The sequence below is a fragment of the Pan paniscus genome, chromosome X (genome assembly GCF_029289425.2).
Source record: "Pan paniscus chromosome X, NHGRI_mPanPan1-v2.0_pri, whole genome shotgun sequence".
Classification (NCBI taxonomy): Eukaryota; Metazoa; Chordata; class Mammalia; order Primates; family Hominidae; genus Pan; species Pan paniscus.
The window spans coordinates 103,737,889-103,809,977 of NC_073272.2; the positions used below are offsets into that span (position 1 = coordinate 103,737,889).

Here is a 72,089-nt window from a genome sequence, read left to right on the forward strand (position 1 = left end):
TGTTACCTGACTGGCTCTGTAGACATTTGGGTTTGAAACCCTTTATTTATTTATTTAATTTATTTTTTTTGAGATGGAGTTTCACTCTTGTTGCCCAGGCTGGAGTGCAGTGGCCAATCTCGACTCACTGCAACCTCTGCCACACGGGTCCAAGTGATTCTCCTGCCCTAGCCTCCCGTGTAGCTGGGATTATAGGTGTGCACCACCAAGCCCGGCTAATTTTGTATTTTTAGTAGAGATGGAGTTTCACTATGTTGGCCAAGCTGGTCTTGAACTCCTGACATCTGGTAATCAGCCCACCTCTGCCTCCCAAAGTGCTGGGATTACAGGTGTGAGCCACCATGTCCGTCAAAACCCTTGATTTTTTTTTTTTTTTGGAAGGGATTTGTTGTTGTGGTGGTGGTGGTAGTTTTTTTTTTTGTTTGTTTGTTTGTTTGTTTTTGTTTTGACAAAGTCTTGCTCTGTCACCCAGTCTGGAGTGCAGTGGTGCAATCTAGGCTCATTCAAGTCTCGACCTCCCGGGCTCAGGAGATCCCTCCTACCTCAGCCTCTTAAGTAGCTGGGATGACAGGTGCACACCACATGCCTGGCTAATTTTTGTATTTTTTGTAGAGACAGGGTTTCACCATGTTGCGCAGGCTGGTCTCAAACTTCTGGGCTCAAGCAATATGCCCGCCGTAGCCTTCCAAAGTGCTTGGATTACAGGCGTGAGCCACCACACCCAACTTTAAGAGTTTTATTATGGGAAATATCAATCATACATTAAGGTTGAAAGAATGGTAAGATTAGCTCCCATGCATGCATCACCCTCTTTCAACAATACTCATTCATAGCCAATCTTATTTCATTAATACCCTCACCCATTCTCCAACTCCCCTGTCTTCCCCCACCCTGTTATTTTGAAGCAAATCCAGACATCATATTATTTTATTAGCAAATATTTTAATATGTTTCTCTAAAAGACCCTTTTAATGAACATAATCACAGTATCATTATCACAGTTAAAACATGGCCAATTCTTTACTATTACCAAATATCCAGTCTGATCACTATTTAATTCTTCTCTATGTTATTCACCACATTTGATTTCATTTCTTTGAGGAAAAAGAAGTGGGAAAGGTAGGTCTGGGAAAGGGAAGTGGGAATAGAAATATGAATATGACACTTTGATCTCCAGAAGGCCATGGATGAAATGATTCCTTATGTCTGTACAATACGTTTAACTCTTTACACTTTTCTGATTTTTTGAAATATGTCTGATTTCACTTGATCCCTAGAACAACTTTGTATACACAGCGAAGAGTATTGTGCTTAAAATTTTGTGAGACAAAATAGATACAGTGGGTTAAGTGGTTTGTTTAACTTACAGAGATAGTAATAGAACTGTAACAAGAACCTAGACCACCTGACTCCTAATTAGGCCTCTTTCCATCTTGCCACATATGAAAGATGGCAGGAGAGGTTACAATGTGATGATAGGAGACAGTATGGAGAGATAGTAGTGAACATTTCTGGAGCACTTACTCTGTGGCTGGGGGTTATACTATCTACATTACGTATGTTATATCATTTATTCTTCTCATCCACTGTCTATGATTCCACTCTTATAGAGAAGGGCACTGAAAATATGGAGGTTAAAATGTTCCCGGGAACAAACAGCTGGGAGATGGCAGAGCTGGAATTGGCAGCCAGATCATTGTAATACTAGCATCACAGTGCATGACCACTATGTTACACTTGACAAAGCACAAGTTCTGGAGTCAGACGGACTTGACTTTGAATCCTGGCTTTTAGTCACTTTGTGACTGTGGGTAACAGCTTCCTCATCTTTAAATGGGATTCAGAGTACCTAACTCTTAATGTGAGGATCAAATAAGATCATCTGTGGGCCAGGTGCAGTGGCTCATGCCTGTAATCCCAGCACTTTGGGAGGCAGAGGCGGGCAGATCACTTGAGGTCAGGAGTTCGAGACCAGCCTGGCCAACAACAATCCTCCCACCTTGGCCTCCCAAAGTGCTGGAATGAGCCACTGTGCCTGGCCCCCAGCTAACTTTTATTGGCCTCAGAGATGGGCTGGTCGCTTGAGGTCAGGAGTTCAAGACCAGCCTGGCCAACGTCTCTCTAAAAATACAAAAATTAGCCAGGCATGGTAGCACACACCTGTAGTGCCAGTTACTCGGGAGGCTGAGGCATAAGAATCGCTTGAACCCAGCAGGTGGAGGTTGCAGTGAGCTGAGTTCGTACCACTGTACTCCAGACTGGGTGACAGAGCAAGATTCCATCTAACAAAGAAAGAAAGAAAGAAAGAAGAAAAAGAAAAAAAGAAAGAAAGAAAGAAAGAAAGAAGGAAAGAAAGAAAGAAAGAAAGAAAGAAAGAGAAAAAAGAATCACCCATGTAAATTATTTAGCACATCACCTGGCACAGAGTAAAGGCTCAATAAATGTAAGCTACCGAAAAAGGGAGGAGGGAGGTTATAAAAGCACTATCTCCACCAATGTGTCCCATCCAAAGGAAATTTATCTCCTTTCTGATCAGCCCCTTAAACTAGTCCCATCTCATATTATCCCAGCAATATGTGATTCATAATCAGCGTTTCTCTACATTTTTATACTTGGAATAAAATGACAGTATATTTTATACTTTGGAATTAAAGAGCGTTTTAATTCTAAAGATTTCTATTCTCAAAGGCACAATAGGTTTGCTGTGGAAATTCCAAATCCAGTCTGCTATAAGCTGCATGGGCTCTTGTCCTTTCATCTTATGAAACATTTGAAAACTAGTACCAAGTGATTCTGGGAAAACTTTTCTGTAGTTGAAGGAAAAGATGTATAACTGAGAAAGTCCTTGGATGGTGTGAAAATTGTACAAATTTCATAAATGTGGTGGGGGTGAGGGAGTAAAAGAAGTGTGATTTCCAGCTTCCCCTATTGCCCCCTATCTCTGAGCACCTACAGATTCCCAAGTATTTTAGGCAGGAAAGTAGGAGTACAAAAGTGGTTAGGCAGGACTGAACAAAAGTGGTGCGGCAGGACTGAACAAAAGTGGTGCAGCATGTACCAAGCAGAAGCAATTAATTTCCAGAAAGATGATTCCTATGTTCCAAGAGCCAAGAGCCAGAAGAGGCAGGGGCCATGGCCAGGTCTGTTAACTTTTTTTTTTTTTTTGACAGAGTCTTACTCTGTCACCAAGGCTGGAGTGCAGTGGCATGATCACGGCTCACTATAGCCTCAACCCTCTGGGCTCAAGCAATCTTCCTACCCTAGCTTCCTGAGTAGCTGGGACCACAGGCGCTGCCACCATGCCCAACTAATTTTACATTTTTTGTAGAGATGGGTTCTCTCTCTGTTGCCCAGGCTGGTCTCGAACTACTGGGCTCAAGCGATCCTCCCACCTTGGCCTCCCAAAGTGCTGGGATTAGAGGAATGAGCCACTGTACCTGGCCTCCTGCTAACTTTTATTGGCCTCAGAGATAGGTTGAGGGCAGAGAGGAACAAGGTCAGTGAAAGAATAATCCTTTGCACAGCTTTTACTGAGCAAACATATTAGTTTCCTGTAGCTGCTATAACATATTATCATAGATTTCATGGCTTAAAACATAAACTTATTTATCATATGAGCCTGGGTATGCTGGCTCATGCCTGTAATCCCAACGCTTTGGGAGGCTGCAGTGGGAGGATCCCTTGAGGCCAGGAGTTTGAGACCAGCATGGGCAACAAAAAGAGATCCTGCCTCTACAAAAGATATAAAATTTGCTGGGTGTGGTGGACATGCCTGTAGTCCCAGCCTCTTGGGAGGCTGAGGCGGGAGGATGGTTTGAAATCCAAGAATTTGAGGCTGCAGTGAGCCATGATGGAATGATTGTACTCCAGCCTGGGTTAGAGTGGGACACTGTTACTAAGCGCGGGGGGAAATGTATCAGTGGCACCGCATTCACTTCTGGAGGCTCTTGGGGAGAACTTGTTTCCAGCCCAGCCCACATTCCTTGGCTCCTGGCCCCCTCCTCCATCTTCAAAGCTAGCAATTGTGAGTCTAGATTTTTCACATCTCATCATTCTGACCTAGCCACCTATTCTTCCTTTCTCTTTTACTTTTAAGGACCCTTGTGCTTACATTAGGCCCACCTAGAGAATCTCTCTTTCTCTCTCTTTTTGACAGATGAGGTCTCATCTCTCACTCTCCATTCTCTCTCTCTCTCGTTTTTGTTTGTTTGTTTTGCTTTGTTTGTTTTTTACAGATAAAGTCTCATTGTGTCACCCAGGCTAGAGTGCAGTGGCGTGACCAAAGCTCACTGCAGCCTTGAACTCCTGGGCATAAGCCATCCTCCTGATGCTCCCGCCTCAATCTCCCAAGTAGCTGGGATTACAGGTACACACCATTGCGTCTGGCTCTCCCTATTTTGAGGACATCAGATTAACAATCTTAATTCTATATTCTACCTTAATTCTCCTTTGCTACGTAACATAACACATTCACAGGTTCCAGGGATTAGGACACAGACGTCCTTGGGAGACTGGGGTTATTATTCCACTTACCACAGCTGCTGAATGTTGCAGAGAATTGGCCCTTGTTACCAAAGGGGGAAAAGATTGTGGGCAATTGTGAGACTCCAGCAATACTGACAGAATATTTAGGTTTTAGGTATTATTTGTAAAATAGCTTGTTATTTATCTACTCTTGAATGGGAAGATAGCATATTTGTAAATACGGCAATTTGTGCCAAACAATTTTCTAATTTTAATACAACTTTAATTAAAATGGAAAAATAAGCAAGAAAACAAAATAATAATTTAAAGAGTAATAAGTACAGATTCATCTCACCACATATTAGAACAAGATAAAAAGCAGTAATGCTTAAAACTGTGATACTGCCTCGAAAGTGAAGTATTTATCAATAGAATGAAGGCAAGAGGTTGGAAATAACTTTAAGCACATATGATATTAACATATGTCAAACATGCACCATAATACAATGAGTGAAGTATTTAATATTAAGTGAGCACTTGAGAACAACTGAATAGTAATGTGGAAAAATAAATTTAGAACTACCTATTTCCTACTATAGGGCACAATAGATCTCAGTTGGGATTTTAACTGAGTTAAAAATCAAGTAAAATTAAATCTAAAGAATAGAATAGATAGCTCTTCATAAACTCAATTATTTGAGAAGTATAAATCCAGCTGTGGGAGAAGGATAATTTTTAAAGGATTAAAGCAATAAAAAAAACCCCAGAAAGCGGCTGGGTGCCGTGGCTCACGGCTGTAATCCCAGCATTTTGGGAGGCCGAGTCAGGCAGATCACTTGAGGTCAGGAGTTCGAGACCAGTCTGGCCAACATAGTGAAACCTGCCTCTACTAAAAATACAAAAAATTAGCCAAGCATGGTGGCACGCCTGTAAAAACAAACACAAACAAACAAACAAACAAAACAAAACAAAACTCAGAAAGGAAAATGTGGACCACAAAGCGAAGAAAAAAATATTCTATCCCACAATAGAATGTGGGGAATAGTGTGATAAGTGACAGATAAGTATTAGTTATTTTAAACATGTTTAAAAACTTGGCCTGGCCTGGTGGCTCATGCCTGTAATCCCAGCACTTTGAGAGGCTCAGGCGGGTGGATCACTTGAGGACAGGAGTTAGAGACCAGCCTGGCCAACATGGTGAAACCCCATCTCTACCAAAAAGATTTTAAAAATTAGCTGGGCGTGGTGGTGGGTGCCTGTAATCTCAGCTACTCAGGAGGCTGAGGCAGGAGAATCGCTTGAGCCTGGGAGGCAGAGGTTGCACTGAACCAAGATCGCTCCACCACACTCCAACCTGAGCGACAGAGTGAGACTCCATCTAAAAAAAAAAAAAAACCCCAAACAAACAAACAAACAAACAAAAACAAAAAATGTACTGAACTCTGAAAGGATACCACAAAATCCTTGAAGGTAAAATGTTTTAAAAGTAAAAGAACGACAATTTGCAGAAAAAAAGGTACAAAAATTAAATACTTGAAAAATATGTAAACCTTATTATGCGACAAGGAAATACAAACACAAAAAAGTACTGTTTTTATACCTATTTAATCAACAAAAAACATTTCTTTTTATTTTTGAGACAGAGTCTGTCTAATTTAAAAAATTAGCCTGGCTAATTTTTTGTATTTTTTGGTAGAGATGAGATTTTGCCATGTTGCATAGGCTGATCTTGAACTCCTGTACTCAAGACGTCCACCTGAGGCCAGGCACGGTGGCTCATGCCTGTAATCCCACCACTTTGGGAGGCAGAGGCAGGCAGATCACCTGAGGTCAGGAGTTTAAGACCAGTCTGGACAACATGGCAAAACCCTATTTCTACTAAAAATACAAAAATTAGCGGGGCATGGTGGCACAGCCTGTAATCTCAGCTACTCAGGAGCCTAAGGCAGGAGAATCGCTTGAACCCGGGAGGCAGAGGTTGCAGTGAGCCGAGATCGCTGCCACTGCACTCCATCTTGGGTGACACAGTGAGACTCCATCTCAAAAAAAAAATTGATAAAATCCAATGTTCATGAGGCTGTGGGGAAATATGTATGTTGGAAGTGAAAATCATAACAATAGTAACCAACACTGTGCCCACCTTCATAACATTTCTGTGCAAGGGAACTATTATTTCTCCCATTTTATAAATGAGGTAACTGCGACTCAGACAGGTGATGTAACTAGTCCACCATCACGTGGCTAGTATGAGCAGAACCAGTTTAAAAAAACTTTGTTGAAGTCCAAACCCTGTTTTTTGTTTTTTGAGAGAGTCTCACTCTGTCGCCCGGGCTGGAGTGCAATGGCACGATCTTGGCTCACTGTAACCTCTGCCTCCCAGATAAAAGAGATTCTTCAGCCCACCACCACGCCCGTATAATTTTTGTATTTTTAGTAGAGACGGGGTTTCACCAGGTTGGCCAGGCTGGTCTCGAACTCCTGACCTCAAATGACCTGCCTGCCTTGGCCTCGCAAAGTGCTGGGATTACAGGCGTGAGCCACCGTGCCCAGCCAACCCTGTGTTCTTAACCAAAGCTCTATACAGCTTTCTATGGCAATATGTAACAAGAGCAATGAAGAGATTCATACATTTTGACTATTCTAGCCCCAGAAATTTATCCTAAGAAAATAATTTCAAAGCATAAATCTCTTTGTTCTTAGATATGTATAGATGTATGTATATATATTTACATATATACACAAAGATGTTTATTAATTTAACAAATATCTGTTTGCTCATTATCTACCATGAAATAATACAAACAAATTATAATATATGAATGCAGACATTAAAATAATCAGTGTGAAGAATACTATAAAATATGCAAAAATAGGCCAGGTGCAGTGGCTCACACCTGTAATCCCAGCACTTTGGGAGGCTGAGGTAGGAGGATTGCTTGAGGCCAAGTGTTTGAAACCGTAGCGAGACACTGTCTCTACAAAAGAAAAATAAAGAATACTAGCTGAGCATGGTGATGCGCACCTGTGGTTCTAGCTATTCAGGAAGCTGAGGCAGAAGGATCGCTGGATTCTGGGAGGCAGAAGTTGCAGTGAGCTGTCTTCTCACCACTGCACTCCAGCCTGGGCGACAGAGCAAGACCCTGACCCAAGTAAATAAATAAATGGCAAAAATGGACATCCTATATGTAAAAACAATTAGTCACAGGGTGAGAGATCCAAGAGCTAAATTTAGGCAGAGAGGTTATGAGACTTGGGATGGGGGTTGGGGGAACTGTCTAATAACATTTTGAGGGGTGACCCCTACCGCTTGACATTTGTGATGCCAGGGTATACACTTTCACCTCAATTGCCTATAAAAACAAACTTTGCAACAATGGGTGATCTATGCGTCCTGCATTTGGTGGGTAAGTCCTTTAGTTCGTCAGAGAATACCCTCTCTCCCCCTCCCACGAGCAGTAAGATGCTCCTCTTGCCGGGTTTCCCTAGAGCAGCCTGTTTTTTGAATGGGAAGTAAGGGGAGGCCAGAGTCCACTGGCCGACAAGCTCAGGTGACCAGTGGAGTCGGGCTTTCGGAGGGCACCTCCTATGGAATTTCAGCCCAGCCCAGAGGAAGGAATTATTTTCATTTACAGTGACTACACTGATCCCTTCTCTGGAATTAATTTGTGTTATGAGCTACCAGGGCATTCGACTTCCATTCACTGCCCCTCTTGACAATCTGAGACCCTCCAAAGAGCAGGTGATGGCTGTCATTCAGTGCACCTTGGAAGGGTTCTGAGGATGGTATTGAGCAGGGGGAGTGGTGGGGAGAGCCCTTTCATAGGTAGTCCATTTGAATTTGTAGACCCTTTCCAATTATGCCACTAATTGTTTAAAAGGATTGCAAGACTAAAAAAAAGTTTTAAATCACTAATCTGTTATTGAAAGGTCTTTTAAAAGTTAATTTTCTTCCTGAATACTTCTTAGTCAATACAGACTTGCAAGCCAAGATACCCTGCTGGGGTGCTGGCTAACACCTGGCTCAGCAGGCTTTCTTCTCTGATAATGAATTCTTCTTGCTTTTTGTAGGAAGGAGTTTGATGATATTAGGCCACTAGATTTAGGAAATATTTCCAGAAGTCCTGTGTTAGCCAATTGGAATTTCTCATTGGAAAAACTCTGCCATCAACAGACAATTTTTTCTCATATGACCTCATCTGGGGGCAGCTTGACAGCTATATCTGCCAACAGGTGGAAATGATGTGGCTGGAGCTTGTTGAGGGCATTCTAATGACCAAAAGAAGGGCAGAAGGAAATGAACTGATGTGATCATTCCAGGATATTTTCAAGTTAAAGATCTGTTGTGTGCATGGCACACTTTTACCTATGTAACAAACCTGCACGTCCTACACATGTATCTTGGAACTTAAAATAAAATAAAATAAAATTTAAAAAAGATCTGGTGTGTGCATATGTGTGTGTGCACATATGCATGTGTATGTGTGGAAAAGGAAGAGGGAGTGGGAACAGCCCCAAATGCAAAGCTCGCCATGAGACTTGGGAGGAGCAACTGAGTGCTCTGCTGCATACTGGGTCCCCAGAGGAAGAGGTTGTGGGTTGACCATCCTAGAGGTCAATGCTTAGTGTGGGGAAGCTCGTCTTCACTATCCAAAAAGGGGTGGAAATTGATGTAGTTCCAAAATTTGGCCAACAAACTGGATTTGAAAACACAGCCAAATGGACAGTGGTGTCACAGATTCCAAATAAAATTTAACAACTATAGATTCACATCTACTGGGTGAAAGGGGAGAAAATGGAAAAAAAAGTGAATTCAGACATAAGTAAGATACAGCCCTCTGGTCCTGCATTGCTTAATTCCAGTTTGTGACGTTTATAATTTGCAGCATTTAAGGTACAAAACTTTTGTTGTGGATATATTCAGAGATAAATGTGCTGCTTATTTGCTATTTCTTTTTTACAATTTGTTTATTTTATTTTTTTCTTTTTGAGACAGAGTCTTGCTCTGTTGCACAGACTGGAGTGCAGTGAGGTCATCATGGCTCAGTGAAGCCTTCGCCTCCCAGGCTCAAGTGATCCTCCCACCTCAGCCTCCCAAGTAGCTGGGACTACATGAGTGTGTCACCACACCCAGAGAATTTTAAAATTTTTTGTAGGGACAGGGTCTCACTATGTTGCTCAGGCTGGCATTTGCTATTTGAGAACAATGCAGACATATTAAATGTGGAAAGCTGGACATGGTGGCATGCGCCTGTAGTCCCAGCTACTCAGGAAGCTGAGGGCAAGAGGCTCGCTTGAGCCCAGGAATTTGAGTTCAGCCTAGGCAACATAGCCAGACACGGTAGGTATCTCAAAAGAAAAAAAGAAAAGGCCCGGTGCAAAGGCTCACCCCTATAATCCTAGCACTTTGAGAGGCCAAGGTGGGTGGATTGCTTGAGCTCAGGAGTTCAAGACCAGCCTGGGGAACATGGTGAAACCCCTTCTCTACAAAAAATACAAAAATTAGCCAGGTGTGGTGGCATGCACCTGTAGTCCCAGCTACTCAGGAGGCTGAGGTGGGAGGATCACTTGGGAGGTCAAGGCTGCAGTGAGCCGTCATTGCACCATTGCACTCCAGCCTGGGTGACAGAGTGAGACCCTGTCTCAAAAAAAAAAAAAAAAAAAAAAGGATTAAAATAGGAGAGAGTGTGTGAAAATGCCTGCCCTGTACTTGGTTCCATATATAAGGGCTTTTCAGGTACAGTGACCTTGGGGAGGTGGGAAAAAAGTAGGACTATGGCATTTGATACACTCAAGACAGTTTTCTTCAAAAATAAAAGAACAGGACTTCTTTTGAATACAGGAGTGTAGAATTGCAAGAAACGCTCCACAAACTACTTTTTCATTTAAAAAATTATGGTGAAATATACATAACATGAACGTTTCCATCTTAAATTAGCTGGGTGTGATGGTGCTTGCCTGCAGTTCCAGTGCCTGTGGTCCATTAACTACTTTCATAGCTATTGTCTGATAAACTTAAAAAAAAACAAAAAACAAAAAACACCGCCAGGCGCGGTGGCTCATGCTTGTAATTCCAGCACTTTGAGAGGAGGAGGTGGGCAGATCGCTTGAGCCCAGGAGTTTGAGACAAGCCTGGGCAGCATGGCAAAACCCCATCTCTACAAAAAATACAAAACTTAGCAGGGTATGGTGGTGCATGCCTATAGTCCCAGCTACTGGGGAGGCTGAGGTAAGAGAATTGCTTGAGCCCGGGAGGTTGAGGCTGCAGCGAGCTGAGATCGCGTCACTGCACTCCAGCCTGGGTGACAAGGAGACACTCTGTCTCAAAAAACAAACAAACAAAAATCACCAAAAGAGACACCCTTTGATTCAAACAAGCAGAGTTGGCCATATTCATGACTCGTTTTACCTTTCTTTTGAAAATATGAAGCTTCCAGATTCCAATGATATGGTTTGTTCACAGTCTGTCCTCCATTCACCTAGAAAAGGGGAGATTGCTTTCTCTTTTAAAAAGGAAAGCTTAAAACAGAGAAAAGGTTCAGGTAGAGGAACAAATGAGATCAAAATTCCCAATTTGATACTCAATGATTTTAAATGCTGAGTTTTTATCCAGAAATATTGCATGATGATATATTAAAATAAATCCTTAATAGATCAGAATGCTCAAGAAATGGGGATTATTCTTTTTAATGGCACTTTCTGATGAACTGAAAATTAACAAGAAACCCATGTTTTGTCTATTTTACGTTGAAAAAATTGTGAAAATATGCATTAGTCCATTTTCCTCTCAAATTTGAAGAGTCTAGCAAACAAAATTAAACCTTTGATTCAAAGTCTTTGGCTTGAATTCTATCATAGGCACTTATCAGCTGTGTGATTTGAGGTAGGTTATTTAATCTCTTTTGTCTTAATTTCCTCATCTGCAAAATAGCGATAGTTATTAATTCATGCATAATGCATAGCATGGTATTTGGCATATTGTAAGCCCTTAGCAAATTTTAGCTCTTACCATTATCACTATTTATTATTGTTAAATGTACAGCACCATCGTAGGTGCAATGGGGGAATAAGAAAAGTAGGAGAACCAGATGGAAATTCCAGGTGCTTACTGCGCAGGTAAGGTATACAAGAATTACATCCACAAAACAGTTTGGTTTTAGCGGGATGCTGTAAGTTATGAAGGTTCCTGTCAAATGAGTGATGCACACTTCAGGCCCACAGGGGTTCAGGGAGGGGAGAAAAGAGCTGGGAAGGTAAGGTTGAGAAAGGGAAGGAAGAGGAAGGAGGAGAGTTGAAAGGAGGAGGAAAAGGCATGACAGAAGCAAGCCCAGAATGATTCAGCTAGACGAGGAAGGAGGATGGAACAATACCAGCTAAGAAAGGTGTGGGTCAGAAATGAGCATGGCATATTCTGGAGGTCTGCTGTGTGGTTGCAGTGCCTCAGGGTCATCATTTTGGAGATCAAACTTCCTTGCTAGGACTGTAACTGAAAAAGAAGCGGACAATTGGATCGAATGGATGCTGACCCCTGGGACTTCTCTAAATGGTATACAAAGCACAACACAATGAAAACCACAGCAAAATAATTTTAAAAGACTTAAAAAGGAAAAAGGGATTAAAAGAAAAAAGACTTTCCTGGTGATTTACCTTACCCTGCAATAAATACACAATCCTGATGAACCAATGTTCTCTGCAAATATGATCCTATTTAATTGAGACATTGATATATAATTTTACAAGGCTTATCAGCTATGGGAGAGAACAAGCCAAACTTGTGCAAAGATCCCTGAAATGTCAGGGAGTGGGGCTATGAATAGAGAAATTCAAAATGCCATTTGAACTTTGCCTGTGAGTTGAGGCCTTCTCAGGGTTCCCCAGGGAGGAAATGATAAGGAGTAGTGTGAGGTGAACAGACCTTGATTTCTGGCCTAGGCTTTGCTTGTTACCCTTGTACAGGGACTTCATACTTGTGAAGATGACCTTCTTATCTTTTCATGTCCTGCCTGTTGACCATCACAATTGATGATCAGCCTTCTTGCTTCCTATTTAGAATGAATGGATTGAGCCCTCAAGCAGAGTTTTAAGACTATAGATGTTCATTTAATGGAAGAACAGGTTGGGCCATGGAGATGCCCTAAAGTCTAAGGCTCTATGTTAAATAAACAGCAGAAGAACCAATTCAGTACCTTGCAATATTTCTGTGTGACTGTGACTCCCTGTTGGAATTGAGGTTTTGATATGGTAGGCTGGCCCATGAAATTCATTGGACATGCTTGGAAATTCCTTCTGGTTAAAGTGAAGAAATAGAACCATCCTGGGTATTTCTTGAGGTACTGGGGCTGGGCACCTTGGCCAGGGACAATCATATCATAGGACCCCCTCTCTATCCTGGTTTTCCCTCTTTCCTCATGAATATTTCAGTCCCGGAGAGGCCCCTTGGGATGATCAGTTGAGTTAATGAAAGGTAGGAATGAGAGGAAAAGAGAAAGGGCAGCCGCATTGCTTTGCCTTGTGATGGGGCCTGGGGAAAGAGATACTAGGGACTGATTTGCATATGAACCTGTGTTCTGTTTTTCCTGTCTTCTCTTCTGTAAAGCCCTGCTGGCTAGAGCCACCTCCTTGAGCCCCACTGGCTACCTCCCAGAGACACTATACAGTTGGCAGTGCCAACTTACCACCTATCTCCCCACACCACAGCAACAGCTCGGTCCCCAGCCATAGACATGGCTTTCTTTCTCCCCTAGGTCACCACAGCCTGATTTCCTACTCCTGACTTCAAACATCTGCTTCATCTCTTTGTCTCTCTTGTTCAAAGGGAATTGGTCAGAGACTCTTCCTTGGTCTCTACTCTGCCTCTTATTTATTTCCTGAACCAAGATTCTTGAGCCTGGAATAGAAAATTGTGTTCCAACTCCACAGTTTTCATAGAGACCCTAGTTTTGTCTGGGGGCTGTGTTTCAGAAGGGTCCAGGTGTATCAATTATGCTGCCCATGCCTGTATGCCATCTCTTCAATCACTTGTGCCCCCTTGTTTGTGAAGCACAACAGAGTGTGCTTTCAGAAAGAGTCTTTTGTATTCCTAGAGTCTAAAAATATTTGCATGTAAATGTTGGGAATCCAGACAGTCTCCTTAAGATCTGCGCTTCTCATGGGGAGGCACACAGACCATTGGGGTGCATTTGAAAATTAAATTTACACCAATTGCACCTTGGGTCCCTGCCCCATAGTGCTGTGCTAACATCTGAGAAGGAGAGAGTGTGACATTGATCAAGGCAAAGCATAAATAACCACATTTCAAAATGAATACAAATTGCATAATGACAGTTTCCAAACTATTAGCCTACTTTACAAAAAAAGTTAATTCAACACAAGCCCAGAACTGGCTGTTGCTTATGTGCTGTGCTGCCAGTTGGCAGGCACAGCTTTGCAAGGGGATTGGGGGAAATGAGGATTATTGTAGTGGAAGCACACTCGGCCTTTTGTGACGAGGGTACAAATTGCATCAGTCTCTCAAGCCCCTGCTGTTCAGCCGTTCAAGAGTGGACACCAGGATACTGCATGCCTTCAGGGGAAGTTGCTTACTTTTCCTAGAGGTAAAATGGCCCAGTGCCGAGGCTTGGGGAGGAGCCCTGAGTTTATAGCCCCTTGAAGGAAAAAGGTCTGGGCAGCTGGAGGTGATACGCACTGAGGAGCTACACCTGCAGTGGTATGTGCTGCCCCTAGCTGGGCAGTCCTGGGCACCAAGGGAGGCCATGGCGATACAGAAGCTGGCCTTCTCTGAGATGAACTCTGCATGCTAGCTTGGGCAGACCATTCCGCTGCTCTGGGCCTGTGTCTCCTCATCTGTAAAATGAAGAGAGTGCACTGGATGGCTGTGAAAGCCCCCTTCCACTCGAAAAGAATGCCATGGTCTCTTCCTTTAAATTGCACGTCCCCTAGAAAGAGAAAGGCCCATTGCTTGGAAGAGTGGCATGAAATGATGGTATTGGTTCCCTGTGGTCGCCATAGTTTTACTGCAGGACTCAGGAATGTTTGTTTCATTTGCAAAGGAACATGAGAAAGTGCCTGCTAGGAAAAAGGAGGTGTCTGGGGCAAAGGGTTCATTCTCTTTGGGTCACCCTACTGCCTTGACTAATTGGAAGGGAGCATTAGGAAAGTCCCAGATGAATTCCCCCAATTTCATGCAGCATTCTCAGAAAGACGAGTGTGTGATGAGGGTTATGCTATGATATGTACTGCCTCCAGAGGGCCTCCACTCAAGGTTTGAGAGCCCTGCTCCAGGATCTATGCACCACTTTGTACTAACTCCCCTACTTCCATCAGTAGGAGTCCCTGGGATACAGAAATTTGAATTAGACAAAGTTGGATTTACCAATTAGGAAATTCAGTAAAGGACTCAATTTTTATTTAATCATTTATTTTTAGAGACAAGGTCTTGCTGTGTTGCCCAGGCTGGAGTGCAATGGTGTAATCATAGCTCGTTGCAGCCTCAAACTCTTGAGCTCAACCCATCCCCCTGCCCCAACCTTCCAAGTAGCTGGGACTACTGGATAAATTTTTTTAAAAAATTGTAGAAACAGAGTCTTGCTATGTTGCCCAGGAGGGTCTCAAGCACTTGGCCTCAAGCGATCCTCCGGCCTCAGCTTCCCAAAGTGTTGAAATTATAGACGTGAGTTGCTGCATCTGGCCAGGACTCTATTCAAGCACCATATTTTACCTTCAGGTTTTCAACAATTCCTAGAGCTACCAGCTCCAAATGATTGGGTAGAAAAACAGTACATCCATACATGCTCAGAACATGCCCAATTTTAAATATAACACCCCATGATCAAAATTCGGGCAAATGTCTGTTCTTTTGAAAAAAAGTCAAACCACTCTGTTCTTCTATTTTGTATATATTTACAGTAATTTCTCTCTTTAAGAAGTCACCTTTCACACCTATCTCAAGGGAGACCCTTGTATTCTCAGCTAAAGAATTATTTCTAGTCCCTTCTTTCTTTGCCCCTTTTTTCTAAGTACTTGTAGTCCAAGTAATGGCTTAGAATTTTGATTCTCAGGCACTTCCAAGTTATACCTCTAAGTTCTGATGACATCTATTTGAAACAAGATCCAAGTTATATAAATCTAGTTTTATTCAAAGAGGCTTCTTGTCCCCCTAAATAGCTCACCTTCTCCCTGCTTAATTTGACCATAAAAATTACTATTGTGAAAGCTCCTTGGCATATGTTCTTCAATGTGAAACAATTTTAGAAAGCAATAGCATATCCAGAATTATTAGAGTACTGCACAATGCTGAAGCTCCTGCACCCCTCCTGAGATCACATTCATAACTTTTCAGCCAAAACTAACTTCTGCAAAGACCATCTATGAGAGGTAAACATTATTTGCTGAGAGCTAATTTCTAAAGGCTTTTTATAAATTAATTTCCTTATATTACAATAATTCTTATCCATGTCTTAGGGAATTGGAAACACGCTTTAAGAGAAATGCTGTTTAGAAGCCAGGCGCAGTGGCTCGCACCTCTAATCCCCAAACATTGGGAGGCTAAAGTGGAAAGATTGCTTGACGCCAGGAGTTTGAGACCAGCCTGGGCAACAGAGTGCAACCTTGTCTTGACAAAAACAAACAAACAAAACAAAACAAGACAAAAAACAAATTAGCCTGGTGTGGTGACACACGTTTGTAGTCCTAGCTACAGAGCGAGACCCTGTCCCTAAAAAGAGAGAGAGAGACATGCTTTTTCTGAGATTATTGTAGAAGACCTCCTCCTTTTAAAGCCTAGACTGAGAGGAAGGTTGTTTTTTGTTTTTGTTTTGTTTTGTTTTGGTGTTTATTTTTCTGTTGTTGTTTTTTGAGCCAAGGTCTGGCTCTGTCGCCCAAGCTGGAGTAAAGTGGTTCGATCATAGCTCACTGCAGCCTCAACCTCACAGGCTCAAGTGATCCTCCCACATCAACCTCCTGAGTAGGTGGGACTATAGGCATGTGCCAACATACCCAATTACATTTTTAAAATTTTTTGTAAAGATGGGATCTCACTATGTTATAGAGGCTGGTCTCTAACTGCTGGGCTCAAGTGATCCTCTCACCTTGTCTTCCCAAAGTGCTAGGATTGCAGGTGTGAGCCACCGCGCCTGGCCAAGAGGAAGTATTTATCTGCAGGAATGTTTTGCATATTTCCTGTCCCCATCCCACTATCCCTCCTTAAATCATCTGGAACCTGGAAGAAGTAGATATGACTTGAAAATAATATAAATGTCTCTTGAAGACTCTATTCACGTATGCAAAAGAATATTCGTATTTTTGCTTCTTCCAGGCTGCCTGAGATGAAAAAAAATGCTCTATGTTTGTGTGTGTCCAATTGGTTATGAATTAACTGTGGGATTCGTGTGCTGGATGCTGTTTGGCTTTGAGTCTCAGGGTGGCAAGGCTGGATGGGGTATTGGCACCTTTATTTGTACAGACCCTGTAGCTCCAAGAGGACTTAAAGCATTGAGAAACCAGATGTTAACAAAAGGGAAACAATGGGAAACAAGAAAGGCTGAGTTTCAAAATCACCCGGTGAGGTTGGCAATGGGCATCACAGATGCATTCCTGGATGTTTCTCACTCCCATCAGAGACTGGGACTCTTGGGGAGGTAATGACCTCCTTGCTGCAGAAATCTTAGATATAATCTAATCTAAGACTCTAACTGCTTTGCTAATGCTTGACATCCTTATGTGTGAAGGGAGAGAAGGAAGGAATAAAAAGTATCAGGCGGGCCTGGTGTGGTGGCTCACGCCTGTAATCCCAGCACTTTGGGAGGCCGAGGGGGAGTGGATCACCTGAGGTCAGGAGTTCGAGACCAGCCTGGCCAAAGTGGTCAAAGCCCGTCTATACTAAAAATACAAAAAATTAGCCAGGCATGGTGGCAGGCGCCTGTAGTCCCAGCTATTCGGGAGGATGAGGCAGGAGAATCACTTGAGCCCGGGAGGCGAAAGTTGCAGTGAGCCGAGGTCTCTCCACGGCACTCCAGCCTGGGCAACAACAGCGAAACTCTGTCTTAAAAAAAAAAAGTATCAGGCAACACTGCAAAAAAAAGTATGCTTTTCTGAGAAAACAGAGCTGCCCTTCAAACTGGGAGCATGTAACTGCTGTGCAACTTGTCTTTGATAACCCCCTCAAGCCCGCCTCCTGTGAGAAGAAATTCTGGTATAACTATGACACCCTTATCTGAAGCCATTGTTATCATTTCATAGCATAAAATGTGTTCATAAAATTACTGCAAATGGCTAGAAATTGCTCAAAAGTAAAGGCTCTACGAAAAAGTTAAATGTTTAAAAAATAGTGGGCTTGGCCTCCTCCCACTCCCCCATTTTGGTTTTTGTTGCTTCCTACCGAGGCAGATTTGCATAAAGACTGCAGACATAGCAAAGGTCTGACAGCTTCTTTTCAGTGAGTGATTATTCTGGAACACTGCTCAGGGACCATCTCTTGCTTTGAACAGCACTAAACCAAAAGGTTCCCTTTCAATTTAATTGGCAGGAACCAAGATTCTCTCAAAGATGTTGAAGGTGAAAAACACACTGGAAGGTGTGACTGCCCACTTCTTAGCTGGGGAAGCTACAGTAATAGGTTCTCCTGGCCTAATGGTGGAGAAAAGACAGAGCACCTCTTTCTGGTCTTGATGGAGCCCCTTCTTGTGTCTCCTTTGAAGTTGCAGAACCTCTGGGCCAGAATAGTTCCTATTCCTCTGTCTCCTCCACAAAGCAGAGGGCAGGCTGGGTGTAGTGGCTCACACCTGTAATCCCAGCACTTTGGGAGGCTGGAGGCAGAAGGATCGCTCAAGAACAGGAGTTTGAGACCAGCCTGGGCACTGCAATGAGACCCCTATCTCTACAAAATATACAACAGAAACTAGCCAGGCTTGGTGGTGCACCTGTAGTCCCAGCTACTCAGGAGGCTGAGGCAGGAGGATCGCTTGAGCCTAGGAGTTCGAGGGTGCAATGAGCTATGATCACGTAACTGCACTCCAGCCTGGGCGACAGAGACCTGTCTCAAAAGAAAAAAAAATGGGGCAGGGAGCAGAATTTGGAGAGTACTAGATGCACATTTGGCTGCCCCGTTCCCTCAGGGCTCTGTGAGTAGCGTCTTAGTTTCTGTTAGAGTCCATGATTTAGCCTGAGCTCCTTAGCATGAATGGAACGTGGCCCTCCCTGGAAACGCACTGTTCTCTTACTAGACTCCCATCCTGCACATTTATATGCTCCCAATGGGGCAGGGTGGAGGGGTGAGGATGGGGTGGGGGGAGGTGTGGAGGGAAAATGGGTGGGTCAATGTAAACCCATCATGGGCACTTGGCAAACTGTGATGTGCAGGACATATTGATGGTGACTCAGGGATATTACCTGATGAGAAGAGGTCTCTTCACCATTCTATTCAAATTGCATTCCCTTAGCAATTCCCATCCATATTCTACTGACCCCATTTGGCATACAAAACCAACGTACTATTAAGTCACATCTTTATTGAAAATACTACAATTATGTGGCCTACAAAAATAACAGGGCATTCGTTAACTTTGTTCACCTACCCACTTCATTTAACAAGCATCTAACGAATTACTTGATGCTGTGCTGTGCACAATTTCTATCTGGCAGGAAAGAACTTTGGAAAAACTGTTATGAAGACCTTACTTTAGAAAAAGGGACATGCATAATAACTGTTGATGACAGGGGCCCATGTGATGTGTACAGGAGCCAGGCCAGTGTGAGGCACATGTGGCCTGGGTGGCATAGGCGCCATGGGCGGCCCGGGTGGCACAGGCGCCATGGGCGGCCAGGGTGGCACAGGCGCCATGGGCGGCCCGGGTGGCACAGGCGCCATGGGCGGCCCGGGTGGCACAGGCGCCATGGGCGGCCCGGGTGGCACAGGCGCCATGGGCGGCCAGGGTGGCACAGGCGCCATGGGCGGCCAGGGTGGCACAGGCGCCATGGGCGGCCAGGGTGGCACAGGCGCCATGGGCGGCCAGGGTGGCACAGGCGCCATGCGTGGCCAGGGTGGCACAGGCGCCATGTGTGGCCCGGGTGGCACAGGTGCCATGGGTGGCATAGGTGCTATGGGTGGCCTGGGTTGCATAGGGACCATGGGTGGCATAGGTGGCACAGGCAGCACAGGTGGTCTAGGTACTTCTGGCATCAGATGAACACACAAAGCAGGATCCAGAGCAGGAGCAGCATAATAGGCCTCAACCAAGAACATGTCCAAAGGGTGGGCCAGGTCAGCAGTAGCAGTGTTTCTCAACATTAGCACCCTCTGATTTCGTTTCCACTTGGCTCTTCTGTTCTGAAACCAAACCTTCAGAGGGGAAAAATGAATTGCTTTAGTATTTTGAACAGTTAACGTCATAATAGAAAAAAACATAACATGGAATTCTATATGCCACTGAGACTTTAAACTGCAACAGGTGAAGCTATTTTCTTATTGCTGAAATATCTTAGAGGAGTGAGGGAGGGGCTCAGATGTGCTAGTGGTCACCCCTGCCTAAACATAACCAAAGCCAACAGACGGCAAATTTTGGTATGGGCCCATATTGGGTCTGTATTCTCAATACTGATTTCATAAAATAAGTCTACTATATTTGCAAAGAAAAGGAGGGGAGTGTCTATTAAAAGTGTCTTTGGGGGATATTCATGCTATAGAATTTGGAAATAGATGAGAACATTGTCTTTTTTCCTTCTTTGTATTTTCTGGCTCTTTCTTCCTTCCTTCATAAATCCATTGAGAGGCCTATGTAAACCCTGGGAGGGAAAAAAGCAGCTCAGCAAACCTTTCTTCTTTTCCTCTGAGTTTACCTTGCTTCCCTGAGAAGGCAGAGGATACGTCATCCCAACCTGAGGCTATGGGCCCGTGGCATCAGGACTCCAGCATTCAGTGGTCTACTTTGTTGGGCTGCTTTTCCAGACATCACACCCACAGGCGTGCAGTGCAGTTCCATCACTACACTCACACACACACCCTGAGGCAAAGCTAATAAGCCCATTCTAACTTTAATTTATTTTTTTGCAAATACTTCCTTGATGCAGCTATGGTCTTCTGTAATTTCAAACAGTCACCTTTTGATCCCATGACCTGCAAAATTAGTCATAACTGCCTGAGTAAATGAAAAGGTATTTTAAATCAACACAGGTAAGAATCTTGCCTGAACTGAGAGAACCCCCTAATCAATCAAATTCCAGAAAACCCACCTTTTCAAAATAATATCACCAAAAAGAATAAAACATCTAAGATGTTTTTTCTAAGGTGTTTACAAAAAAGCGAACATTCTCTTATGCATTTGGTAGTTTCATAAAGTTGAATTTGTGTGACATCTGCAATGCATGTGTTTGACTGTATACAATTCTTCTCTAATCTTTCCACCCTTCTTAGGTAAGGGAACTTTATTCAAATTCTTCTTTCTTTTTTTGTTTCATTTTTTAAAGACAGTTTTCCAAAGCTTACAAATGTTTTCCCCATTACCACTTAATTGAAATATGTTAGCAATGTTTTCAGGCTGACATCAAAATCTTCCCAAAAAATTAAAATTTAGGGCTGCCACTCCCTACTTTAGTACTGTGTTCTGTGTGTGAATTACTCCTTCACCCCAATGCCTAAATATAAATTCACTCATTTAGCTAAGTGCTTGTGCTAGGTTTTAAATATTTTAAATAATTTAGTACAGTTGAACCTTCTTATAAAACTGAGCTCTTTTGTGCATTAATTTGAATACTTCCGAGGTCAGACTGAGCCCCGAACATGACTCCATATAGAAGTAATCCTTTAGGGAAAACTAACATTCTCCCTAGAGGATACCAGTGTTAGAAGAAGGTTAATCTTATTTATTGGGATATATGTATGTATGTATGTGTATACATGTGCATATATGTGTACGTAAATGTGTATATGTACATATACATGTGCATACACTATATGGAGAGAAAGACAGATACAGATATAGAAGGAAGATGAAAACACATCTTTTTTTCCTTTAGGAAATCATATTTCCTCTGTTTATGAGCAATTTCCATAATCTGAAGTTTACACATCCTATTTTCTACCACTAAAGCCCCTACTGTTCAAAACTTATTTGTCAACCATGGAAAAGACAACAGAAAACACCAGCTTGAGAATGTCCAGGACAAAACCTAAAGCATGCTTTAGAATGGCTGTCCTGCCAAATTGCTTTTTCAAGATTTACTGACCTGCACTCTGTCTTCAGTCAAATTCAGACGTGCTGCAAGTCTCTCTCTTAGGGGAGAAAATTACAAATATTCAGTATTTGGAGTTGTGGATAAAATGAAATAATATGAACGTGGCTCGGCTCAGCACTTTGGGAGGCCGAAGAGGTTGCTGAGGTCAGGAGTTGGAGACAAGCCTGGCCAGCATGGTGAAACCCTGTCTCTACTAAAAATACAAAAATTAGCCGGGCATGGTGGCGCATGCCTGTAATCCTAGCTACTCGGGAGGCTGAGGCAGGAAAATCGTTTGAACCCGGGAGGTGGAGGCTGCAGCGAGAAGAGATCGCGCCACCGCTCTCCAGCCTGGGCGACAGAGTGAGTCTCAAAAAAAAAAAAAAAAAAAAATATATATATATATATATATATGAATGTACATTATTTCTCTCCCCCACCTCCCAGTGCAGTTTTCTGTAATACGGTTGGGACTCGCTTTAGGGAGGTTTTTCCCATTAACAACTTCGCTGTTAAATAAGATAGAAAAAGGAAACATATGTAAAAGCGCCCGATGGTTTGTTAGCTGAATATGACTCAATTCTTCTGTTTGTGAAACAGCAGAGAACAACCCTGGAAATCTTTCCTTGGGAAGTCCGTCCGTGAAAAAAAAAAACAAAAAAAAATTAAATGCCAAAACACCTTTAAAGCGCTGTATTGAACCACAGTATTTCTGTTTATCGTAAAAGGGAGAGGTGAACTCTCAGGGAGGGAACTCCAAACCACATCGGCCAAGCGCGCCCTAGGGAAATTCTTTTTTGCTATTTGCCGGGCGAAGGCTAAGTACAACGAAGCCAGAAAGGTCCCCTAAACCCTACTCTGACCTGTCCAGGTGCCCCCCGCCCCCCATTCCAGCCTGGCCAGAAAAGGCCTGCCCCTTCGTACACTACGGGTCGGTATGAGGAGGGCTCCGATGAGGCTAGCGAAGGAAAGGGGTCGCTGGCTACCGAAAGCTCAAAAGTCCGCCCCCTGGTTGTAAAAGTGCGCTCCACGTGGCAGGGCGGTTACTAGGGCGAAAAGAGTGAGGCGCTCGCCACGCGCGCACAATGTAAATGGCGCTAAAAAACTCGATAATCAAGACAAATAATATTTCAATGCAATATTAAAACGTATCAAAATTAATGCAAAAACAACCCATGATGAGCAAATTGCCAAAATTTTAAATAAAGGCGGGATCCGACCCTGCCTCACTCGCTTTACCCTAGTCCCGCCCCAGTCTTTTACATCCTCCGCGCCCCCCCCACCACGTCCCCCCAAAACCAAGGGCGGAGCCAGCGCCCATGAGCCCCCTACGTGGCTTTTAGCTCCGGTGAAAGGGTCCCGGGATGAACTGGGCGCCTCCGGGGCAAGCCACTTACCGCGCCACAACGTCGGGATATTGAGATTCATCGAAAAAGTTCTCTAGCTCCTGCAGCTGAAACTGCGTGAACGCGGTGCGGCGGCGGCGTTTCCTCTCTGGGGGCTGTGGTCCCTCAGCGGTTTGTGGCCCCTCCGCCGGCTGTGGCCCCTCCACGGTCGCCTGGGGCGGCTCCTCCTGCTCTTGCTTCAGCTCGAGCAGGGGCGGCTCCTCCTGCTCTTGCTTCAGCTCGAGCAGGGGCGGCTCCTCCTGCTGTTGCTCCGGCTCGTGGCCGCCGCCACCCTCACGGTCTTGGTCGTCCGAGGGGACGGACCCTTCCGTGCCAACGTTGTTTTCCGCTTCTGTTCCGTACTCAGGTTTGGACCGTGTATTCTCCTCGTCCTCTCCTCCCCTTGCCATCAGCGAGGTCACGGTAAGTTTCTCATCTGGGAAGGGAGGAAAGCAAAAGAGACACCAGGGCGTTGGAGCCCACGGCGCGTGGGCTGGAGGAGGCAGGGGACCCGCTATGGAAGAGCAACTGCGACAGCCGCGCAGCGTCCCGTCCGCTTGCCTCTCCCAGGGAAAAATTCCTCTTTTAGAGTTCGCGAAAGCTCCCGTCCCTGTCCAAGCACTAACCATTCACTTCCTCGATGTCCTCGCCGACTGCCAGGCTGCGGTAGCCAATATCACTGTGGGTGTACCCGCGAAGAGACTCCATGCTTCAAGCGCTGTCGATAAAGCTGTGCACTTCTGCAGACTCTGTGCGGGGTTCCGCGGCGATCCCGGGGTTGGAACTGGCTCTGGGACCAATGGCTCGGGCGAGCGCTTTTCTGGCGCCGGGACCTCTTTCTGGCGCCGTCTGGCACTTGCGCGCCTTATATAGCGGTACGGCGCCTTCCGCAGGTTCAAAGCGTATGCACACGCGTCGGTTAAACGCCCCCTATTAGCATTCACAGTACATCTAGTTGTGAGTGCGACCCCCTGGGGACGCATTCGTGTCCAGGGCGTACGAAAAATAGGGCGAGCGTGCGCAAGCATGGTGCAGGTAGTGAACATGCTTTGCGGGGAACAGTGGCCCCAAATTGCTGCTTAACTAACTACTCCCAACTTGAGCAGAGACCCAGATTGGAAAAAGCGGCTGGGTTGTGAAAGCCGATTTGGGGGCGAGGGGGCGAGGGGGCGAGGGGGCGAGGGGGCGAGGGGGCGGGGTGAGACCTCGCACCAGCCCGTGGAGAGGTATTTTGGAAGTGTTCCTCCGCCCAACCGTCTTTACCCCGCAGCACTTGGGTGGAGCGATGCCCTTTGCTTCCCCCACGGAAAAGACCGAGAGATGGCGTTGAGGAAAGCGCGGAAAGTTCAGCAGCCCAAACATGCGAAAGTGAACTTGTTAGTCTACCATGCAATTGGGTTCTGAGCACGACTCTCCCCTGCTAGAAATTAGTGACAAATGGATAGGACTATCTAGTTCTGTACAGTTCGCGCCAAAGTCAGGATAGTGATAAGGTGCAATGATTGGCTAGAAGGCTGCTTGCTCTGGATTTTTGAATTCAGAACCCACCGTGCATTCCGGGAGCGGGAATTTGGGGCTGAATTTGAAGAGCAGTCCGCTGCTCAGGTGCACGCTGCAAGAAACCCAACGTGCTTTTTGAGAAAGCTCCAAGGACTTAAGCTTTTTAGTAATGAACTTATGTCAGAGTGCAAGTATGGAAATCTGCTAAGTGCATAGTGCATCCAAGAATGCTTACACTACAGGGGCCCCGTCTTTTGATGCGCGGCACTTGCAACGTCTGCTGTACTAGGTTCCTGCGCTTCTTATTGCAGCGCGCTTTGCAGAAGCCCGTTCTGCAGGCTCCTAAAGCGCGCGTATTCCCCGGGTTTGTGCTGTGGACCTGGGAGAGTTCCCGCCTTCCCCACTACCCCTTCTTCCTCCTCCCCCTCCCTTTTTCTAGAACTATCTTCCTGAATTCTTGCTCCATAGTGATGTATCACATTAAAAGGCCTGGGCTATGATTGAAGGCTGTATGGTTCTCCCTCCAATAAGTGTTTGCAGGTTCTCCAGGACGTGTTAATATCCGTAATATTATAAAAATAACTCTGTAGACTTAGTTACTAGGGAGGCTGAGGTGGGAGGATCGCTTGAGTCCGGGAGGTCAAGGCTGCAGTGAGCCATGATCAGGATACTGCACTCCAGCCTGGACGACAGTAGACCCTGTCTCAAAAAATAAAAAAATTAAAAGAATTTTTAAAAGCCTGCTAATAATTGGCCCTATGCTTGCCACTGTACACGATTTATCTTACTTTCGCCTTGATAACCACCATTATCATCCCCCCCCCCCTTTTTTTTTTTTTTTGAGACGGAGTCTCGCTCTGTCGCCCAGGCTGGAGTGCAGTGGCGCGATCTCGGCTCACTGCAAGCTCTGCCTCCCGGGTTCACGCCATTCTCCTGCCTCAGCCTCCCGAGTAGCTGGGACGACAGGCGTCCGCCACCGCGCCCGGCTAATTTTTTGTATTTTTAGTAGAGACGGGGTTTCACCGTGGTCTCGATCTCCTGACCTCGTGATCTGCCCGCCTTGGCCTCCCAAAGTGCTGGGATTACAGGCGTGAGCCACCGCGCCCGGCCTATCATCCCCCATTTTTTAAAAAAAATACAGAAGACTGGGGCCCAAAGAGCCAGGCAACTTGCCAATGGCAATACAAGCCAGTTTTAACTACGAAATGTGTGCACTTTTCACTATATTACGGCTGTCTTAATTCAAAGGAGTAAATAATAGTGGGATTTCAGGTAAGAGTAGAAGGAGGTGGCATTTGGGGGAGGCATAGTCTTTACAATTCCTGGGTGTGAGGGGTCTCCTCCTTCTCTTGCACACTAATTCAGGCCTCTTCCCCTTGCTTCAGGGCCTCAGCTGGATGTCCTTAAACCACAGGGTTGGGATCCAGCACTGCTGGGTTCCCGCAGCCCACCACTTCACGTTTGCTCAATACGGAGAGGATATTAACGGGACAGGATGCTGCATGCATTGGTTGCTGAGCTGGTGTCTGGAAGACCTGCTCAGGAGGCAGAGGTCATGAGGCTCACCCTCACTCTCACCCTCATGTCAGGGCCACATTATGACTTTCGTGGGCCCTAGGCATTTTTGCCTTCCTGGGCCCCTTCCTCCATTAAGAAAAAATATATATATTTTACAGCTGTGTTGGTATAAGGATGAATATAATTTGGGATGGATTATATTAATTTTTTCTTATGATTTGAAAAGAAATTAAGACCTTTTCTTTTCTTTCTTTTCCTGAGATGGAGTCTCCGTCTGTCGCCCAGGCTGGAGTGCAGTGATGCCCTCAGGGCTTACGGCAGCTTTTATCTCCCACGCTCAAGTGATCCTCCCAAATAGCTGGTACTACAGGCTCGCGGGACACTGCTCTCTGCAAATTTTTTTGTTGTTGTTTTTAGTAGAGACGAGGTCTCTCTATGTAGTTCCGGCTGGTCTCTAACGCCTGGGCTCAAGCGGTCCTGCCTCCTCGGCCTCCCAAAGTGCTGGGATTACAGGCGTGAGCCACCGTGCCCAGTCAGTTAAGACATTTTCACAGGCCCCTAAAAGTGCGGTGGGCCTAGGGCACTTCGACTACAGTGCCTAATGAATAAGTCCTCCTGCCTCGTATTCACTTGCAAAAAGATTTCAAGGGTTACAACCCCACAGCCTTTCTGATTTTAAGCAAGACATTTCCTCCTAAGGCTGGCGGCTCCTGCTGAGTCTGCAGGCCTTCTTCTCTTTGGGCTCCATACCCGGCGAACAATTTTTCCCTGGGATGTTATATCACACAAGAAATCCATACAGGGTTTAATCAAGGTGTGAAGTAGCCTACCTAGTATATTGGCAACAGTATGGGTGTGTTCTGTCACATCTTAGATTTCCACGGTTTACCAATGTTTTCTAAACCTCAGTCGTTCATGTGTCCCTTTGCAAGTTTTGCCATATCTGGGTACCAGAGAGGACGGTATTTACTTAACACCCTTACTTAAATTGATTTACTTTTTGAAAACCTTAAATACCTAATTAAATCTCATCCTAGGCAAAAATAGCTACGAATTCAAGATTTATGAATGCCAGATTTATGTATACCAGATTTATGTCAAGCACAGCAATAGTTGAGAAGCAGGGACCCTGAAGCCAGACTGCTGGCTTTGCTTGCCACTTGTTAAATAACTAACTTGGTGAGTTGCATAATCTCCTTGTGCCTTGGTTTTCTCATCTGTAAAATGGAAATAATGAAAAACACCTACTTCATGGAATTGTTGTGAGGATTAATTGAAATGATAATAGCTAACACTTAGCTAATTCTTACTATTCAATATATACTGTTAATATATACAAAGGGCTGTTCAAAGTAAGATTAAATATTAACACATTTAACCCTCATAACCCTATGGAGGTAAATACTCTAATCCGCATTTTACAGATGATGTTACTGAGTCACAGAGAGGTTAATTTACCTAAAGGCATGCAGCTTGTATGTATTGGACCTTGGATTTGAGCCTAGCTTCTTAGAATGATGCTTTGTAGAGAGAACATGCTGTGGAATGGTAACTATTATGATTTTAAAAAATTAAGTGTGCTATTCAGTGATTTCTAGTATAGTCACAATGCTGTACAACCATCACAATTATCTAATTTCCGAACATTTTCAACACCTTATAAAGGAAGCCTGTAACCAATAGCAGTCATTCCTCATTCTCTCCCTCTCTGTAGGCCCTGGTAACCAGTAATGTACTAGTTCTATGGATTTTCCTATTCTGGATATTTCATGTAAATGGAATCATACAGTATGTGTCCAATTATGTCTGGCTTCTTTCACTTAGCATAGTGTTTTTGAGGTTCATTCATATTGTAGCATGTGTCAGCACTTCACTCCTTTTTGTGGCTGAATAAAAATCCGTTGTATAAGCTGTACCACATTTTGGTTATAGATCCATCAACTGATGGGCATTTATGTCGTTTTCACCTTTTGGTGACTGTGAGTAGTGCTGCTCTGAGCATTTACATACAAGTTTTGTTTGAATACCTATTTTTCAATCTTTGGGGCATATACCTAGGAGCAGAAGGGCCGAATCATACCGAAATTCTATGTTGAACTTTCTGAGGAACTACCACATTGTTTTCCACAGCAGCTGTACCATTTTATGTTCCCACCAGCAGTACAGGAGATTTACAATTTCTTCACATCCTTGCCAACACTTATTTTCCAGGTTTTGTTTTTATTAAATCCATCCTAGTAGGTACGAAGTGGTGTCTCATTATTGTTTTGATTTGCATTATTCTAATGACTAATGATATTGAGCTATTGAGCTTTTTTTTTTTTTTTTTTTTTGAGACACTCTTGTCGCCCAGGCTGGAGAGCAGTGGCGCGATCTCAGCTCACTGCAACTTCCGCCTCCCGGGTTCAAGCAATTCTCCTGCCTCAGCCTCCCAAGTAGATGGGACTACAGGTGTCCACCATCACGCCCAGCTCATTTTTGTATTTTTAGTAGAGACGAGGTTTCACCATGTTGGCCAGGCTGGTCTTGAACTCCTGACCTCAGGTGATCTGCCCACCTTGGCTTCCCAAAGTGTTGGGATTACAGGTGTGAACCACTGCGCCCAGCCTATTGGCTATTTTTATATCTGAAGTTGCTGTCCCATACAGAGGCTCAGGGTGCCCTAAGTGTGGCTTTGGCACTACCACACCGAGATGGCACACCTGCCTGCTTTCCCCTGGCTGAGGGCTAGCTGGCTCATGCAGGCTCTGATGCTTTACAGTAGGGACGTGATCTTGAAAATGAAATTTCATGTTAAACTACTCCACTTATGAGAATTCCTTCTGCCAGGCAATATCCTCTTTGTAAAGGAACTAATGACAGACCAGAGATCTTTTTTTTTTTTTAAGACGGAATCTTGCTCTGTTGCCCAGGCTGGAGTGCAAGTGGTGCGATCTCGGCTCACTGTAACCTCCACCTCCCGGGTTCAAGCGATTCTTCTGCCTCAGTCTCCCGAGTAGCTGGGACTACAGGCGTGCACCACCACACCCAGCTAATTTTTGTATTTTTAGTAGAGATGAGGTTTCACCATATTGGCCAGGCTGGTCTCGAACTCCTGACCTCGTGATCTGCCTGCTTAGGCCTCCAAAAGTGCCGGGATTACAGGTGTGAGCCACTGAGCCTGGCCCCAGACCAGAGATCTTTATTCTGGCCTGTAAACTGAGGCAATCTCTAGATGGTTTCTAGAGAACCTTACAGTCAAGAGAACTGTAATATTATGGAAGTTTTGTGTTCATAGATTACGTTTCTGCTGCGGGTGAGGGTCCCCTGTCCCAGGTGTGGTCAGTGGTATGGGTAGGGTAGAGGAGCTTTCTGTTCCTTAAGGTGAGTGGCAGCTTATTCACAGCCCTATGTGCTTTCTGATTCTTTCTTCTTCCTACAAGGGCACTCTGTAGTGAGGGAAATTTTTTCAGTCCTTTGCCAAAAGACCCTACAGTCCACCTCTGATTATTCACCACAACTGACAGCAAGAGTGGGGTGACTTCTGATGAAACATCAGTGAGGTGATATCTTTTTTTTTTTTTTTGAGGTAAGGTTATGCTCTTGTTGCCCAGGATGGAGTGCAATGGCACAATCTTAGCTCACTGCAACTTCTGCCTCTCAGGTTCAAGCGATTCTCCTGCCTCAGCTTCCCAAGTAGCTGGGATTATAGGTGCCTGTGACCATGCCCAGCTAACTTTTTGCAGTTTTAATAGAGATGGGTTTCGCCATGTTGGTCAGGCTGGTCTCGAACTACTGACTTCAGGGGATCCACCCTCCTTGGCCTCCCAAAGTGCTGGGATTACAGGTGTGAGCCACCACACCCGGCCATGTTATATCTTTTTATTAAATGCCATGAATAAATTATTCGTGTCAGAAGCCAACACTATGGCTTTTAAAAAAACTGGTATTACTTCTTAAAGATGTAAGGGGCACATGGAGGCTTCTTATACCCACCATTGGGAGAACCACAGTTCTCTGTTTCCTTCAGACTTTTTTTTTTTTTTTCTCCAAACAAGGTCTTGCTCCGTCACCCAGGCTGGAGTGCAGTGATACTATCATGACTCACTGCAACCTCCACCTCCTGGGCTCAAGCGATCCTCCCACTTCAGCCTCCCGAGTTGCTGGGACTACAGGTGCGCGTCACCATTGCCGGCTAATTTTTTTTTTTTTTTTTTTTTTTTAGAGACGGAGTCTCTTCATGTTGCCCAGGCTGGTTTTGAACTCCTGAGCTCTAAGCAATCCACCTGCCTTGGCCTCCCAAAAAGCTGGGATTATAGGCGTGAGCCACCGTGCCCGGCCCCTTCAGACTAGAGATAGTGTCTGCACTGATGGAAGAAGAGGAAAAGTCGCCGAGGCTATTTACATATTTATTCCTAGCCTTAGAGAAGAAAAGAGGGAAGGAAAGACAGCCTGAAGATATCTGTTACTGCTGATAATTTTAAGTAGCACTAAGTGATTGATTTTTGCATTCCCTATCCTGTCCTGGAACACCACAGTCATCTCAGTTTTTTTCCATGAAACCGAATCATTTGTACACTAAATCCTACTCCAGAGGCTAGGACATTGGGCTTCTTTGCTGTAATCAGGGGTTAAGGGTAAAATTCCATGATTTTTCTTTCTGTTTTGCCTGATCTCTTTGCTATTGTGACCAGAAAGCTTGTAGAATGACTACTATTAATGGCTACCATCATTATTGCATGAATTGGACGCCATCCCTAGGATTTCTTTGATCTAACTAGGGTACCCTGGACTCAAGCCTCAAAAGGCCTGCTTCCTCCAGCTATATTCTCTGCACAGATCCTCTAGAGGGGATACCTTTCATGACCTTCTTGATCCTTGTGATGATCTAGGTAAATAATTTGCTTTTAGTCTACTTCATGGTGAAAGAAAAATGCCATGTGCTAATTACCACTGGCTTTCAGATATTTCAAGTTCTAGCTTAATGCCCACCTCTTGTAGGAAGTCTTCCCAGCCCACAGCACTCTTGCCGTTTTCTGAGCCATTATAGCATTTGCAGTTTGAACTATATTCATTTGATTCTTATCACGCATCACCTCAGGCACTATGTGAGATCTGTCATATAATTTTATTAACCATTTTCTCCAATGTTTAATGTTTAGAATTTTCTCTTTTCCTTTTATTTTTATAACCAGTGCTTTTTTTGTATGTGAGTTATCTTTAAATACATGCAGACATGAATGCATGGATGTGTCGGTATGTATGTATACGGATGTGTGTATCCATTCCTTAATTAGATTGCAAACTCCTTCCACTTCATACATTTCTTAGTATTTTCAAAGCAGTACTGAGTACATAATAGACATTCAGTAGGGATTTGTTGATTGGCTGGCAAATATGGGGACTATGGGTAGGTGTGGTTGGCATTAGCCAAGGCAAAGACTCCTGCAGAACTTAACCAGCTCAGCATGTTCACTGTTGCCCCTGCCCTCTCACTTTCCTTCCAGCTCTTCTGGCAGTTCAAAGGGCAAACTCTGGGGTGGCAAAATTCTTCCAAGGAAGAGTCTGGGATTTACTTCGTGATCTTGGTGTGTGTATGTGTGTGTATTCCAATTCAGTGTCCACATATTTTGTACAAGGGCCACAGACATGAGCAAGACATGGAGAGAAAGAAAACACATAAGAGATTTATTTTAAGTGAAAGCAAGTTTATTAGAGAAGTAAAGAAATGAAAGAATGGCTACTCCATAGGCAGAGCAGCGCATAACATATTTTAATATAAGGTGGAACAAGGCACATGCAAGAGAGGAGCAAAATAATCCTATGGGAGTTCAAAGGAAGAAAAGGTCAGTATATATCGGAAATATATGGAGGAAGTGAAATTCAATATTAATGTTAAAGTATAGTTGAGAATATGTTTTCACCTTTTTTTTTTTTTTTTGAGACAGAGTCTCACTCTGTCACGCAGGCTGGAGTGCAGTGGTGCAATCATAGCTCATTGCAGCCTTGAACCCCTGGGCTCAAGTGATCCTCCCACCTCAGCCTCCCAAATAGCTGGGACTACAGGCAGGAGGCAGGTGCCATGATGCCTGGTTAATTTTTAAAGAAACTCTTTTTTTGTAGAGATGGTGTCTCACTTATGTTGCCCAAGCTGGTGTTGAACTCCTGGCCTCAAGTGATCCTCCTGCTTCAATTTCAAAAAGTACTTGGTGTTACAGGCCTGAGCCACCATGCCCAGCTTTTTTTTTTATTTTTAAAAAATAACTACTTGTTTGCTCTTAATCATAAAAGTAATGAATGATTGTTGTGATGAATTTGGAAACTATAAAGAAGCCAAAAATAACATAATATAAACTCACTCATAACCTGTTGATTATCTATAGATGATAATGAAAAATTTCTTTTTTCTATAATTTTTATATGTACTATATTCAATATAACTATCTGATATTCTGTCTTTGTGATCTTACGTTATATCATAAGCATTTTCTACACATTAAAAATTATTGGCCAGGCTCAGTGGCTCATGCCTGTAATCCCAGCACTTTGGGAGGCTGAGGTGGGCAGATCACCTGAGGTTAGGAGTTTGAGACCAGCCTGGCCAACATGGTGAAACCCTGTCTCTACTAAAAATACAAAAATTAGCCAGGCGTAGTGGTGGGTGCCTGTAATCCCAGCTACTTGGGAGGCTGAGGCAGGAGAATCGCTTGAACCCGGGAGGTGGAGGTTGCAGTGAGCTGAGATTGCGCCATTGTATTCCAGCCTGGGTGACAGAGTAAGGCTCCGTCTCAAAAAAAAAAAAACTACTAATGGAAAATATGGAATAAATTCCTGGGCTGAAGCGATTCTCCATCGTCAGCCTCCTGGCTAATTAATTTTTTTAAGAGATGGGTCTTACTATGTTGACAAGGCTTCAGTATATATTTTTTGAATGAATAAATAGGTGCCAAGCACTATGCTAAATCTGTGACATGCATTTATTAGCCATTTTCTCCAACGTTGAACGTTTAGGATTTTTCCTTTCCTCCCCTATTTTTTATAACTAGTGCGTTTTGGGCATGAAAAATTTATGGGAAGAATTTCAATGAGTAGAATTTAGGGATGGGAAAGGGAGTCTAGGGAGATAGCTCAATATAAAGAACATACTTACAGGCCAGTAAATAGTTCAGTTTGGCTGGAGATGAGCTAGGGGACACACGGGAGTCAGGGCTGGCAAGTGCTAATAGGTCTTCCCATTTGTATTACAGCTCCTAACTAAAAAGTGCCTTCACGACATGATTTTACCTAATTCTTACATTATTATTTCCACTATATAAATGAGGAAGCCAGGCACAGTGGCTCACGCCTGTAATCCTAGCACTTTGGGAGGTGGAGGTGAGCGGATCACTTGAGGTCAGGAGTTCAAGACCAGCCCGGCAAACATAGGAAAACCCCGTCTCTACTAAAAATACAAAAACTAGGTAGGCGTGGTGGCGCATGCCTGTAGTCTCAGCTACTCGGGAGGCTGAGGCAGGAGAATCGCTTGAACCCAGGAGGCGGAGATTGTAGTGACCCGAGATTGCGCCACTGCACTCCAGCCTGGGGGACAGAGTAAGACAAGTCTCAAATAAATAAATAAATAAATGCATACATACATACATGCGTACATACATACATACATACATAAGAAAACTGAGAATCAGAGAGCTTGAGGGAACATTTGGCAATATCTGGAGATATTTTTGGGTGTTACAGCTGATGGGGGCTTGCTACTGGCAAGTGAGTAGAGGCCAGGGGTGCTGCTAAATATCCCACAATGCACAGGACATCCCCCAGAACAAAGAATTATTGGCTCCAAAATGACAATAGTGCTGAGGTTGAGAAGCCCCAAGTTAATACAGTATTGTACCAAGATCAGTTTTTTTTTTTTGTTTTTGAAAACGTACAGTGGTTATGTAAGTTATTATCATTGGAAAAAGCTGAGTAAAATGTACAAAGGAGCTGTCTATATTATAATTTTTATAACTTCTGGTGAGTTGAACTATTTTAGAATAAAAAGTTACACTAATACTAAATACTACTACTACTACTACTACTAGTAATGACTCCTCATTTCTTTCAAGATAAAATCCAAATCCCTAAACATATGTTTCAAGGCCCCATTGTCTCTGGGCCTGGTGGCTCATACCTGTAATCCCAGCAAGTTGAGAGGCTGAGGCAGGCAGATCACTTGAGGTCAGTAGTTCGAGACCAGCCTGGCCAGCATGGTGAAACCTCATCTCTACTGAAAAATACAAAAATTAGCTGGGCGTGGAGGCTCATGCCTGTAGTCCCAGCTACTCTGGAGGCTGATGCATGAGAATCACTTGATCCTAGGAGGCAGAGGTTGCAGTGAGCCCAGATTGCGCCACTGCACTCCATCCTGGGTGACAGAGTGAGACTCTGTCTCAATTTATATATATATAAATTTATATATGTAAAAAATATATAATATATATAAATTTATATATGTAATATATATATTTATGTATGTAAAATATATATAAATTTATATATGTAAAAATATATATATACATATACATATATATTTTATATATATATTAGATATATAAAATATATATATATATTAGCCCTCAAGACTGCCAATCCTCAATACTGTAATCCCTTTGGCTTTAAAAACAAAAAACAAACAAACAAAAAACGGATTCTCACTCTGTCGCCCAAGCTGGAGTGCAGTGGCACGATGATCTGGGCTCACTGCAACCTCTGCCTCCTGGGTTCAAGAGATTCTCGTGCCTCAGCCTCCGGAGTAGCTAGGATTACAGGTGCCCGCCACCACGCACAGCTAGTTTTTGTAAAGTACAGAACTTAATTGGATTTCTGTGTGTGTATGTGCGTGTGTGTGTGTGTGTGTGTGTGTAATTCTGTGAAATTTTATCACCCCTGTTACCATCATGACAATCAGCATACAGAACTGTTCCATCACTCTAAAGAAACCCCTGGTTTCTTTGAAACTACCCCTCCATGGTGCTCTAATTCCTGGTTCAACTGATCTAGTGTCCATCTCTATCATTTTATCACTTCAAGAATGTTATATGAATGGGATCATGCAGATAACATTTGAGACTGGCTTTTTTCCCCCTCACTCAGCATAATTTCCTTGAGATTCATTTCAAGTTGTTGCTTGTATCAACAGTTCTTTCCTTTTTATTCCTGAGTGGTTTTATTAACCCATTCACCTGTTATGGAATTTAGGTTGTTTCTAGTTTTTGGTTATTGTGAATAAAGTTGTTATCAGCATTTGTGTACAGGTTTTTGTGTACACATTAGTTTCATTTCTTTGGTATAAATTCCCAAGTGTGTGATTTCTGGGTTGTATGGTAATAGCTTGGTTAGTTCTTTTAATAAACTGCCAAACAGTTTCCTGGGGTGTCTGTACCATTTTATGCTCCTTTCAAGATGACTGATAGAGTTTCTTTGCATCATCGCCAACATTTGATGTTTCACTGTTTTTTATTTTAAGCCATTCTGATAGGTGTGTAGTGATACCTTGTGGATATCTAAGAAAATTTGGATTTTCCTAATGGCTGATGATGTTGCACATCTTTTCATCTGTTTATTTGCAATCTGCATATCTTTTTTTTTTTTTGAGACAGAGTCTCGCTCTGTCACCCAGGCTGGAGTGCAGTGGCTCGATCTCTGCTCACTGTAGCCTTCATCTCCAGGGTTCAAGCAATTTCTCCTGCATCAGCATCCTGAGTAGCTGGGATTATAGGTGCCTGCCGCCATGCCCGGCTAACGTTTTTTGTATTTTTTTTTTTAGTAGAGACTGGGTTTCATCATGTTGGCCAGGCTGGTCTCAAACTTCTGACCTCAAGTAATCTGCCTGCCTTGGCCTCCCAAAGTTCTGGAATTAGAGGCATGAGCCACCGTACCTGGCCCGAGAAAGAATTCTTGAAGAAGGAACCTGTAGAGGCAAGGAGATGAATTAGAAGGCTGTTGCAGTCAGCTAGGTGAGAGGTGATGATGGCTTGGACCAGATGACAGAGGTGGAGAGAAGAAACTGGCTTTGAGGTTTATTTTTGGGTGTTTATTTTTGAGGTGGAAATAATAGGGCTTGCTGATGGACTGAATGTGAGAATTGAGGAAGAGGAAAGTGTCAAAGATGATTCCTTAGTATTTGGCTTGAGCCAGAACATGACACCATTTACTGAGAGGAATATGGGAAGGACCAAGTTTTAGGGAAAGAGAGTGAATTCAATTGTGGATGTTTTTAGTTTGGGGGCTGATGGGCCTTCCAGATGTCTGTTATATCTAATAGATGGTTGGAGATACAGTCAGAAGCAAAGAGGAAAATCAGTGTTCTACATATTGATATCTATACTCACACACCTGTGCCCTTTGTATCATTTCAATGAAAACTGGATAACTTTGGTACTCAAAGGTGGAAATTGGCTGGTTGTGTTGGCTCATGCACTTTGGAAGTCCCAGCACTTTGGAAAGCCTAGCCTGGAGAATTGCTTGAGATCAGGAGTTAAAGACCAGCCAGGGCAACATGGCAAAACCCCATCTCTACCAAAAAACTACAAAAATTAGCTGGGTGTAGGGTCACCCACCTGTGACCCTAGCTACTGGGGAGGATGAGGTGGGAAGATTCCTTGAGTCTGTGAAGTTGAGGCTGCAATGAGCTGTGATCGTGCCACTGTACTCCAGCCAGGCAACAGAGGCGACCCTGCCTAAAAAAAAATAAAAAATAAAAATAAAAATAAATGGAAAGGACTTCCAGGCCCTCAATAATTTTAAAAGGACTACTGTTTGCATTACTTAGCTCATAGGTGGAGGTGTGAGTAGAAAGGGATTTGTAACCTGGTTTCTTGAGGCATGGGCAGTAATTATACAATAGCTGATGCAAATGAACGTGAAGAAGTCATACAGACAATGAACTCAAAATGTCTATGTGCTGCTTTTAAAATCTACTGCTGAGGTATTTACCTGGCATATGCTATGTGGACAGGTAGAGCTAGTTTTCATTTCTGGCAAGAACAACTGGAAATGCCTGAATCAGAGTTCTATTTATACTTTTGAGGGTGGTGGTGGTTTGAGGGGAGGCAGGGTGGAAATAAAAACTGTAACTCATTTTGTCTGTGCTCTTATTTACTCAAAGAGGCAAGATTTGGGAACTACTACTGTATTCCAATGAGTTGGGTACAAGGTCCTGCTTAGGAGGAGACATGAGATGAGGCCTGTGGATTGTTTGTCATAGGGAGGGTGAATTACAGACTTGGGGCTGGAGTGCAGTTGCATGAATACAGCTCATTGCAGCCTTAGCTTCCTGGCCTCAAGCGATCCTCAGCCTCTTAAGTAGCTAGGACTACAGGTGTGCACTACAACATCTGCCTAATTTTTAAATTACTTTTTGTAGACACAGGTTCTCACTCTGTTGCTCAGGCTGGTCTCAAACTCCTGGCCTCAAGTGATCCTCCAGCCTCAGCTTCCCTAAGTGCTGGGATTATAGGCATAAGCCACCACACCTGGCCCTTGGGGCTTCTAAAATGTGTTCTCTGGGCAGCTGGGCGCCATGGCTCATGCCTCTAATCCCAGCACTTTGGGAAGCCAAGGCAGATGGATCACCCGAGGTCAGGAGTTCGAGACCAGCTTGGACAACATGGTGAAACCCTATCTCTAATAAGTATATAAAAATTAGCTAAGGTATAACGTGTATAATATGGAAAATTTTAGTACAGAAGCAGGTACAATCCCAGTGGTTGACTTGGGCAATGTTTTAGCTATTTGTCTTCCTGTATTTTAAGAAAAGTGATTTGAACTAGGAGTTAAATAATCATGTACTAATTCAAAATACACAGTACCAGAAATGTGCAAAGTGCAGGAAATCCAATGACAACAAGGTACAGGCTTCTTAATGAAAGAGGCACACTCCCTGTCCTCCAAGTGTTTGTAGTCTAGGACATTTCACCAGACAGCCTCGCTATTTTGCATGAACAAATACACTGGTTTGCCTCACTGGAGGGGGATCTCAGCAGTTCCAGGCTGAGTGGCATCTCAGTCGAGGTTGGATGGTGGGAGCTGGGGGAAAGGTAAGACCAGCCTGGGGCTTAGGATTTGATGGATAATTCCTGAAGTTCATTCACAGAGACAATTGGAGTAAAACGGATTGACCTAACTTGAACTTCTTAAAAGGTGTCTAGACCGGGCACGGTGGCTCAAGCCTGTAATCCTAACACTTTGGGAGGCTGAGGGGGGCAGATCACCCATGGTCTGGAGTTTGAGACCAGCCAGGCCAACATAGTGAAACGTCGTCTCTACTAAAAATACAAAAATTAGCCAGGTGCAGTGGTGCACAGCTGTATTCCCAGCTACTCGGGAGGCTGAGGCAGGAGAATTGTTTGAACCCGGGAGGCGGAGGTTGCAGTGAGCCAAGATCATGCCACTGCACTCCAGCCTGGGCCACAGCGCGAGACTTTATCTCAAAACAAAACAAAACAAAACAAAACAAAACAAAACAAAAGGTGTCTAAAATCCAGGTCTACACTTAGTGAATGGATAAATAGTTTACATCTAAAATTTTTTAAATTGGTGACTTTGGATCTGTATCGATAGTCCATTTCTCTTAAAATATATGGTGATACCAGATGTTTTAAAATAACGTTCTTCTAGGGGATGAATGTTCCCTTTGATAGACTTTAATCTCACGACATCCCCATTTCTCCAGGAGTCATAACCCCCAAGATTGCTCTACCAAGGGAGCTGTCTGCTTTATAATACAGGAGATTCCTACAGAGAATGGCGGTTATCAGAGACTGGGAAGGGAAGAAGGAGGGAAGAAGATAAGTTGGTTAATGGGTACAAAAATACAATTAGATAGAATGAATAAGTTCTAGTATTTGATAGTCCAGTAGGGAAATTATGGTTTGCAAAATATATTGCATACTTCAAAACAGCTGGAAGAGAAGAATTGTAATGTTCCCAACACAAAGAAAATATATATGTTTGAGGTGATGGATATCCCAATTACCTTGATTTAATGATTACGCATTGTAGACAAGTATCAAAATATCATATGCATCTCCCAAATATATACAACTGATATATATCAATACAAATAAAATAAAGGAGGTTCTCCTTTTAGGAGGTGGAAGAATGGCGACTAAAACAGGGTAAGCAATCTATGCTTTCTACTTGTGCTACTCAACTTTTTCTTAGGTTGTGATAACCCTGGGGACTTGCTAAATCCCCTAGTGGTGACCGTTCTTCACTCCATCTGCCTTTCTATCTCACAGCCAGTGCCCTTCTAGAGCTCAGTTTTCAGCCCTGAAACTTAAAGCCCCCACCTCCTGCTTCCCGCCCCCCGCCTCCTGCCTCCGCTAATTCCTCACCAGTCCCGGCCACCCTGTTTTATTGCCCACCTGAGTGATAACCAGACTTGAGTTAGGCACTCAAGGTGCCATTTCAGGAGAGTAATAAAGGCTCCTATGATCCCCCCAGTCTCCTTCATCAGCTTTGAGGCTTTAAGGCATGGAGTCTTTTCAACATTCAAATCTCCCTTGAGAGGGGCACGTTCTGCCATCATGCTTATCATCATTATCAATTTCTTATACTCCCACATCTGTTGTGGTGATTATCATCATTATCAGTCTTACACATGAGTGGAAATGAGTGCTTTGGGCAAAAGTATTTGAGGAAGGGGAAAGAGGCCAAGAAGAAAAAGGGGTGTATGGGGAATCGAAAGCACTCCAGCAATAAGGCAAAAGGGGGCCGGCAATGCAGGCCGACACTGAAGCTGAACTTTGAAGACATCACAGTTTTGCTAAGGTTGGAACTATCACTGCATCCCTTTTCTATCCCATCAGGAGGAATCTGCAAAGTGACCTGAAGATTCCCAGGACTCAGCGCTCACGTAGATACCTTCCTCAGTTGCTGAAAAATCCCTGAATTACAAAAAGTAATTTTAGCACGCCCTCAGGTGGCCAAATGGAATACTGTGGCAATGGCTTTTGATGGAAGTTGGCACTCTGGAGGAACATCTCAGAATAGACGCTGGTTCTTGGCAAGCTGCTAGGCACCCGGCAGGGCAACTTGTGTGTAGATGGCACTCTTCCCTTTAGGGCACCGCTTCTCAAGCTGATTGGTATAGCAGCCCTGAAATAATCTTACCAGGTTTATTTTGAATTCTGCATCTCTTCCTCTTCCTCTTTCTCCTCACAACGCTATGTGATTGATATAGGTCTGTTTTTGAAATTAAAGTGAACTTTTTAAAATTTAAACATTATTATATGTTTTTAAACTAACTGCAGCGACCTCTAGTGGCACCAAAGATAATTTGTGTATGGATTTCCCATCTAAAACAGACTAGAGGGACAAAGATGGATTTTAAACTTTCGAATTTTGGGATATTTCAGATTTACAGAAAAGTTGCAAAGATAGCACAAAGAATTGCCATTATACTACTCTTCACTCAGATTCCTTCAAGTTAACATTTTACCCCGTTTGTTTTATCATTCTCTCTGTAATTATAAATATGTATATATTTTTCTAATTCGAATATAAATTATATTCATGATGCTCTTTTATCCTCTAATACTTGTGTGTGTATTTTCTAGACACAAAGACATATGCTTATAGAACCACAATGCAACTATTAAAACCAGGATATTGACACTGATACAATACTATTTTCTAATCTTCAGACTTTATTCAAATTGGCAAATTATCCCACCAAGGTCCTTCATAGAAAATATAAATACAGGATCCAATCCAGTATCGCTCATTGCATTGCATTTAGTTGTTGTGTCCCTTTAAGTGTCCTTTCATCTGAAATATTTCCTCAGTCTTTCTTTGTCTTTCATGACCTTGATGTTTTTAAAGAGTATATGCCAGTTATTTTGCAGAATATCCCTGAATTGGAATTTGTCTGATGTTTCCTTATGATTAGCTTCAGGTTATGCATTTTGGGTGGGAATATCACAAAAATTATGTTATTTGCTTCTCATTGTATATGATGTCTCTTTGTTTTGACCACAGGTTTTGACATGCAGATGTCAGAATAGTTAATCTTGAAAACCGCACATTCAAATAAGGTTTCCTGTAGACTCATGGGAATTTGTTATGGGGTGGGACAAAAGCAAGGAACCTGGAGAAATCATCCACTTTCCTTTAATCAGTCTGGGAAAGCTTTTTGGAGGAGGTGGGATTTCAGGAATTTCGAGCTGAGACAAGTGGTAATTTTTTAGTGGAATATTTTGATATGTGAAGATCTTAGTTCTTGAGTTCTCAGGGTTTTTTTTTCCTAATCTTCCCTTGAGAATCAGAAGCCAAGGCTCCTGTGTTTTAGTTTAATTGCTGCATGACACTGGGGAACAGCCAGGTGGTTCTTTTCCTGATTCCCTAACCTGGGAAATGACGATTACTCACATAGGTGGGGAGCCCTTTGAAAGGTTTGGCTGGAGAAAGGGATTGAGGACATGAATGTTCGTAAGCCAGATTCGCTGTGGCACCTAACTGAACTTGCTCCTCTGGGCTCTTGTTCTCTACTACAATCAAATTTAATGTGTTTCTCTATAGTTTATTTTATTTTATTTTATTTTATTTCGAGACCAGGTCATGCTCTGTTGCCCACGCTGGAGTGCAGTGGTGCCATCATAGCTCACTGCGGCCTTTAACTGCTGGGCTCAAGCCCTCCTCCTGCCTCAGCCTCCCAAGTAGCTAGGACTACAGATGCATGCATACCACCATGCCTGGCTTTTTTTTTATTTTTTATTTTTTTGAGACAGAGTCTTGCTGTGTCGCCCAGGCTGGAGTGCAATGGCATGATCTTGGCTTACTGCAACCTCTGCCTCCCGGGTTCAAGTGATTCTCCCTCGTTCAAGCGATTCTCCCACCTCAGCCTCCCCAGTAGCTGGGATTACAGACACATGCCACTGTGCCTGGCTAAATTTTGTATTTTTTTTTTGTATTTTTTTGTATTTTTAGTAGAAACGGGGTTTCACCATGTTGGCCCCAAAGTGCTGGGATTATAGGCATGAGCCACCACATCTAGCCTTTTCAATAAATTTCAAAAACAAGATAAAAGAAAAAAGCAAGAGGATTTTTGTTTGTTTGTTTGCTTGGTTGGTGGGGTTTTTTTGATAGTTTTTGAGACAAGGTCTCACTCTATCGCTCAAAGCAGAGTGCAGTGGCACAATCACGGCTCACTGCAGCTTTGACCTCCTGGGCTCAGGTGATCCTTTTGCCTCAGCCTCCCAAGTAGCTGGGACTACAGGTTTGTGCCACCATGCCCAGCTATTTTTTTTCTAGGGATGCGGTTTCGCTATGTTGCCCAGGCTGATCTCGAACTCTTGGGCTCAAGCCATCTACCCGCCTAGACCTCCAAAAGTGCTGGTATTACAGGTGTGAGCCACTGCCCCCAGCCGAGGATATATATTTTAATTCAATGTGGTGGTTCAATATTGTGATTCTTTAAGAGAAGCAGGAGGATATGAACAGGGAGGAACTTAGAGAAAGCTTCAAATCTGACCATGTGTTAGCTCTTCAGGAGGCTGGGAAATTCATAGATGTGATGGCTTTATTGATGTGGGAACTCTGCTAGGCTATAGTTCCCAGTTATTCAATCAAACTAATCTAGGTGTTTCTGGGGAGGCATTTTGCAGATGTATTTAAAACCCATAATCAGTTGACTTTAAGTAAGGAAAATTCCCCTTGGGTAATCTGGGCAAACCTAACTGAATTTGTTGGAAGGCCTTAAAAGCAGGTTTGAAGTTTCCCTGGAAGAGAGAAAAGAATCTGCCTATTCCTGTAGGGGTCCCTACTGCTCATTATTTCCCCTTCCTGACTGCTGCCCTATGGTTTTGGACTTGCTTAGCCAATGCCCATATCGCATAAGCCAATCCCTTGTAATGAATAATACATATATCCATCCTAAAAAATAATAACTAACTAAATAAAAAACATCTCCCCAAATTTCTAGTTCCTGGTTTAAAGTTCAGAACTATATCATGACCAGGCACAGAGGCTCATGCATGTAATCCCAGCACTTTAGGAGGCCAAGGAGGAAGAACTGCTTAAGGCCAAGAGTGAGACCAGGCTGGGCAACATAGCAAGACCCTGTCTCTAAAAAGAAAACGTTTTAAAAAATTAGCCAGGCGTGGCCGAGCACAGTGGCTCACACCTGTAATCTTAGCACTTTGGGAGGCTGAGGCAGGCAGATCACCTGAGGTCAGGAGTTCGAGACCAGCCTGGCCAACATGGTGAAACCCCGTCCCTACTAAAACTACAAAAATTATATGGGTGTGGTGGCGGGCACCTGTAATCCCAGCTACTTGGGAGGCTGAGGCAGGAGAATCACTTGAACCCTGGAGGAGGAGGTTGCAGTGAGCCAAGATCGTGCCATTGCACTCCAGCCTGGGTGACAGAGCGAAAATCCGTCTCAAAAAAAAAAAAAAAAAAGCAATTTATTTAAAAAATGATGACACTATATTTATCTGAGGTATGCTGTTTTCACCTAACAGATTTCTAACATGTATACATTTTGGTGTGAGTAGCTGATGTTATTCATTTTTACTGCTATGTATTATTACATTATTTGAATGCACCACCATTCCTTTATCTATTATCCTATTTATGGTTATTTTATTTGTTTAGAATTATTTGTTATTCAATCAATAACTCTTTGAAGCTTTTCATACATGTCTACTGGGTCACATATTTAAGGGTTTTTCTGGGTCAACACTTAAGATTAGAATCCCTGGGGATTATGTTGTAAATCCGGGTTGAATTTACAAGATATTTATACAGTAGTAATATCAATTCACTTTGCCTTCCTTAGTATAAAGATCTAGATCTTTGCCAACAACATGATATTATCAGGCTGTATTAGTTTTCCATTGTTGTCATAACAGATTACCACAATTTAGTGGCTTAAAACAACACAAATATATCCTCTTAGAATTCTGGAGGCTGTAATTCCGAAGTCAGTTTCACTGGGCTAACGTCAAGGTGTGAGTAGGGCTGATTTCTTCTGGAAGCTCTGGGGGAAATACCAAATATCTGTTTCCTTGTCTTTTTCAACTTCTAGTGACTGTCTGTATTGCTTGGCCTGTGGCCCCTTACTCCACGTTCAAAGTGCATTGCTCTAATCTCTGCTTCTGTCATTGCATCAGAAAGATGTTTGTTTGTTTGTTTGTTTTTAAATAACAGCAACAGTCATAACTTTTTAGGCTCCAGTGCTTAGCTGCATGTGCCATTTTTTTTCTTTCTTTGTTTTTGAATTTTGTTGGCTGTTTTGGGATCCCATAAGTTTTGATCTGCCTAAAATTTATTTCTAAAGTATTTCCTGAGCTGTGACTGGTGCTATAGAACTGCACTGACCATTACCTAAAGATGTGGAGTGCTTCTGGCCACTGACCTTTTAAATGCCATAACAGCCTGATTGAATATTTGATTGCTTATAAACCTCTCTCTGGCACTGCACTTATAATCTTGAACTTTTAATATTCTGACACTGTGAATCTTTAATCAGGTGTGACTGTCATAACAAGGCAATGTAATTTTCCAGTCTTTGCACAAATGTTTTCATAGTTTAAATAGAGGTGCTTATAATATTAGTCTACAAAGGAACTTTTTGCATCAACCAAAGATCAGAATAAAACCACAGCAGATTAAAAGAAATATATTTTCACTGGATGGGTGATGAATACTACCCTGATAAACGACCTGGTTTATATAGTTAGTAAATTTATTTAATAATAAATATTATGAATATTAAATATGTTTATTTACTTAATAAATGTATTGAGTCACTATTCTGTGCCAAGCATTGTACTATGGGTTTTGATATGATGTTATATAAATACAGGTAAGACACAAATGAATGAATGTTTACAATATGGGGCATGTAGCAATGGGGGTAAACATGAGGTGCTCTGATACCTAATCTAATATTGGGGAGATCCAGGGAGAACTTTGTGGACAAAATGATGTCTAATCCATCCTATCCATCACCAAGTCCTACCTACTGCACCTCCCCCAAAAACGCATCCCAAATCCTACCAGTTCTCTCCACTTTCACTGCCTTAGCCCAAACACAAGCCTCCATCATCTTCCATAATAGCTACATAACTGGTCCCCACTAGACTGCAAGCTCCAAAGGACAAATATTTTTGTCTGTTTTCTTCGCTGAGAGATCCCAAAGACTGCCTAACATGTAGTGGGTGGTCAATACATATTATTAATATTATTATTTTTTTGAGATAGGGTCTTGCTCTGTTGCCCAGTCTGGAGTGGAGTGGTGTGATCACGGATCACTGCAGCCTCGACCTCTCAGGCTCAAGCCATCCTCCAGCCTCAGCCTCCTGAGTAGCTGGGACTACAGGCACACACCACCACTCCTGGCTATTTTTTTTTTTTTTTTTTTGTAGAGACGGGGTTTCACCATGTTGCCTAGGCTGGCCTTGGACTCCTGGGCTCAAGAGATCCAGCTACCTCGGCCTCCCAAGGTATTGGAATTATAGGCTTGAGTCACCGCGCCCAGCCCCATAAATATTCTTTTGTTGTTGTTGTTGTTGCTGCTGTTTTTTTTTTTTTTGAGACAGAGTCTCATTCTGTTACCCAGGCTGGAGTGCAGTAGCACAATCTTGGCTCACTGTAACCTTCTCCTCCTGGGCTCAAGCGATCCTCCCACTTCAACCTCCTGAGTAGCAGGGACTGCAGGTGCATGCTACTGCACCCAGCTAATTTTTGTTATTATAATTATTATTACTGTTTTTCAATAAAGATGGTGTTCGCCATGTTGCCCAGACTGGTCTCGAACTCCTGGGCTCAAACCATTAGCCTGCTTCGGCCTCCCAAAGTGCTGGGATTATAAGCATGAACCACAGTGCCTAGCCTCCATACATATTCTTGAATAAATAAATAGTCTTTTGTCTTACACTACTGGCCCACTGCAATTTAGCAGCCAAAGAGGTATTTTTTAAAATGCAATTGTATCATCTTCTACCACCCCCGTCTCCCTCACCTCACCCTCTTACTATATAGTCCAGCAGTTCCGAAGTAGTTTTTCAGTTCTTGGAACATTCTCATTTCTCATGAATCCATTAGGCAAACTGCTTTTAATTCTAAGAGTTCAGATCAAATATTCTTGCCCTCATGGAGCTTACAATCATGTGAGGATGATAGGCATCAAACAAGTAAATAGATTAACAAAACAATTTCAAAAGTGATGAGTGACGTACAAAAAATAAAGCAAGGTTAAGTGAAAGAAGAATTGGCTATACAGTAGCTACAGCAGACCTCTCTGAAGAGGGGACCTGTGAGCTGACACCTAAATGGTTTGAAGGAGCCAGGCGAGCAAACTGGAAGAATTTCAGGACTCTTCAGGAGGGAGGAAACAAAATGCAAAGACACTGCAGGAGGAGCAGCTTTGCTTATTGAAAGTAGCATGTGAGGATGGAACAAAGTAAGCAAGAAGGATAGGGTGAGGGTGTTTTAGTTCATAGCAAAAAGTTTGGATTTTATTCTAAATGTGATGGAAAGCCTGAAACCATCCCATCACCTGCAGAACAAATCTCAAATTCTTTACTATGGTACCCCAGCACTGAGTGATCTTCCTTCTTATCAACTTTTCTTCCCCTGTCCCTTCTTGGCCAGCCATACTGGTCTTATTTCTCTTCTTGGAATACCTCAAACTTGTCCCTGCCTCAAGACCTTTGCACTTGCTGTTCCTGATCTGGAGTGCATTTTCCCTAGATCTTCCCATGCTGACTATTTCTTGTCATTCCTGTCTCAGCTTAAAAAGTATCTCCCTGGAGCTGGGCGTGGTGGCTCATGCCTGTAATCCCAGCCCTTTAGGAGGCCGAGACAGGTGGATTGCTTGAGCTCAGGAGTTGCAAACCGCCCTGGGCAGCATGGCAAGACCCTGTCTCTACAGAAAATACAAAAATTAGCTGGGCATGGTGGCGTGCCTGTAGTCCCACCTCACCTGGGGAGGCTGAGGTGGGAGAATTGCTTGAGTCCAGGAGGTCAAGGCTGTAGTGATCTATGATCACACCATTGCACTGCAGCCTGGGCAACAGAGCAAGACTCTGTATCAAAAAACAATTATCTCCCTGGCTATATTCGTTTCCTAAGGCTGCCATACAAATTGTCACAATTGAGTGACTTGAAACAACAAAAAATTATTCTTACAGTTCTAGAGGCCTGAAGTCCAAAGTCTAGGTATCAGCAGGCCCACACTCCCTCTGAAAAACTCTAGGAAGAATCCTTCCTTGCCTCTTCCAGTTTCTGGTGGCTCCAGGTGTTCCTTGGTTTGTGGTAGCACAGCTCTAGTCTCTTGGCTCCATCTTCACAAAGCCTTCCTCTCTGTCTGTGTGTCTCTATGCCTTCTCCCTTTCTGACTCAGAAGGATGCCTGTCATTGGATTTAGAGCCCATCTTGTCCAGGATAATTTCATCTTGAGGTCTTTCCTAAATTACATCTGCAAAGTCTTTTATTCTAAATAAGGTCACATTCTGAGGTTCTAGGTGGACATATCTTTCTGGAGACCACCACTCAATTGACTACATTTACCTTTCAATCTAAGTCAACCATCCAGTCACTTTCTAGCACATCACTGTGCTTGATTTATTATCTGAAAGTACCTTGTCTATTTATTTTTCTTACTTATTGTCTTTCTTCCCTAGACTATAAGCTCTGTGAAGGCAGAGACCTCCTGTGTCTTGTTCACTGTTGTATCTCCAGTGCCCAGCACAGTGCCTGACACATACCAGACTCTCAGTAAATATGTGTGGAATGAAGAGATGAAAAATTTAGATCTGAAGGGTGAGTGGAGTTAGTCACATAAAGAAAGATGGGGAACAGGGAAGTAAGTGTCTTTCCAGGCTGAATGGGCCAAGGCTAAGGCGTGATAGAGAACATGGCTGGAAAATAAGATTTCCTGGGGAATGGGGTATGGGACAATCAGATCCTGGAGTTTTATAAGCAGTGTTGAAGGGTCTCTCTGAAGTCTCCCAGACCAGGTGACTTCAAGGTCTCAGCCCCATGTACATATGGGAGCGATCCTCTCTGGGTACATTGCCTTCTCACATGGATCCTCACTTTTTCTGTGGCGCCTTAGCAGACTGTTAACTACCTGTTGGAGCTGGAAGCTGAGGAAGTTCTCCTTTGCAGGCCTCTGAAGGTGCTAGTGCCACTTGGCTTCCTTGTTGTTTCTCTACAGAGGCTATTTCAAAACATGAGCGATTTCATCAATTGCCTATGCCACGACCCCTCTCATCGTTCTTAGCAGTTGATCTCATAACCAAAGAGAAAATAGAGGCCAGCAAGAAAGAATTTCTTGTCCAGAGCTCTGGGGCAACTCAGCTAACTAAGCTCTGTACAAAATTCTGTAATTACCAGGGCCTAGAGTTTGACAAATGTAAAGTGGCAGAGATGAGGTTGGAGAGGTGGACAGGGTCCAGATCAGGTAGGCACCTATAAAAGATGTTTACCTTTCTTATCAAAAGTGTATGGGTCATATGCAAAGTTAGGCAGATGTGGTATCTGCCTTCTGGCAGTTTATCTGAAATTTGTCTGCTGGGAAGTTTTCAGTGGTAAGGCTAAAACTAATTTTTTATTTTTATTTTTATTTTTGACAGAGTCTTGCTCTGTCACACAGCCTGGAGTGCAGTGGCGCTATCTCAGCTCACTGCAATCTCCGCCTCCCAGGTTCAAGCGATTCTCCTGCCTCAGCCTCCCGAGTAGCTGGGATTACAGGCGCCTGCCACCATGCCCCACTAATTTTTCTATTTTTAGGAGAGACGGGATTTCACCATGTTGGCCAGGCTGGTTGCAAACTCCTGACTTCAGGTGATCTGCCCACCTCGGCCTCCCAAAGTTCTGGGATGACAAGTGTGAGCCACCGCACCTGGACAAGACTAATCTGGATTAATACATTACTGTTTTCTGCTTTTATTTGACCAAAAGGTATGTGAAAATCAATAGTGTAGTTTAGGCCAAGCACAGTGGCTCACTCCCATAATCCTAGCATTTTGGGAGGTCAAGGTGTTAGAATCACTTGAGGCCAGGAGTTTGAGATCCACCTGGGCAACATACTGAGAACTCATCTTTAAAAAAATAGAAAAGTTTGTTGGGCATGGTGGCAGATGCCTGTAGTCTCAGCTCCTCAGGAAGCTGAGGTGGGAGGATCCCTTGAGTCTAGGAGTTGGAGGCTGCAGTGAGCTGTGATGGTGACACTGCATTCCAGCATGGGAGACAGAGTGAGACCCTGTCTACAAAACAAGCAAGCAAACAAAAAAGTGCAGTTTAATGAATATTTATTGTGTACCTGGTAGGAACCAGTGCTTTCCTAATATACTACCTTAAATCAGCACACATTTATTTTGAAGTCTCTTGCTCGATTTTTAAGAAAATCATGAGAATTTTGCATTCTACTCTATAATATTTCTGGATTTATTTTGATACACAAATAATTTTGTTCCCTCTCTTTTCCCTCCTTGAGTCAAATGGATGCTCCAGGGAGATCCATATGCATCTTGTGGCTTTTTGCATCCCAAGTTCAATTCCTCCAGTTCTACAAGCACTTTCCAACCCTCTTAAAAGCATCTCTCTTATACACGTGAGCCACCTGGAGTTCAGGGATGTCCCAAAACGGAGTCAGTGTCATAAACCTACTACACGCTGAGTCAGGATTTTAGCTCAACTCTCCCAAGGATTGTTTCCAATACATCACAGTCATGCAGGTTCTGGGGGTTTCTATAGAAAACAGAAAATTGGTTTTCGTTTGTTTGTTTGTTTTTGTTTTTGTTTTGGAGACAGGGTCTTTCTCTGTCATCCAGGCTGGAGTGCAGTGGTGATCATAACTCACTGTAACATCGAACCACGGGCTCAAGCGATTCTCCCACCTCAGCCTCCCAAGTAACTGGGACTACAGGCACATGCCATCACACCTGACTAATGTTTTAATTTTTTTATTTTGTAGAGACAGGTCTTGCTATGTTTTCCAGGCTGGTCTCAAACTCCTGGACTCAAACAATCCTCCCTCCTTGGCTTCTGGAAGCAATGGTATTACAGGTATGAGCCACCATGCCCAGCCAATAAAATTGTTTTTTTATTTTTATTTTTATTTTACTTTTATTTTTTGAGACAGGATCTCATTTTGGCACCCAGGAATCCAGTGGCTATCATAGTTCACTGCAGCCTCGACCTCCCGGGCTCAAGTGATCCTCCCACCTCAGCCTCCCAAGTAGCTGGGACCACAGGCGAGTGCCACCACACCCTGCTAATTTTTATATTTTTTGTAGAGATGGGGTTTCCCCATGTTGCCCAGACAGGTGTTGAACTTCTGGGCTCAAGCGATCCACCCGCCTCGGCCTCCCAAAGTGCTGACATTATAGGCGTGAGCCACTACGCCCATTTGAAAATTGTTTTGTCATTATAAAACGTTTGGGGGAGACAGCCCCCGATTTTCAGAAATCACTGCGAGACAATGGAAAAACATGGCCAGTATCTTGTTGGGTGGAGTATTTTATGAGTGGATAAAGCAGTCCTTCACTTCAGGCAGTTGGTTTTAAATGGCCCATATGCTTGAACCTTCCCCAAGCCCAAGGCAATACTGAGTCACTGCTATTTCCGATAGCGTTTCTCACCTTTTTCTCTCCTCCCTGTGCCAGGACATGCCTCAGCACTTTATGGTTTCTTGATAGTTCTTTTGTGACCCAGGAAGATACCAGGTGAAGTAAGAAAGTGCTCAAGAACTCCATCTTGGCAGCTGCCAAGAGTTGCCACTGAGCTAGGAGGAAGACATATTTACCTTGCAGTCTTTCTTTGTGTGCCAAGCCCAGCTGCCACCCTGGTGGTCTATTTGAGGGGCTCTTCTGAGCACTACAGAAAGGTGGTAGTAAGCAGCCCAGGGTTTGGAGGAGAAAAGCAAGCATTTCTGGCCTCTCACAGCTTTGGTCTTGCTTTTGCCAGGCCTGCATGCCTCCTTTCGGCATGGCTGGGATGCTTGAGAAGTCATTTAGCTTTGACTGGCAAGGGCTTGCTATTTCTCGATTTAACTAGATTTAAATAGAGTCTAACCGGGGCAGTTGCATTTCTTCACTTTCTAGAGCTATATTTTTCTCTCGTGGGTTAAAAAAAAATGCACACGAAAAAGCCCCAACTTCATTATGCTTCGGTCACAGCAGGGAATTTATAGCAAGAGCCCAGCTGTTTGCAGCTCATGCCAGAGTTTTTTGATCCTAATGTAATTGAGCTCACATTTTTGAATCGGAAAATAATATTCAGAGGAGCCGACTCCTGAGTTTTCAGGTTTCCAGGCCAAGCAACGGGTTCCTGAATCTATTTTGGGCTGTTCTTTCCTCATACCTTTTCCTCTTCACCCTCAGAGCCCTTTGCTCCTTTCCTGGAACTAGACCTATGACTGTGCAAGTCTCTTTCTGTGCACACAGTGTTCTAACTATTCTTTTGAAGGAAAAAAAAAGCCCCATTATTTTATTCCTTAACCCTTGCCTTCACTACTTAAAACTCCTTGCTATTAATTGTGCTTCATACATTCAGCAATAATACATCCAAACAAAACTACTAAATGTAACTCATTTCTTTGGCATGAAGCCAGACACCGTGCTAAGGGCTTTATGTGCTCCTCCTCTTTTGTTCCTCCCAACAACTTTCTGAGGAAAGTCCTGTTATTGTTTCCATTTTGCAGATTGTGTATTTGAGGCTTAGGGAGGTGAACTGACTTCTAAAGGTCACACAGTGGTGGAGTGTGGCTTCAATCTCACTTGAACCAGGTCCAGAATTTTAACCCTGCTGCTGTACTGGATTAGCCTCCTGAAACTGTTAAAAGAGCAAAGAAGACATAGTTCTTGCCCCCACAGAGCTTGAGCAGGAGTTGGAGAAAGCACTAAGCACAGTGACAGGAAGAGCTAGCACCTCACTTCTGCCACACTTAAGGGTTCCTCGTGAGGGCCAAATGAAATGACATTTAAAAGCACTTGTTTCAGGTCAGGCGTGGTGGCTCACACCTGTAATCCCAGCATTTTGGGAGGCTGAGGCGGGCGGATCACTTGAGGCCAGGTGTTTGAGACCAGCCTGGGCAACATGGTGAAACCCCGTCTCTACCAAAAATACAAAAATTAGCTGGGTATGGTGGCACATGCCTGTAATCCCAGCTACTTGGGAGGCTGAGGCAGGAAAATCACTTGAACCCAGGAGGTGGAGGTTGCAGTGAGCTGAGACTGCGCCACTGCACTCCAGCCTTGGTGACAGAGCAAGACTCTGTCTCAAAAAAAAAAAAAAAAAAAAAAGCACTTGGTTCAAAGTGCAGTGCTAGATGGGTGCTTGCTATTTCTATTGGTGTTATACCAGCAACAGCCCAATCCTGAGCCAGTCACCTGCATGGCTGGAAGGGCAGGTGTAGGAGGGTGGCATGGTGAAAACTGTTAAAATCACATTTATAGAGTCTCATGAAGAATGTGGAATTTTGTCTGTCACATTCTGGCTAACCTAGCATTGCATACTTCCAGTTTGGCTGGGAAGGTAATAACAATAATAGCAAGCACATATATAGCTCTGATTATGTAGCAGACACTGTTCTAAGTGGTTTACAAATATTAACTTATTTAATTTTGTTATTTATTTTTTACATTTTAATTTTTTTAGAGATGAGGGCTCACTCTGTTGATCATGCTGGAGTGCAGTGGTGCTGTAAGTGCTCACTGTAGTCTCAAACTCCTAGGCTCAAGCAATCCTGCCTCAGCTTCTCGAGTGGCTTGGACTACAGGTGTTGAAGGATTGTGTGTCAGTATTGCACTCCTAGATTCCCCTCCTCAGTGCCCCCTTCCCCATCAGTAACTAAGTCCTGTTGATTCTACTTCCTGAATGTCTTTTCTTTTTCTTTCTTTCTTTTTTTTTTTTTTTTTGAGACAGAGTTTCACTCTTGTTGCCCAGGCTGGAGTGCAATGGCGTGGTCTCAGCTCACTGCAACCTCCCCCTCCCAGGTTCAAGTGATTCTTCTGCCTCAGCTTCCCAAATAGCTGGGATTACAGGCACCCGCCAACATGCTTGGCTGATTTTTGTATTTTTAGTAGAGACGGGGTTCACCATGTTGGCCAGGCTGGTCTCAAACTCCTGACCTCAGGTGATCTGCCTGCTTCGGCCTCCCAAAGTGGTGGGATTACAGGCGTGAGCCACCGTGCCTGGCCCCTAAATGTCTTTTCTATTCATCCCCTGCTCTCCCTCTGCGCTGCCCTCACTACTGCTTTGGTTAGATTCACATCATCTCCCACCTGGAGGATTGTAGCAGCAGCCATCCTAGGCTTTGCTGGTACTACTCTCACCTCTTCACATCCCCAAGGCAATAAAAATAAATAATTCTTTTTGTTGTTATTCTTGCTGTTTTGGTTCTTAGTCTCTCTGTTATTCTATTGCACTTAATAGAGCCATTACTCATTTAAAAAAAAAAACAACTCTAGTCCAGTTTAATCTTTAAGACTTGGCTCTCTGTTGTTACTGATCAGATGGAAAGTTTTATTACTACTGTCTAGGAGGGAAGAATTTAGGTTGGAACTCCCAGTGTGCCATGAATTATTTTCCCTGTGGTTACTCAGCAGTGATTCCTGGCCTCTCCTCCCACATAAGGCTCAGGCCTGCATTCAAGCACCCACAGGTGGGGGCCAGGACAGTTGCAGTTCCTGTCTGCATGTTAGCCGGTTCCAGCTGCTCTGCAAAGGGGAGATGGGGCATTAGGAAACGATGCCTGCTTTGGATGAAGCTCAACTTTTTCTCCAGAAGAACCCAGTGAATAATGAATCAGACCCTGAACATCCTGGAACACTACACCCAATGCCACTGTCAGCTCCCTCCAAATCACAGTCATTTCTAAGTAATGGCTCAGCCTAGGCCTGGTTCCCCAAACCATCCAAATAGAGAGGGGGAAAACCATCCTCAACACCCAGAGCGCAATTTTACGGAGGAGATTTATTTTTACATTGACTTGGAACATAAATACTGTAAATATCCTCCACCCCACTGGCTTTTTTTTTTCAGAGCTCTAGTTAATGGGGTAACTTTCTGGCTTGCACTTTATCAAGTTGATAGAACTGTTTAATGAAACCCACGGAGATTGGACAATTTAGTCTAACGGTCAGTTGCAACCCTTGATGTAAGTAATTTCCAGCAATACTGTATGCATCAAACGTCCAACCTAACAGTGGTTATCAATATCCATTATGCTTTTGGTTGGCTTGAACCATTAATAACCTGTCAGATTAAGCAATTAGGCTGTCTCTACTTGCCAGGGGAAATTGTTTTCCCCTAAGTGATGATATTGGGTTTGTGGTTGTGCAGATAAGTACTTGGTCAAAATGTTTGGCGCATTCCTAGCTGAGTCTTTTTGATAGATAGGGAGTAAGAACTAAAATTCAAGGGGCTGAGAGGAACCTGCAGACAATCTCTGAGAAAAAGCATCTCAGTCATTCCAGTTCACTTTATAAAAGTAGCTTAATTATCACTGGTGCTCTCTAGTGAGGGACTTCATTTGATGTGTCACACAGATGGGACCACATTTCTCCACAGAGCTCCAGCTAAGTCGGAACATTCAGGTTTCAATTTGAAATGTGAACTATCTCGGATTCTTTAGAAAGCCCATCAGGGGCACTCTTGGGGCTTTGCCATTTTGCATACTTTAAAAAGCAAGATGAAGAAGGGAAGAGAGAGGGGAAAAGTTCAATGGAAACCTATTATATAATCCTCTCCTATGCTGTTTGTGGTCTTCCCTGAATTTTTTTGGTTTTGTGATTTTCCACTTACATTTTCATGTAACAGCACAAGAGCACATGTTACTTTCTACCTTCACGTCTTTGCACATTCTAGTGCAAAGGTGCACCTAGTGCACCTCACCTGCTATGTTCTTCTTTTCCCCTTTACCAGTTTACACACAACCATCAGTTTGAAGACCTGGTCTGAAAACCACTTCCAAGGAGACCTTGCAGAGTAACTCCATGCATTCCTATCACGCATTTACTCAAAGTTTTCTTATTCCTTTGTCATCATTTCATATTTATCAATACATTGCTTTTATCCTATTTTAAAGATTTGCTGGTCAGGTGTGGTACAAGCTCATGCCTGTAATCCCAGCAGTATACGAGGCTGAGGTGGGTGGATCACTTGAGTTCAGGAGTTCAAGACTACGCTGGGCAACATAGGGAGACCTCATCCTACAAACAATAATAATAAAAATTAGCCGGGCATGGTAGCATGCACCTGTAGTCCCACTACAGCCAAAAGGAGGCTGAGGTGGGAGGATTGCTTGAGCCCCAGAGGTTGAGGCTGTAAGTGAGCTGTGATTTCATCACTGCACTCTGGCCTGGGTGACAGAGCAGGACCCTGTCTCAAAAAATAGGGCAAAAAAGGGCACATTGTGCCATGAGAGTGCATGAGTCGGGGACCCATCCTGATTTAGACCTTAAGGAAGGTTTTCTGGGGGATGTGGAATTTGAGTTGAAATGTGAAAGAGAGAAGATCCCTTCAAGCAGAGGTGATAACATGTGGGAAAGCAAAATGCCAGTGCCTGGAAGTAATATGGGATGTTCTAGGACAGAAGTGGGCACAGTGTGCCCTGCTGTAGCAGTTCCAGTTTTGTAAATTAAGTTTTATCTGAAGACAGCCATGCCCATTCATTTACCTATTGTCTGTGGTTGCATATGTGCTACAGAGGCAGAGTTGAATCGTGGCACAGTTGAATCTTTGCAGAGTTGAATAGTTTCTGGAGACCATGTGGCTGCTTTGCAAAGCCTAAGGTATTTGCTATCTATCCCTTTACAGAAGAAAATTTGCATAAAAAAATTAGCTAGGCGCGGTGGTGGGTGCCTGTATTCCCAGCTACTAGGGAGGCTGAGGCAGGAGAATCACTTGAACCTGGGAGGTGGAAGTTGCAATGAGCCAAGATTGCGCCACTGTACTCCAGCCTGGGCAACAGAGCGAGACTCTGTCGCCAAAAAAAAAAAAAAAGAAAGAAAGAAGAAAATTTGCCGACCTCTGTGGTGGGATGTAAAAGAAAGCTAAGATGACAGGAAAAAAGCAATGCAGGGAATGATGAGGGTGAAGCTGAGACAGGGACTAGACAGACCATGCAGGTTAAGGATTTTAAACTTCATTCTAAGAGGATGAAAAAAAAACTGAATGGTTTTAAGCAGGGGCGTCAAAAGGGCTATCCTTCTAGTATAATACATACTGGTTTTTAATCTTTTGTTTTTAATTTGGCAGTTTTTTTGTAACTAGTCCTATTCTTCAACCATATAATCTTTAATTGTGTGTCTACTCTTTCATCATAGGGTTGTATTGTAATTCAGAAAGTTGCCCATCTTTTGAAATTAGATGTACTCAGCAGTGAACATCTTTGTGCATATTGTTGTTAATTCCCTTATAATTTCTTAGAAGTGGAATCGTTGGGTCAACAGGTATATGCATTTTAAAGGCTTTTGCATCTCTTGTGTTTCCAGTCTTCCAGAAGTGATGTTTACTACCACCGTCAAGGGATGAGTGCATCTGACTCCCACACTCTTAGGAAAAATTTAAATATGTTTGCCAATTTTATGCAAGGAAACTATGTTTTCTTGTTGGTTTAATTTGCACTTCTGTGATTATTGAAGTGGGTAATATTACTTTCCCATATGCATTTCTTCTTTTGTGAAATTCTTGCTCATATTCTTTGCTTATTTTTGGGCTACTTATCTTTCATTGTTAATTTTTTATGAGCTTATTATATATTGAGGATATTAACTCTTTGACATCCATATTGTGAATATTTTTTCCAAGTTTGATTTTTAGCTTTACATTTTATTTATGGGATTTTTGACATAATTTATAAATACTTATTTAATAAATAAATCATTTTTTCCTTTGGATTTTCTGCCCTTGGGGTTACGCTTGGGAAAACTCTCACCACACAGAGATTATGTAACATGCACATATATTTTCTACTAGTTTTAAACCAGTTTTTCTTTATATTTTAATCTTTAATCCATCTGGTGTTTATTTTGGTAGTGGCACGAGATAGAGATCTAACAGATTTTTTTTCAAGGGGGAAAACTCTTTTTAGGGGAGAGGAAGAAATATCTCTTGGAAAAAGTGGGAACTCTTTGATCAGAAACCCCAAACACTGTGTCTGGAAGAAGAATGGCTCTTTGGGTGATGTGATATTGTGAAACATATATTTGGTCTTTGACCCAGTTTCCTGGCATAGAACTCTTAAAATACTTAGAATCTCCAATGTGAAGTCTTTTTTGTATGCTAATGATTGGCTTGATGGCTGGCAGCCTCTAGGCAGCTTCAGGATGGGGGATGGTCACTGGAAAGGCCAAGGCAGGATTAGAGGGTTGGGACTTTCAAATGGCTGAAGTTTAAGTTAATCGCCAGTGGCTTGTGGTTCAATCAATCATGCCTATGTAATGAAGCCTCCATAAAAACCCAAAAGGCCAGAGTTCAGAAGCTTGGAGGTTCCTGGGGGTAGGGCGCCCCCACGGAGAACACGGAAGCCCCGTACCCCTTCTTGTGTGCCCTTGCCTTATGCATCTCTTCATCTGGACCCTTTGTAGTGTCCTTTATCATAAACTGTTAAGTGTTTCTTTGACCTCTGTGAGCCGAACTAGCAAATTAATAGAACCCAAAGAAAAGGTCGTGGTAACCCCAGCTGGAAGCCGATCGGTTAGAAGTTCTGCAGGCTTGGATTTGTGACTGGTGTCTGAAGGGAGGACAGTCTTGTGGGACCGAGCCCCTCAACCTGTGGGATCTGACACTATCTCCAGGTAGAGAGTGTCAGAATTGAATTGGAGGACTCCCAGCTGGCATCCGATGCAGAATTGCTTGCTTGCTTGGTGTATGGGGAACCCCCTCCCCCCACACATTTGGTCACAGAAGTCTCTTCTGTGTTGATTGTTGTTGAATGAAAGAACAGAAAAAGAACTTTGAGTTTGCTTTTTCTACACGGACTTTGTGTCAGAGGAATAAAATTTGCTAGACCGGCCCAGGCTCAGGGAAGCATGTGGTTTGGGGAAAGAAAGGATAAAAATAGATGAGGGATGAGGAGCTTTTGATTCCTGGGTGGCCATGTGGTCACCCATGATACGGAGCTGCAACTGTGCTGTGCTCAGTTATTAAAGGTGAAAGTTACCAGTGGAATCTAGAGATGGATCTACCTCTTGGGGAGTTGGTTCACTGGATGCATAAGACAATGCAAACTAAGAAAAAAGTGAAACATTAATATCCTATTATTTGATTATTGTTATCAGTAATATGAAATTAAAAGACAGTGTTGGGTTGGACCATGATGTTAGACCAAGCTCAGATTTTAGTGAGTCTGAGCTTCGGCCTCTAGCCTCAAAGGGAAAAACTGCAGCAGAGACAACAGAAAAGTACCTCTAATACCAAGAAGGTAGCCAGTGTAGGGGAAGGGCCACACAAAATAACAATTGAAACTATTGAAACCATGGGTCTAGTGTGAAGGAATTGTTTCATTTTGTAGGTCAGTATCATCAGTCTCCTGGGGAGCTTTTATTAAAATGCATTCTAAGAGTAATGGGTCAATTTAGGGGCAGTAGCTTTTGTTATGAACGTTGCAGAGGGAAAGGGCATGTTCTGGTTGATGCATGACCCACTGCTTGTTATGGTCACAGATGTCTATACATAATCCTGAGACACAGATTGTTCTTGAGGGAACAACAAGCTTGGTGGACTGGATAAAAGCCACTGTAAAATGTTGCCCTGAGAAGGGAGACTGTCCAGCTACCCCTGACTGTTTGCTGCTTCCAACCCCAGAGGAAGCAGCAGATAGGCCCCCTATGCAAGCCATGTGACTTTATGATGACCGGGATATTCACCAGGTCACTGTAAATGCTGTGGTTAAGGGGGCCCTTTTTGCATGGTCACCTCATGTAACTTTACTGTTACAAAATTGGAGAAGCCTTATTGAATTTGCTCTCAGATTCCTTTCATGGGTCTTATGGATGCTAATAAAAACATTAAGTTAATTAACAAGAGAATGAGGAAAGACAGAGGGGAGAGTAAAAAGCCTAATCCCAGGAAGGTGGAATTTTTTTTTTTTTTTGAGATGGAGTCTCACTCTGTCGCCCAGGCTGGAGTGCAATGGCGTGATCTCGGCTCACTGCAACCTCTGCCTCCCGGGTTCAAGAGATTCTCCTGCCTCAGTCTCCTGAGTAGCTGGGACTACAGGCGCCCACCCACGCCAGGCTAATTTTTGTATTTTTAGCAGAGATGGGGTTTCACCATGTTGGCCAAGCTGGTCTCGAACTCCTGACCTCAAGCGATCCGCCCGCCTGGGCCTCCCAAAGTGCTGGGATTGCAGATGTGAGCCACCACGCCGGCCTGGAAGGTGGAAATTTTTAAACGGTTATTAAGAAATAAGGTGAATAAAGAAAACAATGATAAAGGTGAAACTGAGGAGAAAAAGAGAAGGGAGAGTCATGGGACTTGTCCCAGCAGGGTGGAAATCTTCGGACGGTTATTAAGAAATTGGGGGCTGGGCATGGTGGCTCACGCCCGTAATCCCAGCACTTTGGGAGGCTGAGGTGGGAAGATCCCTTGAGCCCAGGAGTTTGAGATCAGCCCAGGCAACATAGAGAAACCCATCTCTAAAAATAATACAAAAATTAGCCGGGCATGATGGTGCGAGCCTGTGGTCCCAGCTACTCGGGAGACTGAGGTGGGAAGGTCGCCTGAGCCCGGGGAAGTTGAGGCTGCAGTGAGACGCTGTCTCAAAAAAAAAAAAAAAAAAAAGATGGAAATGCTCAGTGCTCATAAGAGTTCTATAATAAAGTGGAAATGGTTTATACGGGATCATGCTCCCTGGGGATTGCAAGAAAGAGATGCTCATGAGCAGGAATTCTGTTTTTTTCTAGGACTGGCTCTGGAACTGTCTGTGTTTGAGGAGCTGCTGGATTCTACAGTACCCTATAAGCAGCTCCCAACAGACTGTCAAAGTGCTGCTTGGTTTGTGGATGCCGGTTCCATGGTGAATGGACAACATCCTATTTGGAAGGATGCCACTCTGATCAAAGAAGGTAAAAACAAATCAGCCCAGTGGCTGAATTACATGTTTTTTCCCTAGCAGTGATGGAAGAATTGAACAGTGGTGAAAGTCCTTGTGTTTGGATTTTTACTGACTTGTGGGCAATGGCCAATAGCCTGGCCATATGGTCAGACAGAGGGCAGTAGAAACCTGGCCTTTTTAAAGGGATGCTTATGTGGGACACAGCCCTTTGGAAACTGGAGGGGTACATTAAAGGGTGCATGTCGATGCCCATCAGAAGAGCCCCCTTCCAGATTTGGAAGGGGACTGGAATTGACAAACAAGTAACCCCGTGTGCTCCTTTGAGGTGGCCACCTGGGTTCATGAAATGAGTGGATATGGGGAAGCTGCAGCAGTATAGACATGGGTTGAATCTAGACATGTTCCTTTTGCACCCTCTCAGGAACATTATGCCAGTAAAAACTGTTTCTGTCTGTCAGCAAGAGAGACAGACACTGCCGATGGCTACGGGGCAGATTCCCTGGTGGGCAGGCCCTGAACACAGCTGGCAAGTGAGACTGATGCTGGTAGCCCTGGAGGGCCACAAATGGGTCGTGACAAGAATAGACACTGATTTTGGACTGGGCTTTGTTTACCAAATGGAAGATGAAGATGCTCAGAATGGCCAGGCGCGGTGGCTCACACCTGTAATTCCAGCACTGTGGAAGGCCCAGGCGGGTGGATCACTTGAGGTCAGGAGTTCAAGACCAGCCTGAGCAACATGGTGAAAACCCATCTGTAGTAAAAAAACAAAACAAAAAACCCCCAAAGAAAACAAAAACAAAATTAGCCAGGCGTGGTGGTGCATGCCTGTAATTCCAGCTACTTGGGAGGCTGAGGCAGGAGAATTGCTTGAACCCGGGAGGTGGAGGTTGCCATGAGCAGAGATTGCACCGTTGCACTCCAGCCTGGGCAACAAGAGCGAAACTCCGTCTTAAAAAAAAAAAAAAAAAAAGCTCAGAATGCCATTAAAAAAAAAACAAAACAACCCAAAGATATTACATGGATTTGGCCATCCAACCACCATTTCTTCGGACCAAGGTACCCACTGTATAGCCCCATAATGCCCAGGAATGGGTAAAGAGATGTCCTCAGAGTGACAGTTTCATAGAGAAATTCAATGGGCAATTAAAACATTGGTTGTCTAAAGCAGGGGGACATAAAAGCATGAAGGGCTGGTTTACACGCCTTTATGAGTGTGTGCTCATACTCAAGATGAGCGAGCCCAAATGAGTGTCCCCACTATATTTTCCTCCATTTTGCTGGTTGATTTGGGGAAGAGAGGATGGGGAAGGATGTTGGTATGATTACGCAATTTCTGCCAAGGGAGGAATATGCTGATATAATAACTATACTTTTTCCCTTTCTTCTTCACATCACCTTAATTGTTTTTTTCTTTACCTGATGCAGGGGTCACAGGACTACAGGTGCTGAAAGTAGGAATGATTTCTAGGAAAGCTTCTGCCAGAATTCCTATGGGTCTGGTGGAGGTGGGGTGTGCAAAATTGGGACTAACAGTGAATGTCACTATATTCCCTGGTGATAAAAATAGCCCACTAGTACTGCACTTATGTCACCTCACCCTATCTAAATGGGAATGGACCGAGGGAAAGTACTTGTTAAAGACTAGTATTGCTGTCTGCAATCTAGACCAGCACAGTGGTGATTCTAACGTCCCTTCCAAAGGTAAAAACAAGTTTGGATATTAATGGAGAGTAGGAAAAATAGTAGCAGAGGATAAAGGAATGAAGAAATTGATTATAAATTAAGGAAAATCTGATAAGAGATGACATTGTCTTAGCTGAATTATGCCAGATACCTGAAAGGGTGACGTATGTTCACTGAGACCACTCCTGCGAATGGAAGCCTGTCAATCTGAGTGACCTCACCCTGGGAGACATTCCTACAATATGATGGGCTGGACTCATTATTAATGATTGGATTGGATTCTAGTAATGTGGCAGTATCTTTTGAGTCATGTGTCCTTTTGGCATAAGTGACCGGGTTCAAAAACTAGGTGAACTGTTATATTGTGAAGTATATATTTGATCTTTGACCCAGTTTCCTGGCATACAACTCCAAAAATCCTTGGAATCTCCAAAGCTGTGTCTTTTTGAATGCTAACGATTGACTGATGGCTGCCAGCCTCTAGACAACATCAGGATGTGGGCGGGTTACCAGAAAGAGCAGAGGAAAAACAGTTTGTGTTTATTTTCCCTCAGGTGAGGCGCAAGCGTTTGAGACATTCAAGACATTTCAAAACCAAATGTTTACTTATTTAGAACGAACTTAATATATGTATTTTTTTCATCAGTCCTTCACCCCAAAGTTGATATCCCCAAAACACTTCTACCTCCAAACAGCCACCACTCCAAAGCCTCAAGCCTCATTATTCCACCCAGAAGGATGCTTTAAAATTACTTTGGTGTCTTGTGTCCATATGAGGCAAACATTTCCAAATATAACAGTATTTGTGACTTTAAATGTGTTTCCTTCATTTCTCTTTATTCTTTGTGTTGTCTATGTGGAGGACTTATTGTTTTATTTATTTCACGAACACATGTATAGTGTTTACTATGTACTAGGAACGGTTGTTTTTAAATTAAATTAAATTTATTTTTTTGAGACAGAGTTTCGCTCTTTCGCCTAGGCTGGACTGAAGTGGCGTGACCTTGGCTCACTGCAAGCTCCTTCCCCGGGGTTCAAGTGATTCTCCCGCCTCAGCCTCCCAAGTAGCTGGGATTACAGGCATGTGCCACCATGCCCAGCTAATTTTTGTATTTTTGGTAGAGACAGGGTTTCACCATGTTGGCCAGGCTGGTTTTGAACTCCTGACCTCAAGTGATCCATCTGCCTCGGCCTCCCGAAGTGCTAGGATTACAGGCGTGAGTGGCCAGGAACTGTTCTTAGTGCTTTTATTCTTTTTTTTTTTTTTTTCATAACAGCCCTGTGTTATAGGTAAAGCTATCATCCTCATTTTACAGCTAAGGAAACTGAAGAACACCAAAGTTCAATGACCTATTTGAGATCACACACGTAGCAGGTCATGACCATATTCTGTCTCCTTAAACGACAAAGTAGAGAAAGAATTTTTTTTTTTTGGGCGGGGGGCGTGGGGAGGTATGGAAAATTCCCTCTGTGGGCAGAAACAAATAGCACCACAGGAAGAAACTGAAGTCTGAACTCATAGGCTCACAGAATTATTCCTTCTCAAAACATGAATCATGTGGGCTAGAGGCTACTGCCCTCACATAAGCTTTTTTTAGTTCTGTTTTTATTTCTACTTTAATTGTCCTATCAGTGTTCATGCCCAATATTGCCTTGTATATATACTCTTATTGTAAGCCATCTAGAATCTCTTTAGATATAGGCAGGTATAAATTATACTAAAAAGCCTGAAGTGTGCTCAAAACATTTAAGTGGAAATAATCTTAAGACAAAAGAAATTGTTTTTAACCTTAAAGGAAAGTAATTTGTACAAATGTTAATGAAAGTTCCATCATAACCATTGAAAGCTGGAAGCAACGAAATATTCAGCAAGAGGTGAGTGTCTAAACAAAACTACCACATCAGTGAGGTAGAATGTCCCGCGGCCATTTTTTTCTTTTTCCTTTTCCTTTTTTTTTTTTTTTTTTGGGAGTCTTGCTTTGTCGCCCAGGCTGGAGTGTGCAGTGGCACGATCTTGGCTCACTGCAACCTCCACCTCCCGGGTTCAAGCAATTCTTCTGCCTCAGCCTCCCGAGTAGCTGGGACTACAGGCACGTGCCACCACACCTAGCTAATTTTTGTATTTTTAGTAGAGACAGGGTTTCACTATGTTGGCCAGGCTGGCCCATGACCATTAAAAATCACAAATATGGAGACTATACTGTTAAGGAAATTAGTATTTGAATTGATAGTAAATGAAAAAGGTAGAATAAAAATAATAGGTACACACTTATAAATAAGTGACAAAATATGGCCAGGCCCGGTGACTCACACCTGTAATCCTAGCAGTTTGGGAGGCTGAGGCGGGCGGATCACCTGAGGTCATGAGCTTGACACCAGCCTGGCCAACATGGCAAAACCCTGTCTCTACTAAAAATACAAAAATTAGCCAGGCATCGTGGCGCATGCCTGTAATTCCAGCTACTCGGGAGGCTGAGGCAGGAGAATCGCTTGAACCTGGGAGGCGGAGGTTACAGTGAGCCAAGATGGTGCTACCGTAGTCTAGCCTGGGCGACAGAGCGAGACTCCATCTAAAAAAAAAAAAAAAAAAAAAAAAAGGGACAAAATATGAATACATATGTCACTAATGGGAATACATTTAGGATTGATATCAGTAGCTAAATTGAGTGTTATGGCTTTTGGTATAGAGAATTTAGCATGATAATTAAAACTAATAAATTTAAAAGACTTTTTTTTTCAGACATAAAGGAGTTGCTCCCCGATAGTCCCTGTTATTCTTTCAGGCCTAAGAGGGGATCTTAAAGCTATTTCTGGGTGCACAGGAAGGGGATCTACACTCTGGCCTTTTCCCGGGGGGCTTGCAATTTTTCTCTGTGTTCAGGAAGTGCAGATTGGGCTTTCATTAGGAGAGGATCTAGTTCAGCATTCTTGTCATCACCAGCTGGGGATGAAGAGGCCAAGTTAATGGGAATCTTGGCAAGAATGCTGGGGAAAGGCAGGGACAGCAGAAGTGGCTCCTAGGGGAGCTGTGCAGCTGAAATGAAGTCAAACTGAGGTGGGCCAATCTCATTTAGTTCTGCCAGGTGCACAGAATCTGCTCTGGGAGCATCATACTGTCCCTACTATAGAAGTGCAGGTAGAGCAACACCTCAGATGTGGATCAGGTAAATCCAGGGGACTCTCAGACTAAGGAGGGAGAGGCAGAGCCAGGGCCCGGCCTATAGGAAGGGGTGCTGACAGCAAGTAAAGCAGGTAGCTGGAACCCACAAATTGGCTGGAATATGATTAAAGACTTTCCCCACAACTGGGCACCAGAGCTTGGAGGAGAATGGAGATGCCTTGAGTGTCTGACAGACGCAGGCAGAAGGGGGCCAAGAAACGCTTGTCTTCCCTTCTGGAAGTGTTTGGTGTTTGTGGTAGTTTTAATGACATGTGTCCAGTCTTTGCTACTCCTCCCTTTAGGAGATGAAGCCTCATTCCCTTCCCCTTGAATGTGGCCTGGTCTTAGTGACTTGTTTCTTTTTTATTTTTCTTTTTTTGAGACGGAATCTTGCTCTGTCACCCAGGCTGGAGTGCAGTGGCATAATCTTGGCTCACTGCAACCTCTGCTTCCTGGGTTCAAGAGATTCTCCTGCCCCAGCCTCCCAAGTAGCTGGGACTACAGGCACCTGCCACCACACCCAGCTAATTTTTGTATTTTTCATAGAGACAGGGTTTCACTATGTTGACCAGGCTGGTCTCGAGCTCCTGACCTTGGGTGATCTGCCTGCCTCCTCCTCCCAAAATGCTGGGATTACAGATGTGAGCCACTGTGTCCAGTCAGTGAATTGTTTCTAATGAATAGAAGTGATGGAATGTCAGCCTCAAAATTAGGTTATGAAAAGACTGTGGCTTCCACTTTGGAGACTTTCTCTCAGAGCACTCACTCTGGGGGAATCCGACTGCCATGCCATGTGAGCTGCCCTATGAAGTCGCCCATGTGGTGAGGAACTGAACTTTCCTTCTAGCAGCCACAAATGTGAGCTTCTCTAGGACCCTCAGATAAATGCAGCCTTAACCTACAACCACTGTAACTTGAGAGACCCTCAGCCAGAACCATCTAGCTACGTTTCTTGCAGATTCTTGACCCTCAGAAACTGTGATATGTTTGTTGTGTAAGCTGCTAAGTGTTTGGATTATTTGTTATGCAGTTATTATTATTTGTTATACAAATTATTATTAATACAGTGGTGGCCTGGTGCCTGATTATATTGTGAAAATGTCTGGCACTTTGACCTAGTGCTGGGGAACAGCCAAGGTGGGATGGGGCAGCATAAAAATGGCTGAATGCTTATTTCAGACAGCTGAGATGGGGTGGAGATGGGGCAGCTGGAGATGGGGCAGCCACTGACAATCATAGATGGTAAGTGCTCAGTGAGATGTTGTTCTGTGTATACTAATGAGAGATGTCCAGTTCCTTTCTCTGTGTGGGGAAATGGTGCAGCCAACATCCCAAATAGTTGGTTCCACAGTACCAGGGCCCAGGGCTAGTAACCCCAAAGTGTGGTGCATGATTTTCAAAGCCAAGGGAAGAATTGTAGTTTAGGCTGGAGGGAACACTGAGCCAGAATAGCAAGTCCAGAACAGGTTGTGAATTGAGGGGAGTCTAAGGAAGTTGAATCTGGAGGCAAAGCTGAGCTAAAGGACCAGCGATGCTAGTGTGAGGTTCATAGTAGCCCAGAAAGAGGGAATAATCCAGGAAGACCTGGATTCCTTCCACAGATGTGGGAGCAGATGTAAGTGTCACATACCAGGAGGGAGCAGATGTCAGTGTCACATACCAGGAGAAAGGCTCTTACAATTTCTGACTCAAGCTTCTGTGGACGCTGGATCCACTCCAGCTAGGACACGTTGGGGAATGGAACCTGGCTTTTCTTTCAATGACTTGAAGAGGCTTAAGATTGGTTATTGAGTCTGCATTGATAATCCATTTTCATTTCTTCCCTCCCCTTCAAACATTGTTCATTCACTGGCCTTAGAAGGGGTGAGGATCTATAATGAGGTCTCCATTGGTTGCATCATTTTCTGCAATCTTAAAATAGATCACATGTCTCTAGGCCAGTCTTGGCTCTGGTTGCTGTTGAGGGTCTGATGGTCCTTCCTGGGAAGCTTTCATCTGGATATGGTGAACATCTCTAGAGGGCCTAGCAGCTGGTGCTAAAATACATGTTCAAGGGTCTGCTAATTTTCTATCGACTGAATGTTGCATAGCCCTCTCAGCAGAATGACATTTCACAGCTTACAGCTGCCATAAATCATTGACCTTAAGAGCCTCAGGGTTCAGTACCTAATCCATCAGGCTAGCCAGGCACTTGAAGCACTTTAAGACTTTGAATAGAAATAGACCCAAAGACATGCTGTCCCCAAAAGCCATTCCATTCCAGCATGATTAAATGTCTGTGCTCCCAGAAGTTTTCTATGATAGTTTAGAAGATTGGCATGAATATAACCAAACTTTTTTTTTTTTTTTTTTTTTGCGTGTGTGTTCAGGCAGCAAAATCTTGATGGAGATGAATTTGTGCCATTGCAACTTTCTGGGGATATCTTTCAGATGCAAACTCTTTGTCTTAGCTAAGCTGCCATTTGGCCATTTCATCCCCCAGAGGAAGGATTTAGAGCTCTGAGATCAAAAGCCCACATTTGAAAATAACTGTACTTTGTGTTTTAGTCAAGTTTGCCAGCAAGGAGATGCAGTGCAAACTAGGACAGGTGAGCCAATTGGCACCTTTAGCTCATCTGTCTCTTGGTTCCATTCTGTGGTAAGCTCCCCAGAGACATTCTCTGCTTAGAAAACAATCCCCTATCCCTTCTGGTACAGTTGAACAGTGCAGCCAATCTCTGAAATGAAAATTATTTTGTAAGTTGTCTCTAAGGTTAAAGTTCAGTTAACTATACTGCCTAAGTGGATTTGCACAGTCAGCTTACCAGCTGATATGGTGTGGCAAAAAAGATGGCTAATTAATCACCAAGAAATTAATATTTCCCATCTCTGTGGAGTTGTCACTGGGATTACATTTCTGAGCTCCCCTTACATCTAGGTGGTGCCATGTGACTAATACTTGCTGATGGAACATGAGCAGAAGCAATTTGTGTCACTTTTAAAAGCAGGTGTTCATTTTATACCCTCCCGTTTGATTTCTTGATGCAGACAACCATAGTAACCTTGGAATTCAGTGTGTTGAAGATGGAAGAGCTACAAGAGGTAAGGAACCTGGGTTCTTATATTTCCATCTGAAAAGTTATTTGCTGACCAGGAGTGCCCAAACTAGACTGTTAGGTGAACAGGAAGTGCATTTCTATTGTGTTAAGTCACTCGGTTTCTTTGTTACAGCAGCTAGCATTACCCTAACCAACATACATGGAATTTTGAGATTCTTGAGTAAAACGGGATTTGAAAGGGCTATGATTGGGTAAGCTATACACTTGGCTAAACTGAAGTTTTGAACTGAATGGCAATAAGGTATATAAAATTTATCCTGAATATTTTACTGCTCCCTCCTTTCCCTAGTTCATTTATGCATTCCACAAAAATGTATTGGAGGCATACAATATGCCAGGTACTATGCTAAGTATGCACTGGAGATACAATAGTGAGCAAAACAGACTTGATTCCTGTTCTCATGAACCTTAAAATCTATAGGAGAGAGATGATGAGTTCCCGAGTTCAGGCGGTAGACTAGAGAGGGAGGGGATGGAGTAGAATAGTGATTCTCTAACCTGGTCATTGGACTATCAGCCATCTGATCACCTGGAAAGCTTATAAAAAATAGAAGGTTTCAGATTCTGTCCCTACAAAATCTGAGTCAAGAGGATTGGGGTGGAATCCAAGCAACCAAGCATTGGTTGAGATTTAGAAGGTAGAGTTGAGAGGACTTTAATGACTGATAGGCAAAGGAGAAGGAATATTTGGTATTCGAATATGAATTTCTGGCTTGAACCACTGATTTGGAGGTGGTGGTATGTGCTTGAGATAGGCAACACAGGAAGAAGAGCAGATTTCTGTTGAGGTGGAATAATAAGTTGAGCTTTGGATGTAATGACTTTCAAGTGCTCATGCACTATCCAGGTAGAGATGTATATTTGGTTGTGTATGATGGGAGTAGAGAGTGAGACTGTGGGGAGGAAAGGAGACCAACAGAATTGATCCTGGTAAGGTATGAAATCAGATGCAGTCCTTTCTCTCAAGAAGAAGCTCACAGTTGAGTGATGCTGCCTAAGGCTGATCTCAAGAAAGTACTGGGTGGTGCACCGCTATTCTGTCTCTCTACACACAACATTTTGGGATGCTGAAAACAATGGAAACAGTGGGGGAATATTTAAAAAAAATATTTTTCCTGGGACCTTTAAGCTCAGCCAGGAAAATGGCACTTCTCCTATTCATTTGTCCAGGTCCAGTCCCTCCTTTCCACTGTTATCCCTGACACCTTGCTCTCATTATGACTGGCCATCTAATTCCTGGCATTGTTTCTGTTTGTATAAATATCTACACTCGTCCTCACAGGTTTTCATGATCTCTTCTGGATTCTTTTCTTGGCTTATTAGACCCAGCTTCCAACCTAATTCTCAGCGCTGCTTTCTCACTGGAGTGTGGCATCTCTTGATGTTCTGGGTAAGAGGGTCTACCAGCAAAGGTTTCCCTGGACTCTTACAAGGCAACTGGAGTTGAATGGAGCTGATGTATGGGGAAGCACTACCGATGTGTATACTATTATTCTGATTTGCTGCAAAGGGACTTATAAGGTCCAAAGTGGGCACAATTCTCTCCTTTCAAGTCTTTATGTCTTTGTGTCATCTGTGAATAAGTTTTCTTGAAAAGCAAATCTCTTCTATCTTGTGTTAGTGAACTCACATAAAAAAATGAAAACTTCTGATGAAAATCAACAGAGAAAGCTTCAAAGAGAAAAGGAATTCAGTGACTTCCTATTCAGAGCCAAGCTCAAATTTGGAATTTTCTCTATCTGGCTGCACCTTCAGCTAAATGCGCTTCAGACCTAATATATCTGAGCATAATTATCTGGACTGATATAAATTTGCTGTACCCAGCACTTTTAAGCATTGATGCTGTCAGCTTTAAAGCACCTACTCAGAGTTCTGAGTGGTTTCTGTTTGGGCTCAACTTTGAGATCCAATGAGTGATTTAGGTGAAAGAGCACCACTAGGCTGAAAAAAAAGGGAAATAACTTTTTTTGAACTCTTATGAGCTAAATCCTGTATTTTGGGCTGTATATGTGTTATTTTCTTTAGGGCCCTGTCAACAATTTTGTTATCCCTAACTTACAGATGACAAAACTGAAGATCAGAGAAATGAAGAAACATGCAAGGGCACACAGCTCATAAGTAGTAAATGAGGTGTTAAAATCCTGGTCTATTGGTTTCAGAGCCTTTGTGCACTTTACATTAGATTAGTAAGGCCAAAATTCAGTCATTTGTAATTTAGGTACTACCTCTAATATCCTATGTGATTTTTTTCTTTTAATCATCTGTTAAATTAAAAACTTTAGCCTTTCCTTAAGCAAAGATGTCTTGAAAATCGGGTTTGGGGTGTGTGTGTACATTATTCATCTGGGTGTCGTTTCAGATCAACTCATGTACTACTAATGGGACACATGTCATTCTTTGGAAATGCTGCAGTTTACCATTAGTGGAAGTGGAAGGGAAAAGGGAAGGCAGGTAGATGCATTCTATTAGCCTTCCACAAATCAACCACAATTTTTTTTTTTTGAGACACAGTCTCACTCTATCGCCCAGGCTGGAGTGCAGTGGCGTGATCTCCGCTCACTGCAACCTCTGCCTCCCAGGTTCAAGCAATTCTCTGCCTCAGCCTCCCGAGTAGCTGGGATTACAGGGGCCTGCCACCACGCCCAGCTAATTTTTGTATTTTTAGTAGAGATGGGGTTTCACTGTCTTGGCTGGGCTGGTCTTGAACTCCTGACCTCGTCATCCACCCGCCTTGGCCTCCCAAAATGCTGGGATACCAAGTCTCCACAGCTCACAGCATTGGGAAGCTCTACTATAATCTACCATTGGACTGGCTTTTAGGAAGAAAAACAATCCACTTTGATAAAATCCATTTAAGTACTGTACGTGTGTGTGTGTGTGCATGTGTGTGTGTGATGCTAATTATGTCCTTGTTTTCATTTGATTTCTAGCAACAAGTCTTCGTCAGTTGATGACATCACTCGTCACTCAGGTAAATGTAACCTTAGGACACATCTTTGAGTCCCCTTTTTTTACTCATATTCTTTTATTATAGAAATTATGGAGTTGCTGTGCCATCCCATTCAGGGTCTTAAGATTATTCATGTAAGTGTATGCATGACAATGCAACATAAAACAGTTTTGATAGTTAAAATAAATTACTAGCAAAGAGTGTTTGAAACTAGCATGCACTGATACCTGAGACATTCCCTAACTCGTCTCTGCTTTCACGCCATTTCCTAAGTGTCCCTGTTGAAGCCCAAATGCTACCAGCAGTGTACGTGCTCATTCAGAGTCTTCTTGTGCCTTCCTCCTGGCTTTGAGTCCCTGGAGATCAGTTTTAGCTTCAGAATTCAAGATATGTAGGCATACATTTCCCACTCTGGGCTGCCAGTTGACTTCTGTTTGGAATCTCTTTCCTGTATGTATGGCCCGTTTAAACACCATCACCTACTACCCTACCTCATTTTGCTCTGTCTTGTAGCCATCTATGATCTGGACACACCTAATGGGCACAATATTACAACTTGGGACACCACTGGCCTTAGCTCAGTTAATTTGCTGCAGTGCCAGCCTGGCAAGGGCCAAGACCTGGAACTAGATCTAAACACTAGTGGCTACACTAGAAGGGTGTGGTTGAGAGGGGGAAGCAAGTACAGTTAGCAGGTCCAGGTAATGGTCCAGGCAAACAGTTGGTGGTGAGAATGAATATATTCCAAACATACCTTCAGTTCAGGCCTCTTTTCTGAGCTCCATCCACCTCCCCAAGTCTTTTCAATTTTGCCTTCTATATGACCTCTCAAATTTTTCCTTTTTTTTTTTCCATCCTCACTGTTGTCAGTTTAGACCCAGACACCAACAGCGTCACCTGGATGACTGTAGTAGCCACCTAAGTAGTTCCTTTACCTCCACTCTTGCCTCCCTTCAGTCCACTTTCCTTATAGCAGCCCAAGTCAATCAAATAATGTCTTCACCATCTCCGTCTCCCCTTCAGATTAAAATCCTGCAGAAGCTTCCATTGCCCTTAGGATAGAGTCGGTCCTTCCTACGGTCTGCAAGGGCCT

The 72,089-nt window shown here is 43.4% G+C and overlaps 1 protein-coding gene across 1 annotated transcript; it reads right to left on the reverse strand.

Annotated features, from left to right (window-relative positions):
* Positions 1-18,945: 18,945 nt before the first annotated feature.
* On the reverse strand, positions 18,946-23,843 carry ESX1 (ESX homeobox 1). Its single transcript, XM_003819655.6, has 4 exons — positions 23,678-23,843; positions 23,064-23,487; positions 21,679-21,724; positions 18,946-19,795 (listed from the first exon to the last, which is right to left on the reverse strand). Exons 1-4 carry the CDS (start codon positions 23,757-23,759, stop codon positions 19,136-19,138), a joined length of 1,212 nt encoding a protein of 403 aa, XP_003819703.3. The 5' UTR covers positions 23,760-23,843; the 3' UTR covers positions 18,946-19,135.
* Between the last annotated feature and the right edge of the window lie 48,246 nt (positions 23,844-72,089).

Excerpts from the sequence above, each read along its gene's own strand:
- ESX1 (XM_003819655.6), bottom strand. The coding sequence starts at position 23,759 with ATGGAGTCTCTTCGCGGGTACACCCACAGTGATATTGGCTACCGCAGC. Across the intron at positions 21,725-23,063 it reads TATCCCGACGTTGTGGCGCG|AGAGAGACTTGCAGCACGTC; the intron begins GTAAGTGGCTTG and ends TTCTCCCCTAAG. Across the intron at positions 19,796-21,678 it reads TGACTGAAGACAGAGTGCAG|GTTTGGTTTCAGAACAGAAG; the intron begins GTCAGTAAATCT and ends TCCCCTCTGAAG.